The sequence below is a fragment of the Pyxicephalus adspersus genome, chromosome 5, assembly GCF_032062135.1.
Source record: "Pyxicephalus adspersus chromosome 5, UCB_Pads_2.0, whole genome shotgun sequence".
NCBI classification, from domain to species: domain Eukaryota; kingdom Metazoa; phylum Chordata; class Amphibia; order Anura; family Pyxicephalidae; genus Pyxicephalus; species Pyxicephalus adspersus.
In genome coordinates this window covers 104,842,446-104,914,534 of record NC_092862.1, presented here as the reverse complement: position 1 = coordinate 104,914,534, position 72,089 = coordinate 104,842,446, and the positions used below count along the sequence as shown (strand labels likewise).

General features: G+C 37.6%; 2 protein-coding genes and 1 pseudogene across 6 annotated transcripts; 1 reads left to right on the top strand and 2 right to left on the bottom strand.

Moving 5' to 3' along the window:
• Positions 1-934: 934 nt before the first annotated feature.
• On the bottom strand, positions 935-23,715 carry TCAIM (T cell activation inhibitor, mitochondrial). Of its 5 annotated transcripts, XM_072412362.1 has the most exons (12): positions 23,587-23,657; positions 23,101-23,216; positions 17,200-17,273; positions 15,266-15,401; positions 14,551-14,707; positions 12,917-13,163; positions 11,737-11,859; positions 10,844-10,941; positions 9,062-9,153; positions 6,657-6,916; positions 4,541-4,672; positions 935-4,230 (listed from the first exon to the last, which is right to left on the bottom strand). In XM_072412362.1, the coding sequence occupies exons 3-12, from the start codon at positions 17,226-17,228 to the stop codon at positions 3,999-4,001; spliced, it is 1,506 nt and encodes a 501-aa protein (XP_072268463.1). In that variant the 5' UTR covers positions 17,229-17,273; positions 23,101-23,216; positions 23,587-23,657; the 3' UTR covers positions 935-3,998. The 5 variants fall into 5 exon arrangements, with proteins under 5 accessions (XP_072268463.1, XP_072268462.1, XP_072268465.1 ...); XM_072412361.1 differs by lacking the exon at positions 23,101-23,216 and having other exon boundaries at positions 23,587-23,715; XM_072412364.1 differs by lacking the exon at positions 23,101-23,216 and having other exon boundaries at positions 6,657-6,889; positions 23,587-23,715.
• A 6,159-nt stretch (positions 23,716-29,874) lies between these two features.
• TOPAZ1 (testis and ovary specific TOPAZ 1) lies at positions 29,875-69,315 on the bottom strand. The gene is made up of 20 exons (XM_072413378.1): positions 69,210-69,315; positions 64,579-66,814; positions 61,350-61,435; positions 60,877-60,986; positions 58,564-58,619; positions 57,027-57,139; positions 55,355-55,434; positions 53,643-53,765; positions 53,032-53,095; positions 49,867-50,018; positions 49,086-49,178; positions 47,462-47,577; positions 45,247-45,313; positions 43,970-44,144; positions 42,964-43,064; positions 36,189-36,354; positions 32,688-32,852; positions 32,041-32,244; positions 31,068-31,254; positions 29,875-30,278 (listed from the first exon to the last, which is right to left on the bottom strand). Exons 1-20 carry the CDS (start codon positions 69,313-69,315, stop codon positions 30,065-30,067), a joined length of 4,614 nt encoding a protein of 1,537 aa, XP_072269479.1. The 3' UTR covers positions 29,875-30,064.
• LOC140331841 (anaphase-promoting complex subunit 7-like) lies at positions 33,700-34,755 on the top strand (annotated as a pseudogene).
• Positions 69,316-72,089: the final 2,774 nt, after the last annotated feature.

The following is a 72,089-nucleotide window of genomic DNA, read 5'->3' as shown; positions in this document are numbered from 1 at the left end:
TTTTCACAGGTAGTTTTTTTTGTTAGGACACCGGGAAGGCACACAGATGACAACAGGTACAAACTCAATGGCTATACAATACTATAATGGCATAACAACATCAGAACAGAAAGAAGAGGAGGTACATAAGTATTCTGCTAGGGGACCAAATGGCCTCTGTAATCCAGGAACATCTTCTAGTTGAACCAGGTAGACTTAAATGTCTTACCCCACCCATGAATACAAGAGGTTAAATCTTCCATCAACATTGTTTCAATAACCCATCTATACTATAGACCAAGCGAGGGGCAGATGGTAGACTTTCAATACATAGGGATGTATGCCCTAGCTGCCACAACTAAATGTTTCACCAATGTAGAAAGAATTTGACAGGAAGTGAGCTATGTAAGAGAAGGAAAAACACAGATCATGAGGGATCGCATGATCAGTAAAAGTAATACTTTATAAATAATCCTGTGTGAGTTAGAGTCTCATTCCACTGGTACTATGTCAGGAGAAATCAATCACAAATATAATCTGTTTCCTTAGGGTTGCTGCAATTTAATGTGAGAAAGAGTACAGTAGTATTTAACAACATTTTTATTATTATTTTTTTTTTTAACATTTCAAGCCATGACATTATATGATGCAGGGCCAGAGTTTGTATAATTTTACTTCTACTTCAAATTATTTTAAGGCAGATCAATAAACAGTATAAAACTGGGCATATGGCTGCAATCCAATTATTATTTAGATTTACAATAAACTAGTAGTGTGATAACCTGATAGGATGTAAACTAGGTGTTCATGTAAAAGTTTTGCAAAACCATGATATACAGTTTGTGGCCAGATTTACAGAAGATAATTAGTACTTAAATACTGCACACCACTTTTCTATCTTAAATCATTTGGATTTTTAGAATTATGAAAAAAAAAAAAAAAACACCACACTTAATAACTGACTCAGCAATGTGTTTATTTATAGGTTTTCATTTTATGTACACAACACTTGAGAATCTGGTAAAAATAAAACATTTTGCAAAAATGTACATATCAAATTAAAAGAGTGAAGTAGCAAAACAACAATATCCATAGTTTAAAGGGTAAATGACAAGTCAAGTAAAAAAAAGTATTCTGCTGATCACCCAACCGCTGTAAGGGCCAGATCTGGCATTGCTATAATTTTATCCTGGTGCCCACCAATAAATTAAAATCCCACGAAGCCTATGGCCAAAGGCCAGGTTATAGAAAGCCCTAATTGGCTCTGTTTTTTTAGGCAGCCCTTTTAGTAATAGCCAATTTTTCAAAATCAATTAATGTTGACACAGAATAAAGTGCTACATATAGTGGTGGGCATGATGACCTAAGAAAAGGAAAACCTAAAAGGAGTGACTGGTCTTAAAAAAAAAAGCAAAGGAATGCTTTTTATTGCCAACCATAAAATTAGGCAGACAATGTTACACAACATTCCACACATTACTGGTGATCAGCTTCATGAATACATTTTTCTTGTTTGTCTGGAGGTAAGTGTTAATACTTTTAACTAACATGTTCACATTAAGAGAGTCATACAATTTCCTTAGGGTTCTAATTAATTCTCAATGACCTTGGTCAAAGCAGGGCAAGTGTACAGAGACAACCCATGACTGCAGGTATGATATATGGAGATTCATGCTACCTTAAAAGTAGTAATTACAAATATTGAAGCCATTTCCTAAATGTTACATGATTCCATTGGTCTAATTCCACGTGGTGTGAAAGAAACAACTAACAGTACACATAACCACACCATTTTCAGGTGATTAAAGCCTAGGACCGGACTGTAGACATATGCAGGGCACCAAAGCAGCTTGTCCTTTCAGAAAATGTATTAAATTGCTGTCGGAAATGGAGACAGACAGAAGACCTACACCTCCCAACTAAATACAGACAAGATAAACAGAGTCATCCCTTAAAACTATAATTATGTAAGGTGTGGAGTTCATACCATTTGGTAAAATCATCCTTTTTTAGGTATGATAGTGGCATTTCAATTTCATACCAAGGTAAATAGGCTATGTAAAATATACAGATAATATTGAGACACTGCAACTATTAGTAGAAAGGCGAGTTTACCTTCCTACATTTTTATCACCCACTAAGAAAGTTGTGATCCTAGCGGTCAACCCTAAAATGCAATGTTACAGGGGGTTTAGGATGCTACAGGCTGTAAACTGGGCATCACTAATAACAAATAAAGGTATTGACTCATGATTATCCTTATACAGCACTTAGTGAACAACCTATGTATTTTTTATTATGAAACAAAATGTGTTATCTTTACCTTGGTTGGGAGCAGTGGTGTGAGAAGTTTTTCTGGTTCAGTCTTGACTTAGATCAAGTCATTGTGCTGTATACACCTGACAACTTAAAGGGAAACAACAGTTTAAACTATGGTTTTCAAATGACAGAAGTACCAAAGCTACCAGTGTGTAACAGACTATATGTTGTGAACCACAAAAAGTTGTAAAGAGCTTAAAAACACTCAATACATATACACACAATTGTTGGTTATGGACAATGTCTTGGTTGCGTACCCATCACAAAAATAAAACCAGAAAACTCCCTCCTTTACCTTTCATTGTTCAATAAACATTTGAGAGACCTAAACAATCTGAAATCCGCAATGTTTATAGTGCCACTATAACTTTAGAGCACAAAATTACAACCTCCAGCACAACAATGGCAAATGTGGCATTGCCTGCAGTAATACAGTGAGTTCTTTTGTTAACACGGTGGGTATTATGAAACCATGTATCGAAGAGAAAAATGCCCTTAAAACATTCTAATCATTCAGACCATGTGCTTTCTACATGGTTCTAAAGAGCTATTTTACAACTATTGTGGCACAGATACCAAACAGATTTACCCTTCCAGATTCAGTTCCCTAGAATATTATGACAACTCTCTTGGAGACATAATAAGCCACAAAATAGAAATGCCACTGTATTACTAAAAGGTAAACAGTAACATTTTACATTGTTCAATTTTCCTAAGCATTTAAAAACACTGATAAGGACTTTAGAGGGGTTTTACATTTCTAATAAATATGCCCTGGTACATTTTAAAAATATAGTGCAATTCCCTTTTCCAATGCAAAAAGAAGTAAGCAGTACCGCTTTTATGCAATATTAAAACTAGTACTTTGGATTTGGTACGCTTCTACCTAAAGTGCTCTTCTGACTCTACCATTATAAAAAAGCTTAGTCTTCAGTTCTGTGCAATGATACATTGAAATTCAAAACCACATCTATATGTATGATGCAAAGAAAAAACAAATAATATGTTAACAGCAAAACACAGGCCTCATTTAAAAGCATAATTGTTTGTTATAACATGGTGTACCTTGACACATTTACTTCTAACTTTTGCATTACTGGCAGTTTCATAAATCTGGTGTTTGGAAGACACATCACAGTTTTAAAGGAAGTACTCTAATCAAGACATTATACTGTTATGGTGCCAACTTCTATAATAAAATCTCAAACCCTGTTTTTAATCTGGAAATCCTGCCAATAACACATTTCCTATCCTACTGTGACTCACTCCTGCACTGTATCTAGAGGAAACCATGGTTGTCACCAGGCTAAACTAATCTCCCCATGGCCATTTCTGAAAGAAAGAAAACATTCAGCCACAGTGTGGAATGAACATACAGATGTAAACCAACCTGCTGAGCCCTTTATGAATCAGTTTGGGTTTGGGCAAGTAATATGTCAAAAACCTTACATGAAAGGTAAAACTCCCAGAAATGCCTTCAAAATATGGTGTACAGTCTGCTTGTTTTGTATGTTAATGTAATTAAAGCAGCAATTTTAACTAGTACCGTATTTTAAGTCCTGCAAGTTGTCAACTAGCTGCATTTTGAAGTGCTCTAATGCAAAAAATGCATAAAAATATATGTACTAGGGTCAAGGTATTGCAGATCTAGGTGTATGTTTAAGTATGTGTAATTGCCATAGTTACAGAGGTAAAATGTATTAGGATTTGCTTTTCCAGTTCCAAGGTATACACAAATCTCCATCTTGTAGAATCGAGTAGCAATGAGAGACACAGAGATGCAGCCCATCAAGACAAGGCAATGGTTCCTCAATCAGATTTCGACAACAGTCAATCATTTGTATGTTGGTGACATCGGTCTCTTTATACAGGCGGCTCAGAGATGTTCTGTCCTTGCAAACTTTGGTCAGCTCCTGTTCTTCAATGTTTAACCTACATTAAATGAAATTTATGTTTAGACACCTAGATCACATTATGGAAGAGAAGAAATAAAGTTACGTATGTATATTACCCCAAATTAAAGGATAATACAAGGAATTAACACCCAATGTGAAGAAGGTTAGATTTTATTTTTAAAATCTTTGCTGAATGCAGCAACCCTTTAGGCGACCCTGTAGTTTTGACCTATGAATAGCATCTTATGTGGAAAACTAACCCCAGAAATGTGTTCTGATTAATGCCAAAAGTCTTAGTAGCCAACTCGAATACATCCAAGTTATAATACTTGATAAAGGCAACTCACTCTTCACTTCTTTTTAGGTTGTATCTGGCTTTCTCTGCATGCGTCTGAAGAAACCATTGCAGGGATGTTGGATCACTTGCAGAAGGAATGCTAAAATGTCCCATATCATGCAACCGTGGCACAAAACGATCACTGAAATAGGAAAAAAAAAAATAGCAGCAGATTATAAAAAAAAGAAATAATATATGGAGGTGGGCACTACTAAATTAGAAGTTAGATTGAAGTGTCGAGTTTATCTAGTCTTTGGTTTGACACTAGACAGACTAACTTTAAACCAGTGACTGGAGCAGCTCTAAAGTCCAAACCCTTCCAGCAAATGATTGTTTTATGCGGTCCATAATATGTTACATAAATTTTACCTCTTTCAAGTCCTCTTGAAACTCCCTAAAACACACTGGCTTTTTATTTTACATCACACTAAATATAAAATATTTCTGCACACACTGATCGCAGCACTTTTCTTCAATACTTTCTGAGTTATGGACCTGGAGAAAGATGCAAATCACTTCTTGATTTACTTGTGGCATGCTTGTTCAATATAGCATTAAAGGTAAAGGATCGGCAAGCAAGTAATTGCAAAGGAGAGGGGTTAAAGCAGCATGCATAGGTTTCTCAAACTAAAATGGTAAACATGTTAGCCATGCCAAAAAAAATTACTGCAGGCTGCATATGTCACAAATTAATTTGAATTTTTCTTGTGCACATACCAGAAGGCAACATTTTTTTGATTGAATTACATATACCATTACAAACATTGAGGACTTCAGTATTATGTACAGCAAGCTTCACAAACCATTTGCAAAAGCTTTACACAAGTGCTTAAAGCAACCTTCAGCTCCAGCTTAGGGATGTTAAAACACAAACCTAAATGGGGATGCTGGCTCAGATTTTAGTGTTCATGCTTACGGAAGACTGCTAGCAGTTTGTTTGGCAGCCTATGTTCCTAGGAACATCTATGTTTAAGATATACGTAAACGCAAAAATAAATATATCCTATTTGCTCTCTTTTGGTCTGCTAATATAGAATAAAAACATTCAGTGCTTTATTTGTTCAATGTGTAAAAAATACATGTAGTTTTTTTAGTTGATAAAATCCTGTGTTCAAGAAGTGGAGGAGAGGGCTGTAATTAATCCGAAATGAATTAAGCAAGGCTGACACCACATGCTTAGGAGTGTAGGGCAGAAAGTGCAATTGTGTTGTGAAGGGAATGTAGACACTATATTTATGCCACATCAACAGGTATTTTTCTGTAATTGTAGCATGTTTCAAGGGATACCACCTAGGAAGTGTGCATATGTTTCAGTATTGTTCTAATTTTTTTTTGCCTTGAAATACACTTTACCATCTCCAAGAGGAATCAGAAAAATTATTTTACAATGACGTTGATCAAGGCTGGCTAAGAGCTTTTGCAAAATCTTGCTGTACATAATGCTGAAATCTAACAGTAACATCTATATTAAACAGATAGTACATGGTAATCTATAAATTCCAAAAAAAATCACTAGGGTATGTCCAACCTCTCAGTTGTTATTTCTACATTATTAAATAAAAGCATGTAAATTGAAAGATTTACATTCTTGAAATACAATCTTAAAAAAGGGTAAAAAGGACATATCAATTTATTCTTTTTTTTATTATCCAATATTCACTTTTACTTTGAGCCATCAGCTAAAAGACAAAACAGCAGTTTTGCCTTTATCCCCAGCATACAGAGAACATAGTTCTATTTGCCTTAAGCAGCCATGGGAAATACGTGGGGCAACCAAGCCAGAATATCGGTTTTAGCTCAGTAAATGTGAGCAGACCTAAATGTCAAATTGTTCTTGGAAGTTCAATGTCTAACCCCATTTGCATATTATAAATCTGCCACCTGCTTAACCATTGGAAGCTTACATGGTAAGAAAATTGCTTAAATAAGAACAACAATGTTTGCAGGGCATGCCTTATACAGTTATGTAAAGGAAACTATAGTACTGCTCAAGGTGGCATTTTTCCTCTCCTATATTATACTCTGAATATCCAGATGGAGTTTCAGTGTTCTTACAATCCCTGTAAAGTTCACAATATGTTCAAGTGGACCTTGTAAAAAAAAAAAAAAAAAAAAAAAACACTAACTTTTCAAGAATCATCTGTAGGCCTCTAAGACTGCGAGGATGGATAGAAAGTCTTCTTTTCAGCAGCTTGTTACAGAAGGCATCTAGGGATAAATAATATTGCTCCATGGTCAGCATTGGTTGTAGCTCTTCAATGTGCACTATTTCCATGCCTCCTAATAGATTGCCGATCCTCTCCTGGAGTTGCAGTACCTTTCTTTGAAGGAGGTAGTAGCTTGGTATACTTTCAAAGAGCTTATTAAGGGAAGTTGCAACATGTAACTTTAATGAGTGAAAACCAGAGTGATACAGATGACACACAGAACATGCAATTTGGAATTCTGGTGTGACCATGATGAATTTGTAAAACTGTGTGTGTCGGAAAATGGATGTGATAGGGCATTAACCTGAACACTGATACACATGTAAAATTGATTGGAAAACATTTTTCTCACATAATAAAAAAAGCATACACACTTCTACCCAACACATATTCTTTACAGATATGCAAAACATAATATATTACAGTAAATCCATAACTTGAAACAAAGAAATTCTGGGAACTTTTCTTTAAAAGGGAACTCTAAGACAGCCTTAGAGTTGCCACAGCCTTCTAAAGGTCCAAGAGTATGTGTGCTGCTAATAAATACAAAGCTGCCTTTTTCCGGCTGTGGGGATAAATACAATTCTGCATTACTTCTGCTGAGCGGTGTGGAGATATACAAATCTGCATCATAGGAGAAAGATGTGCACACCTGCTGCCGCTTTTACTTGGAACTGAAGATAGAATCAACACAAAAGCCTGCCTGTCATTTAGCAATGCAGAAGTTTTTGTTTGTGTTCGACAGTTTTGCTAGCAATTCTGATATATTTATCACTAAACGAGCCTTAGCTTTTGGTTTGGCAAACATGACCCCAACCACTTTTTGTGTGTGTATGTTTTAGTAGCATAGTGCAATGTCTTAGTAGCATAGTGCAATGTCTTGAGTCAATCTAAATATTTAGTATATATGGCACATGGTCTGTCCCATTGCTCCTGTTTTACATTGAGTTGACACATTTCCTCACTATATGTTCAAAATCATCTAAATAAACCAGCAAAGACTAAGACATCATTTTATTTAATTGATAAATAGCCTCATGGACTAACAGATTATTTTTCCCAGGCCCTAGGGAATTGAAAACATATTGAGCCTACTTTGAAGGGACACACTGACAGAACATTATTGTTAAAGTCTCCTGTATGCTATAAAACATAACGTTTGCCTACAATATGGTTATAAATCAAACACTAAAACATTTCAGCAGCAAATTGCAAGCATCCGGCACCTACCACGTTAGCTTTTTTGGTTTTAGAGCTACCTAAAGCGTTTCTCTTTCATCCTACTTGTCAAGGCCAGAATATTAAAATGACGGTTTGGTGACTATATTAGAACACACAAAAATAATGTTGAATCAAATCAACAATAGTAAAGGTGAGGCTGGGCAGGCAAGTAATTTTGAGCAATGGGCAAAATCAAGAATTTAAACTTCTCTAATGGTTTACCTTTTATACAAAATTACCCATGGATCAAGGCATCTCCTGTAACCGAACGTGGATGCTAAGATTCATTAAATTCAAAATTAAGTACAGGGAATTCAAAAGGGGAAACAGCTTTTAGGTTTATAAAGTTTTGGGTCTTCTCTCTCCCTGAACCATCTTGCATCTACATTAAAATCAGTACAGAATAAATTTGGACCTAGTACACATGGGATACCTCCTATCCAAGAAAAAAGTAAGTCACAAGGAGGTGACCCAATTGTAAGTGATATTATGTTGTGTGTGTACGAAATATCGAAGGGATCTCTTTTCATTTAAAGGAAAACAATGAGAGGGGCAGATTACTGCACGCATGTGTGCAGCCTTTTAGAACTTCTGGCCGATTGATAAACAGAAAATTGCTTGAATTGTTTATGGAGCACAAAATTTGCAGGGGATTATTATGTCTTGCATTTTTTTTTATATCCTGTGTGTCTTCTCTTTATAAACCTCTCAGTTTAGGCCAGAAATACACCAAGTTCTACTACTCAATGTACATGTGAAAACAATATTATTCAATGACATTCTATTTCACATACCCATGCATGTTTGTTTAGGAATACCCCTCCTTTGTTACAAAAAGGAAAGCAAAAGGATTCCCTGACCAACAGTTACATGTAAAAAAGTGGGGTGGACAGTATATCTGAATAATACCTTAAAGCAGCAAGCTGGTAAGTTGTGTGTGCCACTATAAACCAATGCTTCTTCAGCACCTCCTTAACCTAGACAAGGCTGAAATAAGCACCAATATTTCTGTGCAGACTGTGCTTATGCATATGAAGGCAAGTTCTGACCACGGACAAGGCAAGAGTTAGAGAAGAGACGACTAAAGATTGACTGTGGCTTACCCTGGTCCACTGGTGATGGACATCTGTGGTCCCCAGCATAATATGTCCTGCTGCACTCATGCATGTTAGATCTGTAAATATCAATGTGTGTCCTAAACAGAAAAATATAATAATACAATATTAGCCACACGGTCAAATTTAATACTTTAGTCACATTTATTTGCAAAGTCACATTTATTTGCAAAATGAAAAAAATACAAATACAAATAAATGTCCAATAACCATGGCCTGCTGTGTCTTTCTCTTATGTAAAGGATTCCACAGAGAATAATATGAACCAGGTCCACTTTCAAGTTCAGTAGCGCAGCACTGAAATGTTTAAATAGGAGTACAGGATGCACGGACACAGTAGTCCATGCTAATCCTATCTACCTAATGGCACTTGCTAGATACCTAATGTAAACTAAAGTCCGACTCTGGAAATTGGCAATCAGGCAGGTGTTGTCAAATTTCACACACAGCTCAGCCTTTGTTGCCAGGGATACCTGGCAATTCTGGCTTCCCCGGAGGGTGTCCGGGCTGGGTGAACTCCCCTGCCTCTGTGCAGGAGCCAAGTCAATCTGGCTCATCAAGATGACCGAAGATCGGAATGTGGAGAAGAGGGAAGAAGACGGCAGTGTCTGAGACCCAACGGGGACAGGTGAGTATTGACTGGGTTTAGTTCCGCATTTAGTACAGGTGGGGGCAAAGAATAACTATGCTCTACATTGAATATACAGAAATCCTACAAGAACTAATAGCACAGATCTGTCAGTTATCTGACTGCATTACCAAATGACACATAGACATATTATTGCAAGCAATTGTAATTCGTACAACAGTGTAAGCTCGACCTATCCATCACCATCTGAATGAAAAGAATTGTTATGGCAGGAGACCCAGGAGGACCCCACTGCTGCCACAAACAAACAAGCCAGATTGGAGTTTGCTAAAACTCACCTATGGAAGCCACAATCCTTCTGGAGAATGTCTTCCGGACAAATGAGACAAAAATACAGACTTTAGGTAACACAAATCATTTGAGTGTTTAGCCTTCAAAGAAAAGAACACGGTCCCTTATAGTCAAACATGGACGTGGTTCACTGATGTTTTGGGATCGCTTTGCTGCTTCAGACACTGGTAGTCTTGACAGTTTGCATAGTATTAAAAAATCTGAAGACTACCAAAGAATTCAGGGGCACAATGTAGGGCCCAGTGTCAAAAAGCTGGTTCTCAGCTGGAGGTGATGGGTCTTACAGCAGGACAATGACACAAAGCATACTTCTAAAAGCACCCAGAAATGGTTTAGGACAAAGCGCTTGAGGGTTCTGAAGTGGCCAGCATTGATTCCAGATCTAAATCCCATGAGCACATGTGGAGAGATCTAAAAACATCATTTGGTAGAAGGAACTCTTCAAAAACCTAGAGCAGCTGAGAGATGTAAAAGACCATTGTACTGTTATTGACAAAACAAATAAAAATAATTGAAGATAAAAGACTCATTGTTTGCTACAGAAAGCGAATAAATTCAGTTATTTCTTCCAAGGGGTATGCTACCAAGTAAAAAGTTGAGGGTGCTAATTTTGTCCAGGCCATTTTTGAAGTTTTTGGGTGGAATGTCTTTTTTTGTAATTGCAACAATATTCTGGGAGAAGCGGTGCATTTTCTGACATATATGCAAGGGTGCCAATATTTTTTGCCATGACTGTACAAAATCACTATATACAATCACTATATACAAATCCAGTAAATCACAAAATGTAAAACCTTTTTAGTACGATGAAGTGTATAAGGTTTATTTACCTTTTGCTATCTTTAGAGACTCACTGCTTTGTTGATATAGTCGATTTAGGCTTTGTAATTGCCCACAACGGTGAGATAAACCCCAGCTTCTCTGCCACCTGTAAAAAAAAAAAAATTATAAATATGAAACTTCTTGTTGGTAAAGTATTAAAAAAAAATCAAAATATTATGAAATATTTGATAACTGACATTTCTGCATATTTTCTGTTCTAAGGATAATATAGACAACATCTCATTAGCTGTAGTAGGATTGACCTCTGAGCTCCGATACTAGCCCTTCTACTTGTGTCTTGTGTTGCCTAGCAGCAGTTTGCAGTGAAGCGTATACTATCTGCACATGCACAAATGCCAATGTAGCACAGAGGATGACAACTGCTTGTTCTGAATCCTTCTATCCGGAGAATTAGGCAATAGACATGCATGTTTTATCAAATAAATCTATGTATGTCAGCAATCTGCAAGTCTGTAGTTTTGCTGGCCAAGTGACTCAATACATTTCAAATATATAATATAGATATAAATAATAAAGATAAATCTATATAAATATAGATTTTAGGGGCATTCTTTTTAACAGTATTTTATAGTAAATAATTTGAAAAGGACATGGCATTAAAGGGTAGACGTATATTGTTAAACAGAATATTTTTATTGTGTGGAACAACTATTTCATAAATACTAAAAAAAAATGTTGAATTTTGGATAATTTAGGAGTAATAATATTTTGTTGTTATGTGTTAATATAATACCACAATACTATACATAATCCATAGTCAAGTTGCCGACTGTCCCTTAAAAACTACAGTCGCAAACTTATGTTACGGTTTTTAAAATACTGTAATTTTGTACGACAGAGCCAGTCTCCTAGATTGTAGTTTTGGTTCACAATAGCTTACTGGATATCAGATAGCTGAAGCTTGTCTAACAAATCTTTCTTTAAATGTTCTAGTTCTTTCCTAAGTGGAATACTGCTTTGGAAATTCTTCAGGGCGTCGTCTTTGTTTTTTTGCAGCCACAAACTAAACGAAAAAACAAAAACAAAAAACTAGAGTTAAATTATTGGTAAAATGTGTTAAAGATGAACTATAAAACTGCTTACTGTGTTAGGCTATGTACACACGTCAGATAATCGCCTCACGGCTGATATCGGACGAGAATATGGCATGTGTACAGTGCTCGTCGTACGTCCTGGTGGATCCACGGATGACGAATGATCCATAGAGCAGAATGCTGCTGTATTTACAGCATTCGTTCATCATTGTTCAGTCTTTTGTCATTGGAAAGGATCATGAAAGATCCTTTCCAATGACAATTATTGCATGTGTTTACCCAGCCTTGGCTTGAGGTAAGCAGACTCAATAGGGTAAATACCATCAAGTATATTACATAATAAAATACATACATGTGTAAGTATTAACATAATATTATTAACAAAAAATTATGAATTTTAAGAATGACATTTATAAAGAGAATGATATGATGTGTTGACATTCAAGACCAATGAATCATGAGAACTCTCCACTTTAATTGAAATATTTATTGACTCAAAGACACTGTAAGAATTCAGCCTAGATTTATCCACTGTTTTTATTCATTAGGATGTAAACTCACTCATTCTTTGTTTCTCATATTAGTAAAGAACTAGAAGTATTCTCAGCCTTCAGCAAGGAAACACACAATAATTAAAAAAAAATGCTAGACTTTGTAAAAGAAATAACAGCAGTTAAAATTATTATTTTGGCTTTTTGTTATCCTGAAGTCATGTCACTGATATATAGAACTAAACAAGTAAAACATTCATAAAGCTAGGTAAAAGCAAAATATTTGGAGTTATCCTTTAAATCCTGACACAGTCAGTCTGGTTTACACGAAACACTATAATAAAATGATAAATTAAGCCCATTTTAACCTCTTCAAATAATATATAATAATACATTAAGAAGGTCCACTTTAATATGCTCAAGTGAGCAGCTAGCAAGGTACATGGTGCAAAAAAATTGTTCCCCAACTCCCTTGGATAAATGAGGTGCAATTCCTCCAGGCAACGTAAAAAATAATGATTTTGAGGTTACTTGCCTAACAGTTATCTTTGCTTTCTTTGCTTGTTCTAGTTCTTCTTCTGGGTCCTTGGTTCCAGTGAAGGCATAAAAAGACTTGTTCCACTTGATAGGTCTGTAAAATGTTGTTTCCTCTTTCTTAGGAGGGGTTGTACCTTTATCCGGACTTTGGACATGGTCTGTTGACAAGCTGCAGGAATTGAGAATACCCAAGACTGTGCTGAGTAGGTCTTTGCTATCTAACGTGAAGCTGACTGATCGGAATCCTGGCAAAAACAAACAGCAAATGCAGGTTTTTCTTGGTCAGCAGCTCAGTAAAAACATGAATCTAATAATATATATGGTGGTACAATATGATCAGGTCTCTTACCATTCTATATGCACATCCCTCAATGATAGAGATATCACAAGGTATTCCATGTGAACAAACCCAAACCTCTAAACAGGTACCAGGTACCATGGATTGTGGGATGTGAATGGTTTGTGTAAGCCTATGCCCTTCATTCCTTAGCACAAGAGGTCACTAGGAAACAGCTTACTTTTTCCCTATATTCAGTGCATACAAATAAATAGTTGTAAGTAAATAATAATTCATAAGACATATTTACCAATGTATTTATGCTGGAGTTGTCCTTTGACTGAATCTCGCAAAATGCAAGTTAATGTGAACTGGCTGGCTGAGTGATATCAGATATGAAAAACCTTTCTATCATTTACTGTAGTATATACACCTTTAGAAAAATGAAAACCATTATCAAGTATTTATGTTATGTTTATGTAATGTCCATAGGGTTTTTAATCTGGGATAAATTTATTCCCCCAGAGCAGGGGTCCTCAAACTACGGCCCGCGGGACGAATACGGCCCACTGAAGTTATCCATCCGGCCCGCCGGCTGCTGAGGCTGCTTCTCCTGCCTGAGTTCTGGCTGCCTGCCATCTGCACTCCAGGGAACCCGGTCATGTGACACCACTGTTGCCGGGGTAATGCTGGAGCTGTCGGGCTGAAGCCATCAGGCAGAGAAGGTATGAGCAACACACACACACATATACATATATATATATATATATATATATATACACATATACACATATACATACACACAGTTACGTCCATAAATATTTGGATGGAGACAACTTTTTTGTAATTTTGGTTCTGTACATTACCACAATACATTTTAAATGAAACAACTCAGATGCAGTTGAACTGCAGACTTTCAGCTTTAATTCAGAGGGTTGAACAAAAGATTGCAAAAAACTGTGAGGAACTAAAGCCTGTTTTAACACAATCACTTAATTTCAGGCTCAAAAGTAATTGGACAAATTAAAAAGCTGAAAATAAAATAATACTTTGTTGAAAACCCTTTGCTGGCAATGACAGCCTATAGTCTTGAACTCATGGACATCACCAGATGCTGGGTTTCCTCTTTTTTAATTCTCTGCCAGGCCTTTACTGCAGCGGCTTACAGTTGCTGTTTGTTTGTGGGCCTTTCTGTCTGAAGTTTAGTCTTCAACAAGTGAAATGCATGCTCAATTGGGTTCAGATCCGGTGACTGACTTGGCCATTCAAGAATACTCCACTGGTCATGGTTTAGGACTGTCCCTTTAAAACAAATTATCCTGGTAGAATTGAAAACATGAAAAAACATTTACAACTACCTGGGGCTTTGGACGATTCTTGCTCATTCTCAGAACTCTGCTCAGTTTCTCGAATATAAAATGTCAGCTGGGCTGGCCTATGTGAATGATGTCCAGGCCTCTGAAGATTCTCCAGGTAGCCATTTAACCTTTTTAGGGAGTTTTCATTGACCTCCTTGAAATATTAATGACAATATTGACTAACAAACAAATATTTTACTCATAATAACCAATATTACAGTCTCACCTTAAAGCTTGATTGAACCTTTACTATTATTTTAATGTAGACAATCTGCACATACTGTAAGAAGTATGGGGCTCTCTCTCTCTTACTTTTTCTTGTTAAGTGCTGAAATAGGGGTTCAAATTAAAAATACCCAGCAACTGGGAAGTAAGCACTAGGGGCTCTCTATTACACCAAGAAGACCACCCCTCTAATACTCTAACAGCAAATTTATTCTCCAATGGTCATACATTAGTTATTTATTTGTGGGTGAGCAAAAAAAACACATGTAGCACTTGTGAACTCTGTTTCTCATCCTATCAGCATATTACTTCTTAGCAACTGATTTCCACCTTCTTCTATTTCACCCCCAATCTGAGCTCTGCTATACAGTGCATTGCAAGATGCTCACACCAACTTAAATAGAGGTGCTCACATTGGTACTAATATCTAATAAGGAAAAACAATGTTTTTGTGTGAGAAGGAGTGGATGTCATTCAGTGTACTTACTCTTTCTCTTGGGTACTGACCAAAGAAGTCAGGGTGTACAGCAAAATAGAAAGGTCTTAGAGCAGTGGATGCATCTGCACCCGAAAGTTTCCTTGATTGGAGTAGATATGCATAAAGCACCTTACCCCAACAGAGCCTGAAAGAAAAGGACAGGCATTAAACACACTACATAGTGGTAGTATTCTTAGCTACTGTATCTATGTAAGAATATTCTTAACCCAACAACAATAAATGAATATATTACACCATACACCATACAGTCTTCAGATGTGGTGGCCTAATTAGTTTCCTTTTTCCAGGTTTGCTTTACTTTATTTTGAACCTTGCAATTCTGCTAATAACATACTTTCTGTCCCAGGGTGACAACACAAACCAACTGTACTGAATCTATGGAAGAACAGTGTTGTCACCCTAGGCTGGTCTACTGATTTGGACTACATACACGTCCTCCTTTCCATTATATAGTTGGAGGATATATAGTTCATAGAAAAGAACTGGGAAGCTGATAGCATTTTATTCTAAATTTCTCGTAGGAACAGCATGAATGTTTCTGTACTTTCAGAAAATGTAAGAAAGGAAACAAATGCACCCTCCACATCTAGGGACAGAAGCAGTAAGTTGCAGTTCCAGAATTAAAACAGCTAGCGGTAAATAAGGAATATGTTTAGCAATTTATTAGTTTTTTAATAGTTAATAGTTAGTTTTTTAATTGATTTAGCAATTTTTTAGTTATTAATTTACTAAAAAATATTTGCAAGGAACTACAGTTATTACATATTCAAAAGTTGTATTTTCGTAAAAGACAAAAATCATAAAGAAAACGCAAATGGACACTTTGCTAAAGGCATGTTAAACTCCTTTCTTCCCCTCTGGTCCATCACTATTCTTGTCTTCTCAATTTATCCATCACTACGGCTGGCATAATTTCACCTCCTGAAGTTGATACTTGTACATTACAGAAAAAAAGGCATCAGTGTTCCTGGTACAGGGTAGAATATTTTATTTTTTAAAAGTGTAGAAAATGTCTTGCCGTTTTGTAGCATTATAAATGCTTTACAATTCTAGCCTTAAAAACCCATGCAGCTCTGCTGCTGTACAGTGCACTCATTCCTGTTCAACACCAATCCTCCATTGGTGCCTGAAGACAGTTTAAATGAGAGATTTCTAGGGGCAGCTAGACAAAACATGGTATTGCAACACAACACAAAAGACAATGGTTTGCAATTTCAACCACTTGTGCTGAACTTTAAACAAACTGCTAAATGCAGAGGTGAAATGTAGAAATTGGAAACAACTCACCTGTCAAAGGATTTGTATTGTGGTCCATAAACTCCTGAGATTTATATAGTCCTGTTAGCACAACCAGGAGGCTTGTTTTTTTTTTTTTTTCTAACTGCAGGTATGTAATATAACTAGATCCTCCCCCCCCCCCCTAACCTGCGATTGAACAATTAAGGAAAAACAGCAGACTGATAAGCTTAACTCGGTTTCCCCTCCTATCAGCATATCATTTGTTGGCACATGGGCACTGCATCACAACTAATTGGCAACCTGTGCTGCTTCTCTCTCTTACAGTCCAAGTCCTGCCATACAATAAGCTTAGACCAACTCCAACTTTGACACTAGTTGCTTTTAAAAATACATTTGTTTTTTTTTTTTTGTTTTTTTATCAGCCTGGAGTTCAGCATTAAGCAACAGAGTAATGGCATCTGCATATAAGGGAGCATTTCTCCTTGATATAATATTTAATATTCTTTAACATGAAGCAACATGGAAATCAAATACTATATTTAGAAATAACCAAACACATACTGTATTCTGAAAACTGCTTATTTCTAAAAACCACCTTCAGGTCAGCAATGTGTCACTCTATGTGATTTTCAAGACCGCCCTGTATGAAATATGAATGATTGAGGTCAACTTCAAGTTCTTACCTTTTTGTGACTTTGCAACCACCAAACATGTCAGATTCACAGTGTAACTCAACATGCAGAAGTCAAAGAAGAACCTTAAACAAAAGCAAAAAGAAAATGTGAGCAAGCATTTGAAGACACGGGAGCTCTTTATACTCGGCAGCTCTTTACACTTCATTGCAGTGGGAGACAAATCTTTAGAACCACTAAAACAAACTCAAAAAACAAAAAAAAAAAAATACTTGATAGAAAATAACTTTCCTAGGATAAAGGATAACTACAACAGGAAACTCCACAAACTAAATCTTTTAACAGGACTATCTATAATGTTACTATTCATTGGTATATTTTAAAGTCTAAAAGCATTTATATTTAAAATGACTCTGATGCTAATATTGAAAAGTATGTTAAAAAGCACTCCAAGCAAACACCAAGGTTATTACAAACAATGTTCTCTCTAGGTCTTTAACTGCAGGCTAAAATTTCTTGCATTTGACACACTCTAGGAGTGCTGGATGCCAGGGACAGGCTACAGACACATTTTTACTGCTTCCAAAACATCACCACCAAGAACTGACTTGACTGTTAACTTGTCAATGAACATACATAAACAAGTTAATCCATGCTAATCAGTTTACCTGCTGTGTTATACCTGATCAGTTAAAGTGGAACTAAACCCCCCCTTTATACTTACCTGCTACCTTCTTGTCACAGATGTTGCCATCTTCTTCCCTCTTCTCTTTCTTGATTTGATATTCGTCCATCTAGGATGAAGATGAAGTATCATGGGTGCTCAAAAAGTCCCAGCAGACTATCCCAGAAACCAATGCTGAGCTGCGGATGAACAACTCTGTGAATTCTGACAGAAGAGACAGCGATCAGGCAGGTAAGAATGCTTTTTGCAGAAAGGACATCGCCTGTCCCTTTCTGCAATAAAGTCCTACCTGAGACCCAACTTAGAAAGTTCTACCAAAGTTTCTACTAAGGTAAAAGGCTCTGGAGAAAGGCAGATTCTCTATTTACATTCTGATGTTGGTCAGGTGACACAAGAAGCTGCAAAAAGAACCGTTTTGAATGTTTTGTGTAGAGCAATGATTTGGACCAGTGGTTGTTAGGACATGCAGGGGACCTAAACTGCAGCCCCTGATGTTGCCAAGGGGGTCACACATATTATTCAGTATCTGTAATGCTATAAGAACACTGAAGAAACTGTCTAAAGCTACATACACACTTCCAATTATTATCGTTGGAAAACGAACGACGAACGTTCATGCACGATATATATGAACGATCGTATAGCACCGATCCTGCACATAGAGTTAACGACACGATCGTTCGTAGATATTGTACACACAATAGATACGATCGTTTGAGCGATAGAGGAACTATGTGCACGACAGGAAAGTGAACGGACGTTCGTTCATCACGCATGCTCTGAACATGGACGATCAACGAACGACCGTACACACGAACGATGTTCAACGATCGTCGTCCAATCCGATCCGTCGGTCCGGTCGTTCGTTTCCAGCGACTTTCCTCGTTCGTCGGCGTCGTTGGTTACTTTTTTACAAACGATTTTTTGCCCAATCGATCGTTCGTCGTTCGATTGGAACGATAAAAATTGGAAATGTGTACGCACCTTTAGAGTGCAGACCTGCTAATTGAAATAATCAGACACAGGCAGTCATGCAAGTCATGCCAAATGCTGCTCGACTGTTTCCAGATTCTCCCTTTTCAAGTGCTCAGAGCTGATAATCTATTAGTCAACACACCTTAATGGCTAGTAATTATCCTTAAATTATCACCTAAACTTTTTACCCAGTAGCAGCTGCCTAAAGCTGCATACACTCTTGCAATAATTATCGCTGGAAACGAATGACTAACGACTGATCGTCCAAAAAATCGTTAACAATGAAAGTGAAAGTGAAACGCACGACCGTCCCGGCGGATCTGATTGAGCGACGATGGTTCACTTTCAATTGTGTGTACGGTCGTTCAGTGATCGTGGATGGTTCTGCAGTACACTTTCTCCTTTACATGTGGACTTCCTGCATAGTTCAAAAGATCATATCTAGCGCGTGTACATTATTGGTGGATTATATTTGAACGATCATATTGTTACAACATGTACATAACATGTAACAGAATTGTGCACAATACGATCGTTCAAAATAATCGTGCATAATCGTTATTTTTGTAACGACAATTATTGCAAGTGTGTTATATTATCAGAGAGGGCTGAAATGTGTGAATAGATGCTGTTTTGCTTACATTGTCTTTAGACAATAGCAGCAAGTCATTTGCCTTTCAGTGCCATCCTCTACACAAGCAGTCCTAAACAACAGAGCCACTACTTTCCTCCCTCTAGCCACAGAAAGGTAGAAGCTTTGGGACTTGATCCTTTTAATTGACATCGATAGGCATTACAGTGGGCATGGAGAAGCTGTGCTATCGTTTTCAATCGTATACAAGTGCATTTTTACTTTTAAGGTAACAGGTAGGTGCAAATGTTTGACCATATATGCTATCCCTATGATTTACTGCAGAATAATTAAGGTTCTAGTTGGGGCCCCTGGACATGGGCTGGGCCCTAGGCTCTGGCTTTGCACCTAGGCCTCACCTTTCCCATCCCCAGCAAGCTAGTGCCACTCTGCACACTGGAAGCTCTGTGACCTAAGCCTTAGCTTTCCTACCTCAAAGCCAACTTGGAAAATCCATGCCCCAGCTGGGCTGCCCAGACAGCATCACACAGCTTAAAACTAAGAGTCCTGAGTGCTCGTGCAGGTGAGTGAGCGGCCTAGGCTTCTGTCTGTGGCTATGCTGGAGACTGGGGGGCCACAAAAGAACAGTTCAAATAGTAAAAAGATTTCATCATCAAAAAAAAATTCATTAGTCATTTGGGATTGTAAAAATAAATTAGGGCACAAAAGTTCTTTGAGTGAAAAAAAGGAACTAAGCACTGCAGGTAATTTTTACAATTTACACATATGAACAAAGTTTTTCTTTTTTTTTGGGGAATTTAAAAAATAGTCTGCCTAGCGCACCAAAATGATGTTATCTGGCAGCACAGCTCAAGGAAACACATGAGCATTAAGGTTTGTTTGGGTGCTATACTGTGGCACAGAATTGAACCAACACTCATAATGGGCATAAAGACAGCTTGCCAGTTTGAACAGAGCCTTTGTCAGAACTGCCTCAGACATTTTTCGTCATGGCATGCCACAAACCCCACTGTAATATTACGATGATAAACTTCTCCCTGGACTAACATCACTGCACAAGTGTGGTTAGAGATCTGCTGTAGAGTGGTAACTTGTGTGCACATCGACCTTTGGCTGGACACACTCCTTTTAGCATGCAAACTGCTTATAAATACCCCCTTAGTATATCCGGAGCACAGTAATTAGAGCATATTTTGTGGATACGACTGTGGCATTTTTAGTGTTTATAGTAAGGTAACAGCTTGCATGATTATATTAAGAATTACTATTTTTTATAGCTAAAGCCAGCAGGAGCAGCAATCTGACCTATCTTACAGTAAAAATTATTCATATACTAAATAACTCCACTATGTTATACCTGATTGCATAAGATTTGTGATCTAAAGCCAGTGTCACTAAGAGGAAGTGACAAAAAAAAGAAGACGGCTAGGCACACTTCAGCTGCAAATCTGGTTCTTGCTGTTACATTAGTTTATTCACAGAGCACATTCCACATCAAAGGACAGTGCAATGTTTATTAGAGCAACATGTCCTACTCAGAAGTCAAGGACAAAGGGATTTAATTACCAACAAACTAAACTTAAAGGGAACCAGTCACAAGGGTGAAGCTGCAGGAATCCAAAAGTTAATTTCTCCCTTTAATAGCTGTTCTGCTTAACCCACGAAAGATTTATTGCCTCATCTTTTAGTTTCTTAGTCTAGTCCTAACTGGAGCTAAAAATCAAAAGCTCCAAAGAAGTCTTTTAGTTCTTCCCCATTCAACTGCCTGACTTCATCCGATAACTATCAGCAGGGGAGCAGACTTCAGTTAAACTCTGACCTTCTCTCAATTTTTACGGCTAAGGCTATGTACACATGTTCAATATTTGTTGTTGGAAAGGATCTTTTGTGAAAGATTCTTTCCAACAAAAAAACACTTAACAAGCATTGTAGATAGCACCGTTCTGCTATATGGAGAGAGTAGGGGGATGAATGACGAAGCGGCACTCCACTGCGCTTTCTCCCCTTCACTAGTATTAGGCTACGTACACACGTCTGATAATCAGCTCAGGGCTGATATTGTACGGGACTGTCGTGCGTACAGTGCTCGACGTCTGAATGACTGCCCTGACGCATCCATGGATGACGGACGAGGATCAATCATATTGAAAGTGATGAGGGGAAAGCGCAGTGGGGTGCCTCTCCGTTGTTCTCCCCTCCATAGAGAAGAACAGTGCTGTATGTATAGTGCTTGTTCATGCATTGTGCAATGGTGAAAGATCCTTTCCAACGACAATTATTGCATGTGTGTTCGTAGCCTTACGGTCATTTGTGGCGGATCCATGAACGATGGATTTCAGACGAGTGTTGTAAACACGCCAGATTCTCGTCAGATACTAGCCCTGAGGTGATAATTGGGTGAGAATCTGGCATGTGTATGTAGCCTTAGAGCAAGCTTTTATGCCCAACTTGCTGTGAAGTCTTTTGAAATTATAAAAATTGGAATAGGACAGCCATTTTGCAGAGAAAGGAATGGCAGTAAAGCAGAGCTTATTATTAGATGGAAGACTACATTTCCCATCATCCTGCATTACACAGGAAACCATGAGTCTACACAAGGAGGCAGGAATTGTAGTCATATGAAGTAGTAAGCAATTATCTGACCTCAACTGATTAACACCTCCCCGGGAGTATTCCTGAGTGTGGCTCGGGGTGAGCCACAGAAGGCTGTAACCCTGAGCCACACTCAGGGTGGAATTGAGAACTTACCTAGTCCTCAGAAGCCCGCGGCGTCCTCCAGCAATGCTGGCCTGACATCTAGGTCCACTTGGTGATGGCCGGCCGGTATCATCGTCCCCTAGCCTCGCATCCCGGGGTGTTAGCGTTGGAGACGCGAGGCCAGGCGATGCAGATGCCAGTTGGGTATGTGACGTGTGGGGGGGGGCGTGACCGGTGGAAAATTAGAAAGTTAGAGGTATTTTTAAATGTCAAATGTACCAATTTGACATTTAAAAAAACAAAATAATCATACCCTCAGGGAAGTTAACAGGTCCTTGTTCCAGTTTGGGTTTAGTTGTTTAAAGATGACCTATAGTTCCACTAATTAAAATTACAACCAGTTATTAATATTATTACACAAGATTTATATAGCACCAACATGTTATACAGTGCTGTACAAAGTCCATAGTCATGTCACTAGCTGTCCCTCAATCTAATGTCCCTACCATAGTCATATGTCTTTAATACAGTCTAAGGTCAAATTTAGGGAGAAGTTAATTAAACTAACTGCATGTTTTTGGAACAGTTAGGACATATATTGTCAAACAGACAGGTGACATCTCTTCTACAATAAAGCATACGTACCTGCCTGTTTGCACACTCTTTGGATGCTTGGAAATGCTGGGTATCCTGAGGCTGCTAGGGAAGACCTGGCCAATGATCTGTAAGCCTGGGTGAAGGTTCTGGGGTCCCGGACAGGTGAGTGTATATTAAAACACTGAAATCAGACAGGTGACATCTCTTCTACAATAAAGCATACGTACCTGCCGGTTTGCACACTCTTTGGATGCTTGGAAATGCTGGGTATCCTGAGGCTGCTAGGGAAGACCTGGCCAATGATCTGTAAGCCTGGGTGAAGGTGCTGGGGTCCCGGACAGGTGAGTGTATATTAAAACACTGCAATCAGACAGGTGACATCTCTTCTACAATAAAGCATACGTACCTGCCGGTTTGCACGCCCTTTGGATGCTGAGAAATTCTGGGTATCCGGGTATTTTTGGAGGCTGCTATGGAGGACACGGTGACCCGCCCAATGAACTGTAAACCTGGGTGAAGGTGCTGGGGTCCAAGACAGGTGAGTGTACATTAAAGCATTGCAATCAGGCTTGCAGATTTATTTCAGAAGGGACAACACCTGTCCACCCTACATTAAACACCTCATCTTGATACAATCTTATTGATGAATAATGTGTGAAATACCTGCACCTTACCATACTGTACATCCCACACACACATAATACAATAGCCCTTCGGTCACTTTAAGTGTGGGTGTGCCATTCACAGAGCAATCTACCACAACATCCAGCATTGTTCCCTGCAGCCTCCCATACACCCACAATATTACTTTTGAATGTCAGCGCACCTCTACACCCTCCAACCCCCTGTCTGCTCCGTCCCTGGTACTCCTCCACACATTATACCGCAGTACCTGCTGCCAGCAGCCGTCACCATGCCATAGCACCCAGCCAAACCTCGCTGTTTATTTCTGCCCTGATATCTGAGCCTCTCAGAACACTTCCTGGTGTTTGTCACGTGTCCTCGTCCTACTCCAATCCCGGGGAGCGCACCACACACGCCTCCCTGTGTATATGTCTTCATATAACTTTATTTAGATGAAAGCAATCATTGCAATTACAATGTCACCACATGCATATGAAAAACACAAGCTAGTTGAATTGCTTGCGGCTAAGGCTTCTGACTGATCCAGCACAGTGCAGACATTGAGGATCCTCTGTACCTCACATTATAGGCACTAAAATAATATTATTATTATTTGGTATTATTTAAATGTTATAAATATGAACCTCATGATGGGTTCTTAAAGCAGTAAACCCAAAACAAAAAAAATCACACCTTCAATCCCAGAGATCAGTCAGTCCAGAGGTTTCTTCCATCTGATTCCGCATCGTCCAGGTATCTGTCTTCTCACATGTTCTTCTTCCTACATCACCCAATTTAGCACTGTGCAGGCACAAGATCAGGTGACGTAGATTGGGAAAAAACCTGGCCATGTGAGAGATTGGCAATTTTTTTCCCTATTGATAAAAGGGCTCCTTCTGCGCATGACTGAGATGCTCAGGCATGCGCCAAAGGAGCAGCCAAGAGCCTCTCAGGATGCATGACGTAGATATCCCGGGAGGCTCTAAAGGTGGCTTTTAGGGTGTTTATTTTTATTTTTACATTTTTTGGGGATAACCTCTCTCTTTACCCTCTGCCGTGGCAGCAAAGACTGAAGGGGAAACCTGAAGCCTTCTGGGATACTTATATCACATATCCCAGGAGGCCTGAAATCTGGCGTCATCTGAAGGTCCACGGATGTAAAAAAAAAAGTGCTGATCTCATGGATGTGCAGGGAGATCAGCATTTTGTTCTTACATTTTCACCAATACACACCACCCAATTTCACACCTGAACAATGACGTGAAAAGAACCCAGAAGAGAGAAGAAAGATAATGGCTGCACCTACTGTTGTGTCCGACCTGGAAAGAAGAGAGAAGTCGGGATCGTGAGGGACTCACTGGGCGTTTGTGGAGGGGTTGAGGGCTTTTCACCAGTCCTACACTTTTCACCTGAATGTAAAATGTATGTACAATCCAATCACTTTTGGAATAATCAAAGCTATGTAATAAAAGGACAAACCTAAACAAACTACTACCAGTATTATATCAAACAGGCCCCTATAATATGGAACTGATTGGTATGATGTACAATTAGAATACACAATGTAATTATCAGCTTCAATAGTAAGCCTATATATCCATTCACCTTCTTTTTGACAAAAATTCTAAAAGTTATCAGCACCCCTCCAATAAAGTCTAACTCAAAAGCCATGTACACACTAGATTATTGTCAGCCTAGATGAATGATCTTGAGTATCTCAGGGGGAAATCTAGCATGAGAACAGTGGTCTCTCAATGTCATTCTAGCTCCAGTGTTCTGTTCTATGGAGAAGGAAGATTGGGCAAACCACTGTTCTTTTCTTCTTTTCCTCTCCTCTTCATTCTCCATAGAACTGAATGGTGCTTTGTGTCCATTTGTTCATTCTCCTGTCACAGGAAATAATCATGAAATATCATTTCCAGAAACAGAAATCAGACGCCTGTACAGGGCTTATCTAATTCTCTACTACACTACAAAACTAGTTTCCGAGGGTCATTATTGTGCAGAACTGGTCTGAAGGACTAAGGGCTTAAAAAAACATGTGCAGTATGGTAACACATTTTGTGAATTAGTCATCTACTTTACAATTCCTTTTAAATGGCCCTCCATTGCAGCTCAGTTTCGATGCATGAGTTGCTGTGGAGTGCAATGGAGTGAAATCCCTTTAATGTCCTAGAGAGCAGATAGTGGTGTCCACTCTACAATACTCTGTAATATGTATAGGGTCTAAGACGGGTTGGGATATAGCAGGAGAGAAGTAGAGGGTTTACTAAGGCAGGGCAGAATTCTCAATTGGTCACTGTATGCACCTGGCCAGCATTACATGATTTAAATAGATGGGTACCACAAATTTCAGGTCCACATGACCGACCGACCGAAAATATTCACCTTCAACATCAGTGGACTGGTCCTCATTGGGCTACTCACCTTTCTCCCTGGTTAGGCCTTATGGAGAACTAATAAAATAAGCATGAAAATCACCAGGTCTAGTTAAATCCACCCCAGGATTTCTTTGCTTCTTTTTCCCATCTAGATATTGATGAACTCCGAATCTTAGGTCTGTGTTTTCTCTTTAAGGCTAAACCATACCAATGAAATTGCCATTGCGTTTTAGCAAATGCTTTACTTCTAGCTCGCACTACCTGCAGGTAAGAAATGAACAAGGGGCCCCTAAGTTCACTCCCTGCAGCTGTGTGTCCTGGAAGGGGGTGGTAACTATGCTTAGTGAGTATACTTTATGTACCCACATACATCAGTGTGGTTCCTTAAACAGTTCACTTTTATGGTGAGAATTATTATATAATAATATATTGAGGTGGTATTTTATATTTAGGACATTTAGGGCATCCAAATTCAAGTAATATAGTTAAACCATAGATATCTATGAAATTTTTATTTGGAATAACAATATAACATAAGCCAATGATGATAAAAAGCAGTAATCTTTTGACTGGCAGCACCAGATCCAGCTACCCTGGACTGTAGGACAGTCAGATTGGGGGAGTGTAACCAGCGGCAGCCAATGGAACTCTCATATATGTATACATATGTGTATCTTTATGGTAAGACCAAAGAAGTCCAGCAGTAGGGGGCACTGGGGTTGCTTGTGTGGTCTTCATACACTGTACCAATACCTTCCTTTCCAATACCATTTTCTGGAGACTGCAGAATCTGATTTAACTGTTCATCACAAATTCTACATTTCTTACTAGGCAGGAAGGTAATTTTCTTTCTATTATGGCAGAGAATTCCAAATCCTACTCCCACTTATAAAGGGTAAAATGTTTCTCCCCTCTCACACAATACAATGACAATCACCTATATATCTTTGCCAGGAACTTAGATTACTTTCCACCTTTGTTGTAAATTCTTTGTTTCTAAAGATTAGCATAACTGATCCACATTTTTTGTCTAAACATGCCTTCTTCAAACTTAAAAATAATAATATAATAAAAATAATATGATCCAGTAAAAACCTAATGCTGTGTAAAAATGATTTTTTTCTTATAGTATTTTAATGCTCCATATAATATTGTTTAGAGCAGCAGTTGCTTACCTGTGGTCTGCGGCTCTGGCCGGTGTGCCTCCTAGCGGGGCAGTGAAAGGACCCCGCTGGGGAGGGGGCGCACTGGCCAGAGCCGTGAACCATGTCCCCAAAATGGATCACAGGCTCAGGGTGGGTTGTGTCTCTGCATGGGTTCTGGCATTATGATGTCACTCTGGAGGAAGTTTCTTCCCCTTTTGAGTGACACATGGCTCCCCTTGCATGCGCAGTCCGGAGTCAGTGAAATCGGAGGTCCATGTAGTACAAAAGGTTGGTGACCATTGGTTTAGAGGCAGATGAAGATGCATGTTATGGGGATTACTGTGCTTGAAATTTACAGTAGTAGCAAAGCTCATGTTATCACAAAGCAGAGCTTTAAATGGGTCCGTAAAGCTTTGAGTAGAAGGGGGAAGGGTTTGGAGCTATTCTCAGATTTCATTGTTGTGAGATATCACACCATTCTGTTTATCAATATATTCGTTTTGATATTAAAGAAGAAAAAAAAAACATTGACAGCAATATACGAAAGAACAAGGGAAAAAACAAAGGACTATAATACTGTACTAAATAAAACAAACTGAGTGTAAATATACACACAAAACAAACCAGAAGAATGGGTATCAATGACATCAGATCAAATAATGTACTGTATTGGTATTGTACTGTTTGCAAACAGACAGGCATAAGGACCTTATATAAACGACATGATCTTTATTGAAATAAAAAGGGTAGTGGAAGGGTTTTAAACAAATTTTGAATCAAGGGAGAGGGTCAATTTGTGGCATTAATTTCCAGTGGACAAATGAAGGGGGGCAGGGGACCATAAAATCCACATTTCACACAATAAGAGCTGTATAGAAAGGCTAGTGGGGGTGAGCAAAACATAGTAATGCACATAATGTATTCATCCAGAAGGATCACCTTCTACAATCCCAATGCCTGGTATAATTGAAGAATGAGCAAAACATGGGTAATGATACAAGTATAAAGCACTCATGGTGACCATATTTTTTGGAATTTATCCAACTTGCCCTCCAGTATGGCTGGAAGTTTCTCCTAAAATATTGTTTTGGAAAGTCATTATTTGAACGCCTCGAATGTTAAGTTTTATGGTTTCCAGGCAATAGTTTTCCTCCCTGCTTTCAGAATATGAGACAGCAGATATAATTGTTGAAAGCTACACTGAGGTCAAATTGTAAGTAAATCACAAGTATTGTTTCCAATGGGTCTGGGAAAACAGGAACAACCAACACACTAAAGTCCTGGTTTATTAAAGCTCTACAAACCTGGAGAGGATACACTTTCATCAGTAAACCTGGAAGATCCAGCAAACCAGCAAAAGGATTTCTTAAAAGTAATTTGCTATTTTTTAGCAAATGTTTTCAATCCTGGACCAGATCCATTTCGTTTTGATGGATTACCTAATTACCTAGATTCACTGATTAAAGTGTATCCTCTCCAGCCTTGGAGAGCTTGAATAAATCAGGCCCTACATATATCACAGAATGTACTTTTCCGCAAAAGTGTGCAAAAAAGTGCAAACTGGTAAAATGAAGCCCTTCTTACACACACTATGCACACTTGTATCCTAACAATATGCCTGTAAATAATAAAAAAAAAAAAAAAACTTGTGGCTCCTGTCACATTTCAGAACAGTATATCAAACATGTTTTTCAACAGGATTGTTGATCATGGTAAAAAAAAAAAATGAATTTACATAAAATCATCCTGAGATGACAAACAGTTTTTAGGAGCAGGAGAGGAGAACAAATCAGACTGGCTTCCTACATTTTGAATCATGTACACTAAAATCTCTAAATCTGTTCAAGGTCAATCCACTGAAAATTATTGGCAACAAGATCAGCTGGCCAGACAACTAACCTGCCTATATAGCCTGGCTCTTCAACATTTTATTTTAGGAAGGTGGGCTTGATTGTGTTCTTCACAATATCCCTATAAAAAAAACTGGTTGTCCGTTTCACTGAACCAAGGCAAGTAGGTATTAGAATTCCTAATCTGCATACATATTTCAGGGTTCTGGACCAAAATGTATAACAGCTGGAGCATCAACATGACCGCTAGGTAAACAGCATTTTCAGAAAGGAGTGTCATTAATGGCAGTTCCTGTATGGTTCTCAGCACTGGTTTCCTTTAACAATGCTCCCATTTTGAATTCTGCTGAGGTATGAATCTTTATGACAAGATAGAATAAGTAAATCCTTCTCAGAAAGCATTTCTAGTTTTGTTTTCAGGTCAGCATCATGTTCAGCGATGTGTGGATACGCCTGCCAGGTTTTCTGATGTATGTGAATTCATGTGTGGACAGGTGCAGAGGTTGGGCTCTTTTTGCTACTGGGAAAATGAAGCATGTCCGCTATACGAAAAGTCAGACTTCAAATTTTTCTATCAATAATCGCTGATTGGCAGAGTGCAATCCCAGTATAGAAATTCTGCAAAAGTCAGACATTAGATTTTTTTCATTTATAAATTGAAATTCCACAGTTGCTTTTCCAGCAGTCTGGGTATGACTATTCCAGTTTTTTTAGGTGGTCATATTTTGCTAAGGTTAGGAGAATCCAACCCACCATGAAATGTTTAGCAATTCCTGCTCTTTTAGCAGCTGTAACAGCTGTCAAATTTTTAATGGTAGTAGATTGGGGCAGTAAACCCAAAACCAGCTTTAGGTCCACTTTATTTTATTAAAACACAAAACCAAATTTTCAATGTACTATCCCCAGCATCAACATACTTAATCAGTAATCCCCATGTACAGAACCTCTATTTACATCAATAAATTCCAAGCACCAAGTGCAGAAATGTCGTACTATACACACTGGTAAGACTCTTAGAAAAAAAAAACTAACAAAAACAAAACAGGTTATTTAAATTTTTATTACTTTTCAGTGCATTGCATTAACCTTCAAACTAGCCAAAGCACGGCAAAAAAAACTTCCTATAAAGAAAGTAATAATTATAAATAACCAACAAAAAAGTTTTTATTTGCTTACTGTATCACAAACATTTAACTAGACATAAACATGGTGAATAAAAGTTAATAAAAGCAAGTAAACAATAAAATTAAACATAACCATTAAAGAGATTGTTCTTATTTTTAAATTTTGTTATATTCAAAACATTTAACAATGATTACTTACAGTTCTGACAAAAATATACACATAATATGTTACTTGTTCAGATGGCGTTAATGAAAACTCCAGGTTTTCACAGCCCAATTTATGTTCTCATTGAGCCACTTAACACAACAGTTGTTGTCCAGGGTGTACACCTGCTCACCACTGTTATTCACAGTCAAGTGCTTTATGAAAAGTTTGGGACTTGAAAGCCTGCTGGCCTCAAATAATCTCTCTGCTGCTGTATGGTAGTCGTCTTTACCTTTAGAATTGTGCTCTTCTTTGCTGCGGAAACACAGATTAGAGAAACGTTAACATTAAGTGTGTGTATGTCAGTAAAACTGGATGATCCAGCAAACCTGGAATGGATTTCTTTCATTTTGCTACCAAATGTTTTGAATCCTGGACAAGAACTATTCCAGGTTTGCTGGATCACCCAGCTTCACTGATGAAAGTGTATCCTCTCCAGCCTTTGAGAGCTTTAATAAATCATGTCCAATATCTTAATATATTCAAAGAAACTAATAGAAATAATAATTCTACTTCTATGTTAGGATTGCACTCTATCACAGTAAAAGTGATAAAGAAAATGACAATGTGTGGAACATCATCCACTAGATCACTTCTTGTAAAGCTTTACAATCATGTGGAAATCTACAGTATTTATAAATCAAAATATACTGCATGCTTTCTAGAAATCAGCTGCCATAATCACAACATATGGCAAATTTGCTTGTTTGTTATAGTAAATCTATTTTTAAATAACAGTAATGATAAAGGCATTCAATATACTTCAATATTAATCAGTAGCAGATTTTTGTCTGTGAAAAGTAAGTACTTGGTTGTGGTTTAGGGTGTACACCTGCTCACTCACCATTGATATTCTTCAATAATGGTTGCTGAATTTAACCTGTGGGTCCATTCAGGCACCTAAATAAGCCTACTTTAGGGATCTGGGGTCACTATACTACATCCTATACAAATCCCCAAACTTTTAAATATTTATTACCAACATGTGGAAATGAGGAAAGACGATTTAATCACAATTATATACTTAATTTTTGTTGTACTTACAAGATTTTTTTTAAAATAATCTGAAGATTTTGGCTACATCCATCTGGTAGCTTAATTATGCTGGAATTGGATACCATGAAACGTTCAATTGTTAATAGCATCTCTACCGCAGACATAAAAGAGGGAATGTAAAGAATATTTTTCATGTATCCATCCAAGATTGAGTAGAATCCTAATGTTAAAGCACCTATGCGAAACCAACAAAGTAATTGGAACAAAAATATTTTACACAAAACACACATGTATTCACTTAGATTTTTTTGCTTTAAAAACATGTAAATGTTGTCTATAGAAGGAGGCTAAAAGTAATCTCTATTGACTGCAACTTTCCCAAGGCTAGCTGGAAATTGAGAACCTAGGAGTGCTCAGGCAAAAACAATTCTCGGTTCATTTGGCAGAAATGAGATCAAGGAGTATCACTCTTGCCTGCAGAGCTGTGTAATGGCAAACGTGCATGATGCCTTATATTCTTTTTATAAAGTGGGAAACTGCAACAAAAGTGAAAGCATAACAGCCATTTGGAGCAATATACTGATGCCTATCTATTTCTGAGAAAAAGCTAAGTATGAAGAATATTTTATCAGAACAGAAAACCAATATGCAGAGGAAACTATAAACAGAGGATGTTAGGAATACTATTGATTTCTCAGATATACTACAATCCTATGTGACCAAATTGGCGTTTTATTTATTTTTTAAACAATAATTATTATTTACCATGGTCACTAAGACTGCTGCTAACAGCAATGCAAAGCTGTAGCTGTTTTGACCATTGTGAAAACCTGCAATGACACATTAAAATGGGCTAAATCACACACTACCTGTTAATAATTTTGGTAACTTCAGTTGGCTTACATAGTTCCTAAATCCACTCCTACCCAACTAGGATTTCAGGGATTTCTTTGTAGGCGCAGAACTGAGAACATAAGACAGAGATAAAAAAAAACATAAAAAAAACACAGTTCCTACTTACACTTATATTGGTCCCTTGCTTTATGCCAAAGACCACTGTGTCCAAGTGCTGCAATCAATTCACGCAGATTGAGATAATCTATTGGCACTTTCTTTAAAACCATAAATTCTACAATTGTAGAAGATATGCTCAGACTCCTGTTTGACACAGCAGAACTCAAAACTTTGTTGAAGAGCACATTGTATTGGGAAACACTGAATTCAGCTGAAACAAAAAATGTACCAATTAAAAAGTGAAATTCTTAAACCATGGTGTGTTTATACAGATACATATCTATATTAAATTATTCGCTTTAATACAGAGTTCCACAGATGCATAAAAGTTCTCTTCTTTTCACTCCCCCACTGCTCTTGAGTTCCCAGGAGCAAAAGCAAAGTTTTGTGTAAGTGCCAAGTTGACACAGTACCAATTCTGTCAGTCACGTGTGTGTTGAATCCTTCTGAAGCTCAGTTTTAAACAGACTAAACATGGAATTCAAATTATTTTTTCAGATCTTCCTACATAAGCAGGGACAAAAACAAACAAAAAACAGTAAGAAATAATAAACTGAGCAAACATAGTTATTAGTCTATTATCAATATCATGAATGCATAGGTTACATTTATCAGTTTTCTTTGGAGAACCTAACTTATTACATAATAAATTACCTTTGGATTCCTTAAATCCCGGCAGATTTTGAAGGACTTCAAAGCACATGTTGTACATACTTTTACACAACGCTTCCTGCACAATAGTGCAAAGCAGACTATGACGCTTCAGAACATCCATCTTGTCACAGGGCCCCATTGCACTGTTTATGATCCAATCACACTCTAGAAAAAGCATACAAAAAAAACTTGTACTTTTGGAATTGTTCTGAATACTGTGACCAAAAAAAAAATAGACCCCAGGATGCAGGCACTGCTGATGTGGACTTAAGGAATGGTACAGCTAGTATTAGTCACATTCAACTGAATCTTTTTGTCTTTTCAGTGATGTTAAAGAAATTTTGCTGCTCATGCAAGAAATTTTTTCAACATACCCCAGCATAGAAACGTAACAAAGGTAACCAAGTCACCTTGCAACCAAGAAAACTAGCACCAAGAAATATGTCAAGAAAGACACAAATTGTCTAATAGCATGATAGGTGGTGTGACAAATTGTAAAAAAATCAACATATTCTAATAGCATAATCCTTAAACTGAAGAGGCTTTATTAATGACTATAAAACAACCTGATTAACAAACCGTATCTTTGCTATAACCTGAATAAATGAGGACCTTCACAGATAGAGGGATTAGGTTGAGCATGTGTAAACATATTTGCTTTGTTGCAAAAGGAGCAGGGAAAGGGTTGACAAAAATATAACAAGCCTGGCAACTTTGGGTCATTATTAAGGCTACTGTTGCTAATGGCTTTTCAATTTTTAGGTAAAAAGCTGCAAAAAGGAACATCTGTTTTTAGTTACAGTAAGAAAGGGTTAACAATGGCAAATTGTGTGACGCAAACGAAAATAAAAAGCAGCAATGGCTCCCTGCTTTTTAACATCACAGGCACAAATACAGTTAGGTCCATAAATATTTGGACACTGCAAGGTGCAAGCCACTCATAAGCCTCAAGAATAGAAAGAAAAAAACATCTAAAAAAGCCAGCAGTTATGGAAAAACATTCTTTGGACAGATGAAACCAGGATCAACCTTTACCATATTAGATGGAATGCCTTCTCGTCAAAGAACAACAAAAAATAACATTATGTTGGCGAATTTGTACAAGAAGGCTGGTCAGGAAAGCTCTGCAGTGACCAGCTATGAAGAGGAGTTGAAGCAGTGCCCACTGGCACTTGATGCAATACTACCGGTAGGTTTGTTGTTTCTGTCTGTGAAGGGGGCAGAAGTGGCATCAATGGCCCTGAATGTTATTCAGAGTAATCCTAACTTGGATTGGCTGTCTGCCTGGATCAAAGTATATGCATTTGTACACACTGGGGACAACACACGAGCAAATAATACTTTATGTTTTTTAGAAAAGAAGTCTTTGCTCAGAGACAGTGTGGATCTACTAGGAAGCTTGGCAGATCTCTGCTTTCCAGTGGGCGATAATAAGAAGGCCATTCTAAAATTTGAGCAGGCTCAGATGCTGGATCCTTATCTGATTAAAGGAATGGATTTTTATGTCTATCTGCTTGCTCGAGAAGGGAGGCTGGAGGATGTCGAGAATCCTGGCTGCCGATGATTTACCACATCTGATCAGCATGCCGAGCCATGGGTGGGGTCCCGGTGTCACAGCTTTTACACTAAGCGACACTCAAGAGCTTTGTTCTGGGTGCTAAAGCAATACAGCTGAAAAGTAATAGTGTTCAGGCTCTGTTACTAAAAGGGGCAGCACTGAGGAACATGGCCAGAGTGCAAGAGGCAATTATTCATTTCCGAGAAGCAATCAGATTGGCTCCCTGTCGGTTGGACTGCTGTGAAGGCCTCACTGAATGTTATCTGGCATCCAACAGTGTGCGGGGAAACAATGGTCATGGATAACAATTGGAAGGCAGTGATAGTGAAGGAGCTCAGTGGGCAGATCAAGAACAATGGTTTGGGATGCAGTGACCTGACAATTGCAAAACGCGAGACCCTCAAACTTTTTTTTTATGTTACTTCATTTGAGAAGTTCTTCTGCTGTGGAATTACTCACTGCTGTTCCATTTTCTGTTTGCCAGTTCTTTGCTATATCTGCCCTAATTGAAGATTTTAGAGCCCCGTCTTTGGATAGCCTTCATTTACTGAACTGACTTACACAGTATCTAGCTGTATCTGTTAAATAAAAACCTATATTCAGAAATGCCTAAGCGGTCATTGCTGGCCCTTCTTCAAAAATTGCCACTTGTAAGGCTGACATGTTTCAGTGGCTTTAACACCTCCTGAGATATTGGCTTGCAACCACTAATCAGTTTTAAAAGTTTTGACTTTTAGATTCTGATCTATCAGGAAGCATTCTTTTCCAGGTCAATCAAGTGATGGATCAATCATCTTTAGAAGGAAGTTAGTACAGAAAGCCCACCTCTTTGCTTTAGTACAGGTTTCCTATGCATATGATGGCATCTAACCCATAATCTCAAATCATATTAATGTTCACTTTTTTTTAATGAAAAACATAGCAAGGTCAAATTTTAACATTAAGGATTCCCACTGTTCTAATACTTCCTTCTAAGCTGGTCCTATGACATAATCAAATGCTGTTCATGAGGAAATTACTTTCTGTAACAGTATTCTTAGGATGATCATACATGGGCATGGAGGTTTAGGATCTTCATATTTGCTAACTTTGAACAAAGCTTACCACGCAGCTCATGCACTGTGTGTCAGTTTTACAGAACAAATAAAAATTCTTGGCCCAGTGACTTGGGGAACCTGCACTAATCTCTATTAACTATCCTAAGAAAGTTCAATTGGCCCACAGACTGCTGATGACTGCTGCCATAAGGTCAGCACAGAAGAGCAAATCTTTAGATTCCTGGGTCCCTATTTCTCCAAAAGCCTGCACATAAAGAAAAAGAAACAAAATGTGTGACTACCCCACCGCCGGGAGTTAATTCTTTCTCATTGTCATAAATCATGTCTTAATAGGAGCTCCTTATTTGAATATCTAGTATTTATTTTAGAGTTCTTTATATCCATGATATTTTAGGTGCATTTTCATATACAAAGAAAAAAATATATAAATGTGTATATTGTCTTTAAAACCAAAGTTGTTGGCATGTCAGACATCCATTTGTAAAAATATGTTGTCACATAGGTAATCAAGCTTGGATAGCATTTAAAAGAACAAAAAAATTGAAAAATTGTCAGATTGTATACAATGTTTGCTGAATTTAGTCATATGCTGGACTGCTTTTCTGATATATATAAATATATATATATATATATATATATATATATATTTAAATATATATTTAATGTATGTGTATGTATATATATATATATATATATATGTGTGTTTATAAAACTTCAGTTTAAAACTTGATACAAAATTGAAATGAAATTATCCCAAAACCAGTACAATTTATATTTAAGCGAAATGGTTTGCTTATTTCTTCAGTTATGTCATATTTGCTTCTTGGTTAAAAACTATGCGCAAAATCACTGTATTTACAAAAAAATTAAATAAAAAAGTGTTACCTTTCAGTGTCTGCACTGCACTGTTTAGTCTTCCACACATAAGGAAAATCTCCACAGCAACGTTAACAACTGCACATCGTGAAGCAAAAATTTCTTGACCAGTAATCCCTTTTAAGACTTTGTAATTAATCTTCAACTCACGAAATTTGAACAAAACTCTTCTTCCCTTCCAAATTAAAAAATAATTACAAAAAAACATAAATATCTGACAAACTTGATTTACATAGTGCCCCAATTAAATCTTCACAGTAGATTCAGGAATGGTTTGCTTTTAAAAGTTAGTAGTATACTTTATTTATTAACTAAATGCACAATGTAACAGAATTAATCATAGGGGCCAAGTAAACTAAAATGTTTACCATTTCCTATGCCTCGAGAAGTGTCAGTGGACAAAAATTGTTACCTTTCAATGGCTGCAATTCAAGCACACAGATTTGCTAAAATGGAAAAAAAAAATAGCTCATGATGAAAAGGTTTGGTTTGTAGTTTTGCTACAATTTTCCTTTACATCCCAATTTAATACATTTGAATTTTAATTCCTTAAAGCTTACCTAAACTCAGAATGTTCACTTTACATAAATGGGTAGACAACCCTTTTTATTTATACTAAAAAATGTTTTTTTGTTTAAAAAAAAACAACAAAAAAAATAAACATTAAGGGTGCACCATTGCCCCAATAATCCTCGATCACCTAGACCAGGGGTGCCCGACAGGTTGATCGCAAAGGCAACACAAGTCAATCGCAGAGCCCTGCCTTATCCCTCCCTGCTGTACATCTATAGGGATGCTGGGGATGTCTTTCCTCAGACAACACCAGGATCTTTGTGTGCAAGGCTCGTGTAACAGTGGGGAGTGAGGCAGAGAGATCGGGAGGGCAGTCTAAGAGGAGCAGTTTTATGCAGCATGTCATTCTCCTATGACAGATGAACTTTAGCTTTCCTGTCACTATAGTCTCGTAGTGCAATGTCTGTGCAATGTTCTGCCATTCATTGTCTCATTAGCTTCAGTCACTTCTGTGTCATACTCGGCAGGGTTCTCCCCAGGCCCTTTTAGCTGGGTGCACCACCCGGCACTTTTCAGCACCCACCCGGCTGTTTTTGGGTGGTTACTAAAGAGTTTGGTCACAATACAGGGGCTGCCACCCACCTACAATTTCTTCTCACCCGGCTTAAAAAATTTTCTGAGTTGAGCACTGCTCGGTATATAGTTAGGTCCATAAATAATTGGACAGAGACAACTTTTTTCTAATTTTGGTTCTGTACATTACCACAATTATATTTAAATGAAATTGGAGTTAACAAGCAGACTTTCAGCTTTAATTCAGTGGGTTGAACAAAAACATTGCATAAAAATGTGAGGAACTGAAGCAACCTGTCCATGCATTCCTCTTCTCACATGATTTATGTTAGAAAATGTATTGTCTTTTTGTTTTCTAAATGGTAATGACATTAAAACAAAATGCCAACAGTTTAAATATGAACAAAGAAAATGGTTTTAATTTTCTGAACTGCCTTTCTCTGAAACTAATCTAAACATACTACAAACCCTAAATATTCCAGATTTGCCAGCTTTTTTCCTAAAACAATCTATAGAACTTGCTAAAACTGCTTCCTGAGGTCCTGAGGACGTCCATTACACCTTTTCACAGACCTTACAGTCAAGAATCCCTTTAATAGGCAAAATTTAAACTCCTCCAAATGCAAAGAGTGCCTCTTGTCCTTTTCAATAACAAGAAGTGGTAGAAAGTCTCTCCCAAAGTAAACAAATGCCCTTTGAGATGTCACCAAAGAATTTGTCCCTACATGCTAACAAGACTTCCCCTCTTTTCACTTTCTGATGACAACTCATATTTTTAGATTGAACCTTACTTCTATTCCTAATGACAAGGGTCAACGAGGCAAACCGAGATCATATGATAAGTAAAAACGAATAAAGTAAGTTTTCACCCTGTGAAGAGAATATACGATATCCAATCAAAATATGTCCCTTTTTTATTGGTGTGCAAAATTTATTCTTCTTTCAGTTTTTGACTGAGATCAATTGGCAAAAAGCACCTTAATGTTGGTACCTTACAGATAAGATATGTATCCAGTTTCAAAGAGAGTGAATTTTTAATTGGTTTTGAAGGTTTATCTCAACTCCTATTCCTAAAATTACATTTTAGGGCAAGGGCTGTAGAAGGGCAACCACCCAACAGAAGGATCAGCATCTAAAACCTTGTACAAGGAGGAACAGGAAGAACACTGCATGATCCCTAGAAGATTACCTCCTCTGGGCTTCTCTTACGGTTGTTTTTGACAGAACAGTCAGAAACAGACTGCATGAGGGAGGCATGTGGACCCAACATCTTAAAATGGGACCCATGCTCTCAGACTTGCACAATGCTGTTTGATTGGTAATAGGGGGAATAGTCTCCATGTGTTAGCGAACTAGGATTACAAACTCAGATGAAATCCTCAGACTCATAGTCAGACACTAAGCTGGTGCCCAAGTTACTCCCGGTGCAGAACCCCACGTGGCCAGAGTGTGTAGGCATGTCTGGATGTTGAAAGCATTATTACATCAACTAATCCTATGTTCCCAGGACCTGAACCCAACAAGGCTTTCTGGGACACTGTATCAGTGCATCCAACTCCACTAAGTAATGCCACAGATTGCCCACAAGCTCACTAACATTACCCACTGTACATGTATTTCAAAAAAATTTTTTTATTTTAGTCATTGAGATATCTGATTTTAATGTTCTATTCAGTTTTTTTTTATTTTTTTTTAAATGTAAATTTTTATTAAAGTTTTAACATATACTAGTATACAACAAAGCAGGATCACAAAGAAAAAAAAGCAAATAAAACATATATTAAAACACACACATATATATATATATATATATATATACACATATATAATACAGAATGATGCCAAAACATGAAAACAAACCTCATGAAATACATACAAAACCACAGGAACAAAACAAGATTACAAATACATCTGTGTTTTTCTAACCCTTCTTATCGATTATATCAATACACAGTCAGTACTTATCCAGCATCAATTAAAACAAATGAGCATTCTTAAATTAACACCTTTGCAAAAATCAAATTAAAAAGAAAAAAAAGGAAAAGAAAGAAAGGAAAAAGAAGAAAAGATAAGATAACAGAAAGAAGTCCAAGATCTCACTAGTGAAACAACAAGTGCAGCCAAGTGTATTTAAGGTTCAGATGGGCAACTATACAATACCGGTAGCAGTTGCTTGATCCCATGGGGATTGTTATTGAGCCTAGCAGATAAATGTTCCATCAGCCGAATATCCCCTACACGTGTACTCAATTCCGCAACAGAGGGCAGAGTGGGTGATTTCCCATGTACCGAGATGAGGCATCTGGCCTCCGTAAAAATATGCGCCAAAAGAGCCTTCCTCGGTTTAGAAAGTTCGGCAATGGGGACATTCAGAAAATGGGTCACTGGATCTTAACTAATAGAGGTTTCCAGTATTTTAATGAGCAAAGCATTCACCCCACTTCAGTGAGTTAGTTCCAAAAAATATGAAACAGGGTTGCCTATTTGAGAATCACACTTCCAGCAACTATTACTGAAAGACGGATATATGGAGTGAAGCCCGTCTGGAGTATAGTACTAATGCATAAGAATTTTACATACATTTTCCCTATACAACGTACATATCGAACTCCTATGAGCTTTACCCTATAAACCCTGCCACAGCTTCGGAGGGAGTTCCCTGCCCAGAATGGACTCCCATTTAGTCATGTAAGCATGCTTGACTAAAGACATTGCAGGTTCAGTAGTCAATATCCGGTAAATCTCGGAAATCAGCCCTCTGCGAGATGGACCACCTGCCCCATATACGTTCAAACAAAGTGGGGGGTGAAAAGATAAAGTCTCTAGCGATAGCTTGGGCGAAATTACAGATTTGTAAGTAGCTGTATATGACCGATGTAGATAGTTCAAATTTGGATTGTAGATCAGCAAAGGGCAATAACTCCCGTGTGACTGGATTAAAAATATGTCCAAAACAGAAAATCTTTTTAGAAACCCAGGGAAAAATCATATCTAGTCAAGCTATCTGGGATTTGGGGTTTATATAGAAAGGAAGTTTGTAAGGATTTGGTAGAGGCAAGACAGAACTTTTCTTTACTACAAATCCATTCGTATTGCAAACACTACTTAATACAAATCCATAGCGAATTGCATAGGTCCCAATAGAGATGAGTCAGGTATATAGTGCGGGGATCCCCACAACATCGAGTTAGGATGTAGGGGCAAGCCAAAGTTTTTCTGTCTCCGTCCATCTGTTGTAAACCCTTAAAGTGGTTCATGAAGCAATCTGATGAAGATGTGAGGCTAAAATAAATTTTTAAAAATCTGGTACCCCTAATCCTCCCCTATTTTTCAACGAACATAATACAGATTTGGGAAAACGGTGATGCTTATAATCCCAAATTAAGTTAAGTACTTCGGCTTAAATGTACCCCAAGACTGCACGCGGTACATTCATTGGTGAGGTTTCAAAAAGATAGAGCAGTTTTGGTAGGACAGACATTTTATTAAGGTCAATACGCCCAAACAGGGATATACAGAGAGTGTGTCATTTGGTCAGAAGGTATTTAATATCCGGGAGTAATTGTGGATAATTCCCTTTACAGAGCAATTGGTATAAAGGGGTCAATTGAATTGCCAGATATTTAATGTTTTCCTGTTTCCAGCGATATGGGAAATCATCCTGTAATCTATCAATCAGTGCCTGATCCAAATTAACCGGTAAAGCTTCTCTTTTTGTTTGATTGACCTTATATCCAGACAAAGTCCCAAGTAGTTCATCTTTGGCATACAAGGCTATCTTAAAGGATTTTGACCAGACATTGACCCCTTTTAATATCTGGGTGCTGCCTAATAGTCTGTGCCAATGGCTCTATGCAAAAGGCAAATAACAGAGGCGATAACGAGCATCCCTGATGGGTGCCATTATGTATGTTAATAGGCCTGTATGTAAAGTGAGGAAACTTAACCACCACTATGGGACATCTGTATGGAGCATGTATAGTCTGAAAAAAAGGACCCCGAACACTAAACTAAACACAAATGGCCAGCTAAGGCGATCAAACGCTTTTTCAGTGTCAAGACTAAGTAAGAGTGCCCCTTGTTCCATCCTATTAAGTGCATCGATTATGTCTATTGTTCTTCTGGTTTTGTCTCCGGCCTGTCTGCAAAAGATAAAGCCCACCTGACATCCCAAGTCTAGTGGCGAGTATTCTCGTAAAAATCTTTATATCTGAATTTAGTAGAGCTATAGGGCGATCGCTTGTTGGATCTTTACCTGGTTTAAAGAAAACGGATATATTGAATGAAGTGTAGATTGCGGAAGTGTGTGAAGGTGGGGAAGCAATTGTTCTTGATATGTCTTGTAGTATAAATATGGCAGCCCATCCGGACTGGGTGTTTTATTGGAAGGTAAGGATTTAATCGTTAGCTCTATTTTATCTTGTGTGATTGGGCTGTAAGTTTTTCGATCATTTCATTCTCCTGCAGGGGAAGAGAGCACTTCGCAAGATCAGTATCTATGCGGGATTGTAACGTCTGACCTCCAGCCCTTCTTTGGGATATATGAACTTTAGAGTATAGATCAGTATATTAATCGCCAAATATCTGTGCTACGACCATCATATTGGAGAGTACCTAACTGATCCCTTACTGTAGGGGGGACTGCAGAAGCTACTCCTTCTCTAAATTGACGAGCCAACAGAGTACAGTGGTACCTTGGTATAAGTCCTTAATCCGTTCCAGGTCCTTGAACTTATACCAAACAAATTTTTCCCATAAGAAATAAAAGGAAAATGATTATTCCGTTCCCATGAAAAAAAAAATCCTATAGTTATAGCATATTATAGCATATTATATAGCATATTATACATTGATGGGGCTGTATGAAATAATTTAAACACTGCCTAATACTAAAATACATAAATACAAAAGCAATTAAATGAAATAATTGAAAATGTAACCTCACTTTATCTTGCTAAGAAGAGTCAAGTGTCTACTAGGATGGTGCTGAGAAGGGAGGAGGAAGAGATGTTCTGTAGTTCACAGAGAGTTATAGAGGGTTGTTCACTGAATGGTAGCAACTGGCGTACTGACGCTCGTGGCCAGTTGTGGCTTTGTCTCAGGAGAGAAAAATAAGGGTAGCGTGCGGTGTTATGACTCATTTTGACCCCTACAAGTTCTATCAAAAAGGTTGTATACCAAGCAAAGTTTTTTGTGTCCAAACAGGACTTATACCAAGTTGGACTTATTCCAAGGTACCACTGTATCTGCTTTGTTCCCCTTTTCATAAAACCTGTGGCGCAGGTATACCATAGCCTTTTCAATGCGATCAAGATCTACCGCTTTAATTTTGTTCCGTACATCAACAATTTTACGAAGACGTATAATAGAGGGGGGAGACTTGGATGGATCGTTCTAAATTCCTGAGGTCAGAGGGCAATTGGAAACTAAGTGCCTCTTTGTTCTGTTTAATTCTGGAGTACTCTTTAATAAAGTTCCCCCTTATCACAGCCTTATGAGCCTCCCACAATGTGGAGGTCTGTGCCACTGAGCCTAGATTATCCATAAAGTACCTCCGAATTTCTACCTGAATAGCCTGTTTCCTAGGTCCAAAAGTTTAAGTTTTGAGCAGTGTATAATGTTAAAATGTACATGTAATATGTATGGGATTTTAAAAAATATATACATGTGGTCAAAATAAATTTGTCATGTTTCATACCTTTTGCCAAAGTTCCTTTCTGTAATAGAAGAACATGACTGAAATGCCAATTGTTCCCACAATAGTTCTATGCACTTCATTAAGCTGAGGGTGTTTGAATACTGCAAACAAACACATTTATCATTATTACATCATGGTTCATAGCTTCAAATACGAAAATATATTTAAGCTATGAAATATCTTTGAAAACAACATTCAGTAGACCTTCATTACATTTCAAAGCTAGGTGAATGAGAATTCAGGATAGTATTTTAGGAATCAACTCAGCAACATATGAAGTAGATTCCTGGTGGTCAACCTGCAGCTGTTTGGTATTTGACTCAAAGTCCAGCAGTATGTAGTGTGAGCATTACTTTGCAAATAGAAAATAGCCGTGATTCACTAGTTTCCAGATTCCCACTGTCTTCTAAGACATGTATGCCGCCCCACCTGAAGCATGCCCAGCCTCTAGCTATAATCTCTACCCTGACAGGTTACTCCAGCAATACATATACTAACAATTATGTGTTGACAACCACTGGTCTACATAAATTTATATTGTATAAATAAAAGGGGTTCATGAAAGGATTTGGAAAACCTCCTCAACTTACTTCTTAACAGGACCAGATAGTAGTATGATATACGCCTTTTCCTTGCTATTCAACTTATCCCCAAAAGTGAAATAAAATTGCCAAAGTAATTTTTATTCAACCAACACTGAAGTCATACATTTTGTGATGATTGCATTAGCATTCACACAGCTATGTGCTTACGTGACAAATTACCCTGTACTGCATGCTTTGTATTCTGCCCCCAACCTATGCTGCCCTTTCCAAGCACTAAGAAGCAGAATTTTTGACAACACCACACCTCTTTAGTATGTGCCCTTCAACTTTAACACAGACCTGCAACAATGATTAGTTACAAAATACGCCTCATTAAAATTTATTACATAAAGTGAAGGGTTCCAATTTCAGCTATGGCTTGGCTTCACAGCCATAACGCCTAAAGTTACAAGTATACTTACTTGTGTCTGCAAATTCACAGTAAGGAACATCTAGACTGTCATCTACAGACTCCTTCATTAGTGCTTTTGCAAAGCATCGAGAAAGATTCCTTAAATCTTTTAGATTTTCACATCCTGTACAGATATTAACATATAAATTCCCTAGTTTCACCCAGTCACTGTTGGCTTTACAATGCTGCAAAGACAAAAAAAAAAAACACTAAACTAAACTATAAATTTCTGTTTAGAAAACATAACTTAAAATTACTATGTTTAACTTTATTAGTATGTGATTTTGATGGACAGAACAAAACTAAGCTTGCCCTGTGTGTGCGCTTGAATTTATTTCCCCACAGCTGCCGATCAGATTAATATATTTTATTGTAATTCGGAACTGTAAAGACACAATTTCAACTCTTAGTATGAATACATTTAACAGAACCTATTTTTTCCATATTACAGCTCCATCAAACTTATGGTATTACCACTATGACATTCTGTTCTCATCTGTCTCAATTGTACTGTCATGAACTTACCAAGGACTGTGGAGTAGGACATGTAGCTCCTGTTTTTTTTTTTTTTTTTTTTTTTTACAATTTCTGCATGGTCTGACCTTGGGTTGAATTTGCTGGGACATCCTATTCTAGAAAGGCTGCCAACTGTCCTAAATATTTTCCACTTTTGACTAATCCTTCCCACTGCAGAATAATAAACTACACATTGTTTGTAAATGGCCTTATAGGCAGGAATGGTTGCTTCTCTAAGGCTAGGTACACACGTGCAATTGTTCTCGTCCGATATCAGACGAGAATCTGGCGTGTGTACATCGCTTGTCGTCCATCGTCCCAACGACTGTCCTAGCGGATCCACAGACGATGAACAATCATAATGGAAGTGAGGGGAGAGAGCGCAGCGGGGTGCAGCTCCATCGTTCTTCCCTCCCCTCTCCATAGAGTTGAACCAAGGGCGTTTACCACCACCGCTGTCCTCTTGATTTATTTTTTTTTTTTTATATTTACCTCTAAATAAAAAAAAAAATGATGTCCCAAAAATTGTAGCCTTATGCCAGAAAATTAAGCCCGAGACACACTTTGTTGAATGACTCAATAGCCTTTACTTGCAGCACAATTGGATTCACCAGTGAGCTATTATCTAAAAACCTTCTATCCCATAAAAATCTTGAAATACAATTCTGGAAGACTTACATGTGCAGTACTTGACGTTAGATGAATTTGTTTATTATACTACAGCCATATTATTGTTACTCAATGCTAAGCAAATAAAAGCCTAAAAAATACCTCAATTTGACCCGTTGCTGCCTCAAATTCTTGTACCAAACTCTTCTTTGGAAGATGCGCCTCAATTCTTGATTTTAAAAAATGTGAAAAGTAATAAAACAACAGTGAATTTAACTCAATAATGCATTTGACTTGTAATAACTTTACCTTAATGCCACTGACTATTCAGGGCAAAGAAAGGTTCTCTTACACACCATTCCTATTGACACTTGCCTTTTGTGCCTTCACATAATACCCTAATAATCTGCCAGAGTCCTAAGTGGTCAGCCCAATGGCTGCCTAATTAATGTTAATGCCCTTTCCCTTGTCCCACTTGACACTGTTCTGTGCTGGTAATTGGCTGTTCAGTTGCCAAGAAATGCACCATTTGAGAAAGTAGGGAAGGATCACAGCTCTCTTATATGAGGAAGCATCAAGTATTTTCAAAGATGCAGCAAAGGAATGTATCAGTAGGAGGATGTCTTAACAGAACCTGTGCTGAATGGAAAAAGAGACAACTTATAGTAAAAGTGGTATCTCCAGAAGTTGCCTTTAGGGATCTTGAAACACATACAGGCAAGCCCAATGAATAAGCGACAATAAGATGGACTCTTAAAGCAGACCTATACTAATAACTTTTTAAAAACAATTCCTAGTTCAAACAAATACATTGGGTTTGGCTTACCTTATTCTTTTATAAAGCATCCACCATCTGTGTTTGCAGCTCATGGCTCCTCCAACCTAATGATGCTCTGCTGCAGTGTTTATTTTACCATTGCGATTTATGGGAAGGGCTGTGTCTCATGCACTCACATGCAATGGTCTTACCGCAATAACATATTAGTTTTGTTTACCTTAAAGCCATGATGTGAAACATGCACATAATTGATTAGCATGTGTCAGCAACGGTGGCAAATCCCATACAGAATGGCAGAGAACAATAGGGGAATTGCACATAAATAACATGGTGGCTTCTGTAGAAGAAATCAATGACATTTCAGATAAATTATTTTAATGTGAACATCTTTAGAGGTAAAATCCCCAATAAAGGGTCAAAATAGTGAGGACCAATTATTTTGTAAACGTACATATTTAGAGTGCAGGATTGTTTTTCTCTATGAACCCTTACTGCTATTTTGACGGTGGGCTTTCTCATTAATTAGCACAGAGACTAGCAGTGTGGGCAGAAACACTTCACTTTCACGGGAAAAATTATTATTTGCAAAAGCCAGTGAAAAAAGTTTAGCTAGTGAATTTGATTTTTGATCTAAAATGCCAGTCTGAACTCTTTTTTAAAGGGCTAACTTTCCTTTAACCTAGGGAGAAAAATACACTACAAAGGAATGGTGAATATATGTGGGCATACATTTACATAGAGAGCACAATAGCATAGCTTAAAGTAAACCTCACCTGGTCTGAACAGAGATGAAAGTAACAACAGTGCCGATATAAAGTAATAACAGTAATAACAGTGCAAATATTTAGGGGCCATGTCAGTCTTCAAATCGATCTCCATTAGAAGCTAAACCGAATACAGGCCTGCATCTTTACTTAAAATTTAGGCTTAGTACTGATGTAGAGGACAACAAGGAGGACCACGGAGTATTTAGGCATCTAACACACCCTAAAGCAGTGTATTCCTCCCAGGGATCAGTGAAACCCTTGGGCTCCTTTAGAAGTTGCTAGGGATTCCTTGAGCAATAAGCAGTTTGTGATGCAGGTCAGTTTAACAGATACCAATGATTTTTTTGGCAGTCTGTAAGGTTGGCTTCCCACTGGTCAGCAATAAATCAAAGAAGCATTCTTCCCACTGACCACCACACAATGCATTGTATAGCACAGGTTACCTAAAGACCTGAAAGTAATTTTCAGGGGTTCCCCCACATTTAAAAGGTCACAAAGCTGACCCGAAAATGTGATAGATGTAGAGTTTCTTAAAGTGGCTTTGGTTTGTAACAAAACTGAAACAGTTTTTTCTTTTCTTTTGTCATTTCTTTGAAAAAAAAAGGGACATTCTACCTAAACAATGAAGATACAGCAGTGGACATCCTGCATAGGAGAGAAAAATACCAAGTAAAGCAACAAACAGTTCTGCACAAACTTTTCCTGTTATATTTTAAAGTATTTTACATATCTCGGTTCTAAACCACAGACATATGTTTAATGTACTTCCAGAGATTTGACAAAAAACATCTATAAAGTTACAATTCTTGCATTATTGTAACCAGTTACTCACTTTGATTTCACAGATAGCAGGAAGTTATTGGGCACTGTTGGATTGGGGAGCTGGTTCACAGTTGCTATCATATGGTTAATGTCTGGTAATGTTGGTGACATTCCTGCCTCAAGACACTGTAGAGAAACGAATAATAAAAAAGGAATGAATCAGGTGATATGTTCTATCATGAAATAACACAAGTAATTACAAATCCGTTTACATATCTGGACATAATCATCTGGTCCTTGGTAGGTTCTAAAATTATTTTTTACTAACATCAGGTGTCATTTTACAAAAATAAAAGCACACTGGAACGTGTTTTTTCACATGTGGCTTTATTTTTGTTAAATTACACCTGATGTTAGTATTAAAAAATTTTAGAACCTGCCAAGTACCAGGTGATTATGTCCAGATATGTGTTATTTCATGATAGAACATTTTACTTGATTCATTTTTATTCAGTAACTCAGTGTTTTCTATGTATGCTAGTACACTAGTGAGATTTTTAAATTAATATTGTATTCATGAAATCACCAGAAAACACAGCAAGCAAATATTACCAAGCATTTCAGCCCAAAAGTATGGTCCTGCCCTCTCCTTCACCTAACTAGAGCCACATTTATGTGCATTGTGTGTCTTATACCTATTATGACTACAGTATTGCTGTAAACATGCATTTAACAAATGTCAGGTTATGGCAAATTCTGACTTAACCATAAATACCATAATTCAACATCTAAATGTGATCCTGCAAAAAGTTTTCAGTGTAGTTGGAACATAGCAAGAGAGAGGGTCTTTGTGGACTTCTAAGGAAATAAAATGAACCGGTGACTGAAGTGTCTGCTTTTATGAGCTTTAGCAGCAACATTAAACAGGACAAAGATATTCCAGGACCCACTTTTTTTTAGGACTTAGAGTTTGAAAAAGGTCACGCTGTAATACTGTATATGTATATTATACATTTATTTAATTTTAGTATTTGTTCTAAGTAATGACAATTGTTGAATTTGCTGTGGACTTAACACTGATGTAATACATGTACATGCTGCTTAACAAATGTATGGGATAGCAGTGATCTTGATTCAAAACTGAGCTAAAGCTTTGAATCAAGATCACTGCTATCCCATACATTTGTTGGCCCACATGTACAGGTGTTACATCATCCTGGCCCAGCCAATTAAGATGGCCAAATATAAAAAAAAACAGGAAGAGAAAATGGTTGTGGTCACAACAGAACAAGTGCAGGCGGATGTATTTAAAAGAGAATGAGATCTGGCAGGTATGTTTATTTTATTGGAGGATGAGCATTGCATGTATCTCTGCAAAAATGGACCTAAATTCTGCTTTAATCTTAAAATTATTGGTCTCTCAAGTCAAATTTCTCCAGGCTCTAAAGTCCTTATTCACACATGGAACATTATACCCCTCCACCGCGATTTTCGATTGGAATGAGGTTTTGGTTATTACATTGTAAGAAGCTGAAACTTCTTTTAAAGGACAATTAAACAACCTCTCTACCAGTAACAGACATAAAATGCATAGCAAAATGCACCTAAAATGTAAACACAGCACCTAGGAAATGTCTTGCAGCATCATAAAAGGTTCCAAAATCCTTTCAAAACTACTTTAATGAATATCATACCTTGCTAAATATACCCATTAAAGTGGGTACCGCTACCTGAAGACCTGATGATCCAATGTACTCAAACACCTTAATGAGGGTTTCTATTGAAGGCTGAAAATAAAATGAGAGTTTCAGTTTTTGAAAGAAAATACCATGTAAGACAAAGCATAGCTTTCTTTTTTTAACAGTAATTGTGACTGAACTATTCGTTAGCCTAATACATTTTAGGTGCATCAAAATAATAAGGTCTGCAAACTCTTCCAGCATGCTGCAGAAAAGGTTCCTTGCTCTTTAGGTAAAATAAATGAGGTCTCTGCAGAAATCTGACACGTCCCCTGCCGAGTCACAGCTAGATCTTTCCAATCAGTAGGAAGCATGAGACTTGCTTATTATAGGTATAGCTGGCTACTGTTTTTGTTTTGATAAACACATTCAATATATTTACCTGATTAAATAAGGGTCAACAGGGGCTTAATATAAAAACCTAAAATTTTACTTTTAAATGAAACAGCAACAAAAATAAATATGCAGTGTACAGTTGTTAACAATGTTAACTGTATGTTTGTAAGATTTTATTATTCAGGTCTGTACATAACAGCAATAAATTAGCTAGCTGGAATTCCGGATTACCAGACTTTAGTTTGTTGGCTGCAAAGTAAATATTCAATAAGATGCCCGTTACAAAATACAATTTTAGGCCCAGTGATTTAAATTCTTAACACTGCATATATCAATATATCAATACTAAATACTATTAGGTAGTCTAGATTGTTGTTTAGCTGTTGCTGAACACACTTACCACAATTGTGGCAGATGTTGCAGTTTCCAACAAGTGCAAAACCTCTTGCCACCAACTAAGTTTAATCAGCTGATCGAGAAGAATATTGAAAACGCTTTCATCAAAATTTGTCCTGGGTAGATATTTGCTGTAGTACTCAATGAATATCAAAACTAGCAAAAAGATAAAAACATTGTTTTACATTTTTAAAATATTTTAAACGTATGTCCTTCTAGAACATTTATGCAGGATGACTATCTGCAGTGTACAATCGAATGTGCAAAGTGCTCATTTTCTAAGGCTGTTAGTGGAAGTCATGGTATGAAAGCCAAACACCTTGACAATCAGCTTGTAAATACTGTAATAGGACACTGATTAAAATTATAAAACTGTAATGCAAATCCTATTTGTTCAAAAAATAAGAGACCACTGCAAAAATGATCAGTTTCTCAGGTTTTAGCTTCTATAGGTACAAGTATTGAACTGAACAGCACCGTTCTGCTCTATGGAGAGAGGAGGGGGGAGAATGATGGAGCCACACCCCGCTGCACTCTTTTCCCTTCACTTGAGGATTCTCCCCAGCCCCTTTTAGCTGGGTGCACCACCCGCCACTTTTGAGCACCCGTCTGGCTGTTTTTGGGTGGTTACTACAGGGGCTGCCACCCACCTACAATTTCTTTCCACCCAGCTTAAAAAAATTTCTCGGTTGAGCACTGCACTTGCATTGCAATCGAGCCTCTCTGCCATGAGAATCATAGAATGTGTGTACGTAGCCTTGGTTTTTTAAGAAATGCTGAAATATTTCTCCTAATTTAAAAATAAAAATATTGTTCTTTGAAACATAATTTTAAAGAAAAAAACAAACAATACATCAAAATAGGACGAATGGTGCAGTGTGCATAATTTCAATAATTCAGAGAAAACAAATCCCTTGTTCACTTCTAAAAAAAATGGAATAAAGTTTTGACTAAAGAAAGTTCATAAATCAGTATTTGGTGAAATAACCCCAATTTGCAATAATAGGCTACATGTGTTTTGGCATTATTTCCACCAGTTTTTCACATTGCTGTTGGGTAACTTTATACCATTCTTTCTGCAATAAAAAAAAAGCTTGGATTGATGGCTTGTGACCATCTATCTTGCTCTTGATGTCATTCCAGAGGTTTTCAATATTGTTCAAATCTGGAGACAAACTCTTGATTTGGTGATCCCCAGTCCCCCTAGCTGTGTGGCATGAAGCATTTATCTGCTGGAAATACCAATCCTCTGAGGATCATATTCCTTCACAAAAGACACACATTCCCGATTTCAGCCTTGCTGAAGCACCCCCAGATCATCACTGACCCTCCACCAAATTTTAGTTGGTGTGAGACACTGTGGGTTGTAGGCTTCTCCAGGTCTTCATCTAAAAATAAGACAACCACGTGTTGGACAAAGCTGAAAATTGGGACTTATCAGAGAAGATGGCCTTACTCCAGTTTTCTACAGTCCAATTGCTGTGGTATTTTGCAAACCTCAGCCTGACTCTTATTAGAGCGACATTCAAATGAGTTTGCGGTCACCTCTCTCAGTGCAGATTTCATTTTCGCTTATTGCCAGGTTGTAGCTTTGTTGTCCCCAGTGCTTGTTGTCTGACTATGTTCTTGTGTACTGCAGTCTTTGAAATTTTAAGGATAGAAGCAACCTGACACTCACTGTATCCTTGTGCCAGTAAAGCCAAGATTGCGCCTTTCTTTTCCTCAATCAAAACCTCTCTCTTCACCTGTTTCACATGTTAACATGATCCATAGTTATTTTTAAATTCCCAATTACCATTGACGTACTTGTAGCAATGTTTTGTCATCCAGCTGGTCACATTAGAAGAGGGCGGTGTTGATTACGCAGTAGCTTTAATTTTTTCCTTATTAAAAAAGATTTTATTTAAATGAAATCACCTTTTCAGGACCTCATAAAGAAGAACGTGTTGTGCTTATATAGGAATTTTACAGAAACTTGCACAGAATGGTTCTCATACTCAGAGATGCTGATTTAAAAATCAATTGCAGTGGTCTCCTATTTTTTTCCAGAGCTCTCGCTCAAGATTATCTCTCTATATCTTGACAATTCCCCTTTGCCACACCCTTCTCTGACTTCTCTAAATATTTACTAGAATATTTAAAAGGACTAATCCAATATCTAATTTTACTCACCTAAAGCTGGGGTCATGTGACACTCCAGCTCCGACCTTCTTTCTTCCTTTGTTTACATCCAGTGGGGTCTTACTTCAGGTGCCCATGTCCCTCCCTGTCTGACATGACTGTTTATACTACTAGATGTCCATGGGGCAAGTGGCCACACATTTGAAGCACTGGATCAATGGTACCCGGAATAAAGAGTGCTGTCTAGGGACCTGGATGGGGCTTTAGACGAGTACATCTTCCTTAACAATTTAAAGGAAAACCTAAAAACATGGACTTCAATTTTGCTGCCTGCCTGCATGTAGTAAGTTATTTCACAACATTCCTAAACAGAACAACCTTTTTCATGAATCTACTATACTCCCAGAAAATATAAACTATAAAAAACAAGAATAAGTATCATCCTGTAATAAAAGCCAATTTTAATTTATAGTTTGGTGAGCATGGCATCAAAGTTTGTTAGAAACATGAACCACAATGGAAGAAAGTCTTGCACTTACCAGAAACCATGTGGATTGAAACAAAAACATTACAATGACTGGACTTTTCGTTACATCATTTATAACATTAACTGAGAACTGCTACTGTTCACTGATCACTGTAAAGCATGTTTTCTGCTATTCTATGGGTCAAATCACACAATGCACACCGACACCGCTTCATAAGCTGGAGTTACCATAATATTTGTTCACACCTAAAACCAGTATGGTCACTGAATAGCAAGGGTAAAATCTGGTCCATAGATTGCAGTTTCTACTAAACGTAGGAGAAATAGTGTAGTGGGTACATACAAACAGAAAGTTGGTATTACATAATTTCAGGATAAAAAAAATGAATCTTAAAGTATATATGTTTTTATTCATAAATACATAATTAAAATTACTATTTAAAAAAAAAACAAAAACTTTTTTACAGCAGAAAATGTTAGATATAAAGCTGCCCACACTCCCTATGTTATTTACAAGCAAGGTATAACACAAGCTTTTTGAGGAGAAAACGGTCTACTTACATGCACGCTGTAGAAAACTTGTTCTATTTTCACTCATCATTTTATGCAACAAATCCATGCATAGCTGAAGAACAGAAAATATGTCATCAAATCATGAACCGCTTATGTAAGTGTCATTTTAGAAAAACTAAAATAGTAACATTTCTCTATTTTCAACTATATAGATATAGGGTATTTGGCAATTCTGACAGATAACTGTGTCAGAGGAGCTGTAGATGTGTGCACAGAGCTTGTTCATTCACCTGTCCCCGGAAACAATCATGAAAGCGCATTTCCATCAACAATTCTCTGACATTCATTGGACATCTGTACCAGGTTTAGACTAACGACAATACAGCACACACTAAATATCTCTTTGTACTTGCTCTCTCTCTAGCTGTGTAATCACAGAAAATTATAAAAGCAAATCTGGCTACCTCTATTGAGTATATACAAAATAAATATAATACTTTTTAATCTGAGCAGTGTTAGTAACTAAAACTGACATAACATTTTAAAAAAAGGAAAAAAATTATGTTTTTTTTAACCCATCCTTTTCCCAATTTCCAACAATTTCCTTCCTTTAGGTTAAATGTAATCAATGAGGAAAGTGCATTAAACATGATGCTTACCTTCTCATCACTCTGTTTAGGTACATGGAGGTATAAACACTGCTTTTTGAAGCAGCCATTTCGGGAAGTAAAAAAAAACTTGCAGTAATCGTTTGGTAGCTTGATTTGCTGCAGTGGTTTGTTCTGTGTAAAGTATAAACAAGCAGGTCAAAAATAAAAGCACATAAAGCTTTGTTCCAATTTAAAAAAACTTTAAAAATGGTCACAAAATAAGCAAAATTATAAAGAATAAAAAAAAAATTGTAATGGGGGAAACATAAAGGTGAACATCTCAGACTATTCCTTGTGAAAATATTAGCTTCTTAGCTTTTCCTCTTACGTCAAACTGAACTGCTGACCCAGAGCAAGTTTGAGAATTTAATGATCTGCACTTCCAGAAATCCTGTCACCACATAAAAGAAAGACCAGGAGCAGGCTGTAAAAAAAGGAGAACACTAACCTTGTGCAACTCGGCCCTCCCCATATTACAACGGCCATGTTAGTGATTTTTATAACAAATAATAAATCTGGAAGTTTAGTTGTATTTTGTTTTTCGCTCCTTCCAAAGATATGCAAATCAACTGGTCTGCTTTTGCTTATCTTATGACACAAACAGGTAGTGTGGAAAAGAAAATGGAGAAGACACATGAAGATGAACAGAAATGTTGATGTCTTGACCAAACAAATGCATCCTGATAAAGCAGACATATACAACAGCCATTAGATAAATGGTTATATGCTTAAAGTAGGGTAATGGTTTGGGGTTGTTTGCTTAGGTTTGTGTATTGATAGTGCCACCGTTTTTATCTGCTTATTGTCCAGTTCACCATTTACTTTTACATCTTTAATTTTGTATGTAAAGCCATACCTAATTGTTCTAGCCAGAAATTTTAAGCTAGGTGGGGAAACTCTAGTTGGGTGGTCAAAAGTGGGCAGGGTAATCCACAACACTCAACTCTCTAATGCCCTCCCTGCAGTGTCTTTCATTTTTTCATAGTATTTGCAATATGCCCCAACTGTTCAGTGTCCATGTATTGACCCAGCTTCCTAATGTCCCATGTCAGAGTGTAATCACCTCTAAGTTACCTGACAGATCTTTATCAATGATGCTGAAACCCCAAATAATATAATCAGATCTGCCAGGAGCCATACCAGTGAGATATTCCACTGGGCCAGTCTCGTGTAATAAGGATCACTAAAAAAAAACCTCTCTTGAATCTATAAGGCAAAATGTGTAACCTTTCTTGCTTTAGCAAAATGTTCTGTTCCTTCCTGATAGTTGATGTACTCCACCAGAAAATGTATTTGTACAACATTCTGGCCTGAGCTGTCTCCAAGTGAAGAAACTATTTCAGTCTGCAGATTTAGGATTTACTCTAATAGCCATAACATCTGGGTAATCAATAAGATTGAAAATAAGATAATAATTGGCTGTTACAGACCCTACATCAACTGTTTAACAGGAGGTTCCCTACATTTCCCACTAGGAAGATGCAATAAGAGCACAGTAGAGATAACAGCAAGGATAATACCCAACTAACATTCTAGGTGTAGAGGCAAGCTAAAGAGACAGGATCACAAACTAGGAATGCAGGGTGTCCACCACAATCTGTAACTGAGGAGAACCGAAACAAGCCAAACTATTCGCCAAATAACTAAATATCACTTTTTGCATAGACTGTGGCTTGATTTTTTTATATTAGCTGGGATGGATTTATTGCATTATAACTTACAAGATTGTTCTCATGTCTATAATTTTCTGAACTGTCTGGATTCATTACTTCTGGTGAAGGCAACCCTTTCTTATGAAAATCTGGAAAAAATAAAATCACATTCCAATCCTATTAGAACCTACAATTAAAGGTAAATTAGAGAGAGCTGAAATCATTATTGAAATTTATATAAAAACACTACTGCAATAGTTTTTTTCTTTGTTAAAATCTGAAAACTTTTTAAAGTTCTGAAGTGTTTAGAAATTTTCAGCACCAAACAGGTAGCAACAGTGCTTAAGGGCAGGCACTAGTTAAAGGGTAACTAAACTCATAAATTTCACTTTACATAAAAGGATAGACAACCAAATACAAACAAACAGAATATTTATTCATGTGCAACATCCTTGCACGTAAATAAAAAAAAAAAAAAAAAAAAGGGTGCAGCACTGCCCCCTAATTATCGATGGCCTAGAATGAACGAGAGCACAAAGCCTCCTGGGATACCTACGTCACACATCCCAGGAGGCTCTTGGGTGCTCCTTCTGCGCATGCCAAGACACCTCCAGACCGATCAACTGCGCTGCAGGATTGAAGGTTTTTTTTTTTTGTTTTGTTTTGGGGATTTTTCAGTTTACTTTCTCTTTAAGTAAATTCATACACAAATCGCTTCTTGCATCCACATGGAGCCCTTAGATCCTAAACCCATGCCAGGCTTAGGTTATCACCAAGATTTTAGATTAAGACGCAACCATTATTAGTACCAACAATGCACCTTGTCTTTTAGAACCTTGTCATTGGAGCCAACAGAAGAAAACAGTAAGGTTCTGGAATTTAACAATTAATAGGATTTTTTAAGTTACTGCTGACATGAATAGGGCTCAAAGCAGTACTTAACGGAAGAAAAAAATATTCAGTATGTGTATAAAAAAAATTGCTAGCAAACATAGAATAAGCAACTTGCTAGAACAGGCATATTGTTTCCCTGCATTTTGTCTCAATATGATGAGACCCGAGTACATCCTTTGAATGAAAAATGCTCTTGCACTGCAAGAATTTGGAATATTTGATCACTTTCTCAAAAGACAGAACTGCAAAATTAAGTTTGCTTAGTGCATCAATTAGTACCGTATTTTTTGCCATATAAGACGCACTTTTTCTTCCCCAAAACTGAGGGGGAAAAGTTAGTGCGTCCTATACGACAAATGTGTTAAAAAAAATAATTAAAATATTATACTCACCCGATACCCGATCCTGCGTGTGTCTCTGCAGCAGCGTGTCTCTCTTCTCTCCTCTGCCAGCATCGTGTTTTCTCCTGTCTGTAAAGCAAAGCGAAAGAAGCCGGCACAGCGCCACCTGCTGTTCCCTGTCCTAACTGCAGTACAATAGAAAAAAAGCACAGAGTGATCAGAAGGGGAATTTGAATGACAGAGTGATCAGAAGGGGAGTTTGAATGACAGAGTGATCAGAAAGGGAATTTTAAAGGTACAGAGTGATCAGAAAGGGAATTTGAATGGCACATGAGTGATCAGAAGGGGAATAATCTTTCAGAATCTTTTTTTCTAGATTTTCCTCCTTTAAAATTGGGTGCGTCTTATATTCCAGAGCGTCTTATATGGCGAAAAATACGGTAAATCAATGACTAGAGATAATGAAGTTTGAATAGTTAAGAGCTAGTAAACTCGTCCAGTCTTACCTTGCTTACGATTTGGGCAATTTTCATTCAGTAAAGATTCGGTCTGCAAAGAACAATGAGAGTAAGACGATCCAGGTATGGGATTGTTAGGCAAGAATTGTTGAATTATAGGGCTGAAAAGGAAAAACAAGACTGGATTAAAAATGCCATGTCATTCAAGGTCATGAAGAAAATAACAAAATTTTCATCTGAAATAAATGTTTAGAACCACTTTAAACACGGAAAGACCACAGGCGTAGGGGATACACCCTAAAAAACCCCAGCAGAGTTTATACCAAAATGTTTCATGTGTAAAATTACACTTGAAAATGGTCTACAAAGGAGTCAGTAATGTTCGGTTATGAACAAATATCAAATATGTGTGTTCGTGTATTACAGTATATGCATACCTAATGCGTGTATGGAAGATTAAAGTGTTTTTTGTTTTGGACGACAATGGGTATCTTAGTTTGGAAATTTGCATCCAAACATGCTGTTCTACTCATATACATTCTAGGGTTAAAAGAACACCCTTGGGATGTGATGACATGGATGAAAACTGGAATTGTGCATTCTTATTGATCGTTGTATCACAGCAAGTAGTAGTAATCAACGTAATCAATAGGGATGTTACTCTGCCTGGACACACCCACTTTTCCTAGTCAGCATATCAGAGAGTTCTTTTGATAAAGGTCATCTTGGTTGAAACCAGGCCATGAGAATATTTCTTTAATTATATTGTTAGACAACTGTGCATGATTAGATCATTATGTGTGGACAGGTAACTTTTTGGTAATAATAAAGCACAAATGATAAGAAAGATTATCATCAAAGGGAACTAGTTGATATACTGATAAGAAAGTGGGACCAAGGAGGGCCTCTGGAATTTGAGAATCTAATAGAGCAGTGGAAAGCGATTGGGATATCCTAAAAGAGACAGGCATGTATTTTAATGTACTTTTGCAACTTTTTTTTGTATGTATGTTTTTGTGTACAATACAATTTTTTTATATGCAGCTGTGTGTTACCTACAAAAAGAATTTTAATTTTGAATATTAACCTCCCTGGAGGTAATCCCAAATGTGGCTCAGGGTTAATTTTCAGTACCAAAAGCGGTACCCCGAGCTACACTCGAGGGGGAATTGCCAGAGAGTTTAAAAACCTTACTTGGTAAGAAGTGCCCAAGGCGTCCTCCAGCGATGCCCGGCATCTTTTTCCCTCCAGCGATGCTGGCCGGGCCTAGGTACCCAGAGTGTAAACGTTGGGGACGCGAGGCCCGGGGACGCAGATGCCAGCTGGGCATCTGCGCATGAGCGTGTGGCTGGGAAGCAGGACTGCTTTTACATTTAAAAATACTTATTATTCATCCAGCCAGGGAGGTTATTATCAGTTTATATTATCATTTAATTTTATTCACAATAATGTAATTTCTTTAGAGTAAAGTAACAGTTGTTACAGGTAAAGTGCCAGGTAAAATATTATAATTTTATTAATTCATATTTAATGTACAGAACTTATTATAACTGACAAAGTAACATTTTAAAATTGGTTTACCAACCTGTGCTCAGCTACACAAGATGATTTTCCATTTTGGTTATCCAGTTCAGAACTTCCCTGGAAAATAATACAAGATTTTAGCTTTGTAGCCAGATTCAAAAATACATATATTTATTGCTAAAGTGAGCAAGAATAACAAATCAAAAGATGGATAAACTGCAAAAAAAGAGCATGTGCTCTCACCCATAACATCTTACATGCCAATGTATAAAAAACCGGAAGGGTTAGTTGAGAATTTTCTATAAAGGACGATGAACAAAAAGATATTCAACATTGGATCAGCTAAAGCTTACAGGTATATTTTATTGCAGTTCTTCTGCTTTCCCCTGCAGCAACAGATACAACTAGAAATTATCTGTTACTGCAGATATACAAGAAGATTGGATCATTATTCCTCTAACCCCAAAATTTTGTTGATTATGCATAAGCGTCATGTACTTGTGGAAAAGTGGAAAGTCTATCAAATTTTAGCACTGCAAATTACTGCAATGAAAAACAGTATTTTCCCCACAACATTTTTAAGCTGGGTGGGAAGAAGCTGTAGGCTGCAAGCTGTTTTGTGACCCAACTTTTTAGTAACAACCCAAGAACAGCCAATGCTGAACCCTGGCTAAAAGGGAGCTGGGGAGAACACTGCAAACTTTTATTCTGAGCTTGAGTCAATATCTAGGTAAGTGCAATTAAGGTAAAGATTGCATTAGGGAAAAAAAGGAAGAATTTTTTTCTCATTACCTCCCTAGCGTTCTGATTCCGTTCAAATTTCCATGCAAAAAGTGTTACATTTTTTTTGCATGGAAATTTATTTTACATTGTAGGCTATAATTCTTAGGCATAACTCACCGAAATATGTCCAATATTTAATAAATGTGATAAATTTTATAAACTTAAAAAAAAAAAACAAACACAAAAATCTGTTAAAAAAAATAAAAAAATAGTTAAACATGTAATGTAAGTGTACATTAGCATATAATATAAATATAATATATATATATATATATATATATATATATATATATATATATATATATATATATATATATATATGAAAATTTCTTTGTATTCCACTCAATACAGCTATTTTGTATTGAATCTGCCCGTCCGCTCCAGCGCATGCACCGGCGTCACTGGGAAACCTTGGAGATCGCTCTGCATTGCGTGGCTGAAAATCGGAGGAGCAGGACGTTTCCCCAGGAGCTGCGGGGACCAGCAGGACGAAGGGGGACGATAAGAGAGGAAGGCAAGTGATTTTTTTAGGTGAAAGCTACCCCGAGCGGTACTCGGAATTACTGCTAGGGGGGTAATCACTATTTTGTAATTATTAAAATCAATAAACATATGTATAAGTCAGATTCTTACGTCTTCTTAAGTCTTTGAGAAAAAAGCTAAAAATTTGATTATTAGCCTGACAGGATAAATCTAACAGCCTCAAATAGTAAAAAAGTATAAGAAAATAAAAACCTAAACTAGGTTTAAAGATAATCTGCCAAATGCAATTTTGCAATTTTCAAAAGGTTTTACGGCCTGTTGGCTATTGTAAAGCCCAAACTTAAAAGGTTGGAGAGCTCTGCTAGCTAAAGAAGGCCAGTGAGACACTTATCATTGTTAAAATCAAAAGTTCTGCCTATAAGTGGTTTGTATATTAGCTCAAACAGAGCAATTTAGATACATTCTGCAATTTTTTTTTACTTTGTAAAAAAGTATTTTGTCCTGCCAAGGCTGTGCCCGCAAACAACTTTTACCCAAAGGGCGTCCTCTAAGCCATTGATTTTCAACCACTGTGCCACGGCATATTAGTGTGCCGTGAGAGATCTTCAGCTGTACCGTGGGAAATTATCCAATTACCATTGTCGAGTGTCTGTAGTGACTGGCAGAGTAATGTAATATTTTTCTATGTCAGTGGGTGGCAGTAGGGAGCTTAATTGCCTTGTTTATTCTTCAGTACAAGAGCATTACCTACAGAGTGTCATTTTGAAACATTTTTGATTTGTGGTGTGCTGCAAGATTTTTTTAATTTAAAAAATATGCTGTGGCTCAAAAAATAATAATAATAATTTACCATATTCTGCCACTTGACCCAGGTCTTGCTAATTTGGACCTTATTTTGTACAAATAAAAACATTCCAGATAGCTCAGATAGATACCTAATCGAACAATTGTCCGGTACACATGAATTTATTTAAATTAAACGTATATACAGTAGCTCTGGTAAAAAAAAAAAAAAAAATATATATATATATATATATATATATGTATATGGGTATACCATGGTATGGCGTTTTTTCATGTAGACATTTTAGAAAATTCAAAGCAGCACCTGGTTAGGTAGTTCTAAAGGGACTTGGTCTTCCAAATCAATGACATCATCAAGTCTCCCAGGCCATCCCAGTAATGGATTTAATGCATGTGTCCAAACAGATTTTCTTCCTAAAATAAATATAACATTATGTGTAATACCAATGTACCTTATTCACATTTCTTAAGTCATTCACATTTTTAGCACTGACATTCAATTATATTTAAAGCTTTATAACTTCTACAAAGCATTGGCAACTGCTTTTTTGTCACCACCAAGAAAGCAGATGGGACAGATCACCAAACTTGCCAAATAGGGTAACAAACACTTTTTGGCTCCTGTATGAAAATTTAAACATGTACCAAATCCAGTTAATGTTATGCACACGCCTCAGTAAATTAAAGATTTCCCTTACCAGGTCTAGCTAGGTGCTGATTGACAAGCAATAGATTGTGAATTATTATTAATATTAATATTACTTTGTACATTTGTACCTGGAGTATTCTGGGGATGCTTAGTCAAGAAATGATTCAAAATTGGAGAACACTCATCAGAACTAATTTCCATTGGTGATTCACTTCTGTAAAACAAGAAAAAAAAAAAATCAAAATGCAAATTAAAACAAGGACTTAATTCTGTGTCCACAAAGAGAATATATGCTTAACTCCTTCTGGTCCACGGTCTTAGACGTCCCCAAGACTTAGAAGATTGTGGTGCAGAAGAGTAACGAACATTTAGGGTCCCCACAGATGATCAAAGAAAAATGTTGAGGCACCTTCTGTTAAACCCACAATCCATACAAAATGCACAGGGATGTAGATAACAAATAAATTATAAATCAGCAAATAGACCATGCATATCTTAGTACAAATACCTCATACAAAGCACAGTGGTGGAGGGGTGATGATTTGGGATCATTTTGGAGCCACAGGACATGGGCGCCTTGAAGTTAAGTTGACCGCGAACTATGAAAGTATTCTAATCAAATGTGTCTACTGTGAGGCCAGAGACATTGATACACATTGGCATTAGTTTATTTTTTTAACTCACTTTTTTTATTCTGCAATTCTGCTAACACATTATCTGCCCAAGGGTCAATCACCATTGTTGGGTCTTTCGATTTGAGTTACAGAATACCTTCCCCATAACCCAAGCTGTATAAAGAGGAATGTGTTTTGTACTTAGAACATAGCTGGGTAGGCTTATAAAATTGTTTGAAATTTTAATTTAATGCACTAGTATGCTTACTTGATATAACAATGCTTTTTTGAAAATAATGTGACCTGAATACAAATTAGTCAGTGAGTTCAGTAGAGGAATAGAGAAAGTATGAAAATAGTAAGAATGAACAGAAGAAGAGTGTGAAGGGCGAGCCTGTGGTGTGTATGAGCAAGAGTGGAGTATGGACGGTATGACAGTAGGCAGCGTGAGCAGGCGAGGAAGGCAAGGTATACGCCTGCAGATGCAGGAAAAAAGTATAAAGCTTAATTAGGGGACAAATGTGAAGGAGAGGTACAGGAGGGTAATTTAAGCAGCAGAACAGGCAATCTTTCAATTTACAAATAGTGGTTATTGTTCTTTTAAATAATTTACAAGACTACTAAAAGTATGCAGTAATAGTCATACAGGTAAATGACAGGGTTGATGAAGTACTTCACTTTAGTGCATTTAGACACCCATTCGGGGAAAAAAAACAAAAACAAACTTTAAAGAAGCATTAGACAACCCAGTTCTTCACATAAGGGGTTTTACAAGAAATGATAAGGATTGACAAGGTTAGTGTCCAGGAAATGGCCAGCTTAAGGGGAAACTTGTTATTCTGGAAAAGGAAAGGGGTGGCAAGTGTGTCAGGAGTACTGTGGTCCACACAATTGCCAAGTCACTGAACAACACCTCTATCAAGGTGAACAACGGTCTGTAATACTGGTGTTGAGAACTAAAACCAGAGGGGAATGTTAGTGGAATTGAAGACAATGAAAGTTAAAAAGGAAACACCAAAATGTAAGCAGGGACTGTGCTTTGGAGTCCGTGCAGAGTATATAAGGGGGATGGGGTAGGACCCTTTTGACAGGGAATGTTTATGCATGAAATAGGACATCAGTCACAATTACCTTGGCACCAGTAAGTAAAGATGAAACTGATATTTTGCATGGTACAAGTTTAATTATCCTAAATGAAGGGATTTGGTGCTGAGAGGTAATCACAGATGTGTTAGTGGCTGGTGAAGGGGTAACACACATGCTGGTGAATGGCTATTGACAGGTAAATGTACATGGCAGCTGAGGCATTAATGATCTGAAAAAATATATGCTGAGAGGTTAAAGAGCATACACTGGGTACTGAGGGTTGATAATTTAATATCTATGGGAAGGACATGAACAGTGTTCACACACTTTATGTGTTGGGAGTGTAGAATGAGTTTTTGGCAAAATACTTTTCTCAGATCAGTCGCTTTAAGTATAAAAAATTCAAAGAGTCAAAATAACATTTGGCTGAATACCTATTTTAGTGAATAAAAGTACTCAAGCCAGAGGGTCAGTAGTACAGCTACATAACCAGCATTTACAAAATAATAACAAAGACAGCCTTCATTTTTCTATTCTATAATCTACACTCTGACTCCAGTTTGCTAATGTTAAAAAAACATCTGGTAATACCTCCCCTTTGACAGCCAGAAATTCCTAATCTCATCTACCATGACAGCTAAAAAACAATTATAGGTTTCTGATCATGTGGTAGCTGGTCACAGTTAGTTATAACATAGTGACCACATGTAGGCTGGGGGCTTCTTTGTCACAATAAGACTTTGGCATGCACATGAACATTGCTACTTCCAGGCTAAAGCAGGATATTTAAAGCAAAACTTAAACTTGTTGGTGGGTGCATGGCATACTTGCCCATTATGCCATACAGTGCAGTCGCCCTGCAGAGATGACAGGTCCAGAACCTGTCATTGCTTCAGGAATAGGACCTGCCATTATCACTGCCGACTCCACCGCGTACTTCAATGAAGATGGTGATTCTTCTCATTGATTGGATGTTGTAACTCCTGCACAGGAGTTACCTTATCCCCATCGGCTGCTCTGTGTGCGAAGTTTAGAGCTTAAACAAAAGAGCCAAGGAGTTATGTAATGACTCTTTTTGTCAAATACCTATATTTTGTCAAATTTTACTACCTCCTAGTGTTTTTTTTTCAGTTTAGGTTCACTTTACCAGTGTAAAGTTGTCAATTATAAAGGTGGAGGAATCAAATTTTTTTTTTCTCCAGGTAACCAACACATGCAACAATGTTAAATTGGGATCTACAATCAAGATATATTATATTTCGAGCCGAGTATCACTCAAAGGGGGAGAAACTCCCCCAGAGTTACATCATTATGACATAACCCCACCCACTCTCCCATGGAAGATCTGAGCCTGCAATAGGAGAGTGGGCGGATTGTGTGCAGGGATACAGCCCGCCCACTTCCCTGAGCCTGGGAACTGCTCGGGGGACATGGTCCACGGCTCTGACATGGTCGGGTACGTCACCCTTATTCTGACCCCGCTCGGGATGCACCAACCAGAGCCACGGACCCCCAAAATTTTCTCACGGACCACTGGTTGGTGAGCGCTGCCATAGACTTCCATCCCACAAGGACAAATCAGGGGATGTGGACTAATAGGTAAATATAAATATACATATATGTATATGACAATGTAAAAGAAGCAGAGTCTCTTTACCTTTTATGTTCAGGGTAAACTGCTTCCTGTGGAGAGCTACTCATTTTTGGTATATACTTTGGTTTCCGTTTAGAAGTGCTGTTCTTTGTAAAGTGATTGCAAAACTCTGGAGATTGTTTATCCTCACTGAAACTGCCAAAAAGATCTGGATCATCTGGAATGACATCTATAATCAATACATCATCCTCATATGCTTTCAACACATCAGGGGCGGCATTGTCACAGGAAGCTTCGGGAGCTGCGTCACAGGGGGCTTCGGGAGCTGCGTCACAGGGGGCTTCGGGAGCTGCGTCACAGGGGGCTTCGGGAGCTGCGTCACAGGGGGCTTCGGGAGCTTCGGGAGCTGCGTCACAGGGAGCTTCGGGAGCTGCGTCACAGGGAGCTTCGGGAGCTGCGTCACAGGGAGCTTCGGGAGCTGCGTCACAGGGAGCTTCCGGAGCTGCGTCACAGGGAGCTTCCGGAGCTGCGTCACAGGGAGCTTCGGGAGCTGCGTCACAGGGAGCTTCCGGAGCTGCGTCACAGGGAGCTTCGTCACAGGGAGCTTCAGGAGATGCACCACCCAAGACATTGGGTGCAGCTACACTCGGTACACTGGGTGCAATGTCACTTACAGGAACTTTCTTTTCTGGTGATGGCTTAAGTTTTGAGTCAGAGCCACTTACATTTGCATACCCTAAAATACAATCTTTACTGTGAAAATTTTCACCAGAATTTGAGGTAATTCCACTGAATGCACCATCTTCAGTGTGATAAGCAGTATTGACAGATGGGTTAAATATATCAACAGCTTGGTCTCTTATATCCAACTGGTTATCTAAAATATTTGCAGTGGAAACAGAAGAGAATGGGGAAGAACAGGTTTCTTTGGATAAGACGCTGCCAAAAAAGTCCAGATGTGACATATCGCTGATTTCTTTGACATTAAACAAAGAACCATAGTTAAGATCTGGCTTCTTCTCATTGTCTGTTAAATGAAGTATGAAAGCTTCTGGCTTTATTTCTGTAATATGACTTAGCTCTGGAACAGTAAACATTTCAGATGTGTTGGAAACGTGATAATTGTGTTCAGTTTTTGGAATGAGCACACTTTTTTTAGGTTCACATAAAATGGTCCTTTTATTTGTTTCCCCGCTGACTAATGGAACATCACTTTTTAAACCACTACAAGACCTGCTTATAAACCCTTCTAAATCAGGAACTGAAGGGTTACAATCAAGAGTTGGTAAGTCATTTACCAGTAAATCCCTCTTTTTCTTTTTGCTTGGAGTTCCACTGTCTGTCTTCCAATGCCAAGACTGATCATCTGAATCAAACTCTGTATTTTTACTGTCAATAGTTGCCTCACGTGAAAAAGTCCATACCCTGGTTCGAGCACAAGAACATTTCCATATAGTTTTTCCAGTAAATGGTTCAACACGTTGACAAGAAGTACTGTTGATAAAGTCTTCAAGTGAATGAGAAGGTGGTGTTAAACAAGGAGACATTTTTGTAAAGGGTGAACGAATCACTGAAAGAGAGTCGTCGCTGTATTCTTCTTCTGACACAAGATATGCAGGAGTTCGCCAACTGCCACAAAAACTGGAAAGTTCATGTCTTCCAAATGTGTCCTGTTGCATACCTTTATCAATTAAGTCTAAATTTTTAGACACAAAAGTATTATTTAACTCATTTTCTGCATATTGTACATTACAGTATTTATTTTCCTGTCTTATATTTTTGTTTTTGCTTGAACTTGAGTCAGGAGAATCCATACCTGCATGGTGTAATGTCACCTTTCTTGGTCTCTTTAAATCCAACGTCACTCTAATCAACTTTCTCTTTTGATTTTGGCTTTTCGGATGAACAGAGATTTCTAGCCCCTTGGTTTTTATTGTGGACACATTTGTATTCTGTGTGGCTGTAACGTCACCTACAGAGACTAATTGCTCCACATTTGATTCATTAACAAATACCACACTTTTAGGATGTGATACTTTTGTGGCAGAGGTCTTTTTAATAAGCTTGTCACAATTTTGCAGCCTTACTGCTGGATTTGGTAAACCTGGACAATGGCAAGCCTTTAAAGAACCTGTTTTTATGCCATCTTCATTTTTTTGTTCCTCAATGTGTTGCTCATTGTTTAATTTTGAAACAGAAGAACATACAGACATCACGACTTGGGTACATTCAGAAGTCTGTGCACTGTTTGGGATTTCTTTGACTGTTACAGATGGATGAAGACATTTACTTGATTTTCCTAAAAGATAAAAACATAAAGTTAAGTTTCATGGCAAATTTTTCTATATTCAGTATTAGACAGCATTGCAAATTATTCCAATTGGTTATTGATACAAGGTATTATAACACCAGAATAATAGTAAAAATAAATATAATAAACAGAATAATAATGAAAATCTTTCAATATCCAAATACCAACAAAAATAAAACAGTTGTTTTTGTATCACCTCCCGAATAGACAAATGTTTTGTTTTTTTTCAAATCTGTGTTTGCAATGTAATCTGAAAGTCAATTCCAACCAACAGATACTGGTACAAGAACTCAGGGCAGAGATGGTTCCACTGATAACAATTAAGTCCTAAATCTAGATACAAGTTTGTGTTTTAATCATTCATCATGATAGCTCTGGATCACTAGGTTTTAAGAAAAAAAAAAGATTTTTGAACAATACGATTACTTATTTTTCTTTTTGCCAATATTGCTGCCTGCAGAGGTTAGTTTGTTGTTGTACCTGTGTCTCAGAAAGATTGCAGTTTCCCCCCTAGCTAATTCATTGATAAGGCTCAAATATTTAAAAGAAAACTATAAAAGTCTAGTGTATTTTATATTTATGCTTATTAATCCTTAGATGCAGGTGTCTGTTTTTTGTTTTCAGACCATTTCTCTAATTTCTCCTGTCTGCGTGTGTACACATTTCTCAACTGTATCTATAGCAGGAGCCAAAGTTGTCCCTCAGGCTGGACTTCAGACATGTCTGTCCTTACTCCTCTTCATTACAACATGAATTGGTGGGACTAGTAATTTTACAAGGAGGATACAGATGGTTGCGCTCTTTTCCCAGCTCAAGGAAAGTAAGAGGTAAGTAAGGTATTTTCGGTTTCTGGAAAAAAAATGTAGTAACCATATCTAAGGACTAGTAAGCTTCATTTTGTATGTGTTTGGCTAGGCTTTAAAATGGGCAGCAATGTTCTGGTAACAATACAATTAGAATAAGAACACTATTTGCATATAATTCCCAAAAAGATGCAGTGAAACACATCTTCATGTGTCGACATACTTTAGCTAGCCCTCTCTACTGGAGCCAAATTGTAGTTTATGTGGCATGTCCTGCCTAATGTAATTTCTGAATTTTACAGAACATTAATGGTTAATTGGAGGAGAGTTCTAGGAACAAAACCAAAACTATCGGTCCCATAGATACATTCTACAATATATTAAAACATGGGCATTGAAAAATAGTAAGATCATCATTACAACTAAGGGGTCTCACACAGTTTGGTAAATAGGATTGGCATAGCCTAAACCAGATTTCTCAACCAATATTTAGTGAGACCATAGAGGTCCTCCAGAGGTTGCTAGGGGTTCTTTAAGCAATAGACAATTCACCCCACAGCTCAGTTTACCTGACACCAATGATCTTTTTTGGCTATCTGTAAGGGTGTCATTCTTCCCAGTGGTCAGCAGTGTTAGAGACAAGAAAATGAAACACGATTTATTGAATGAAATGAAATAACACCTTAAACAATATAGATTGTAAAACTTAAAGCCAAATAAATCATTGTCAAATTTACAAAAACCATGGATCATCATATCATATGAAAGACCATTTGCTTCCCCTCTACTTGCACCAGTGACATAACAAAACCTGATGAGACATCATACTTTTTAACCAAACTGGGTATTCGCAGTGCTTCTTCATTACCCAGACAAAACTATATTTAAAAAAAAAAAAAAAAAAAAATCTTGTACACACACACACACAAAACAAAAAATATCGAGCATGCGCAGAAGGAGCAGGCAGAAGCCTCCTGGGATGCATGATGTTGGGAATTCCAGGAACCTTGTCTGCCCATTCTGTCAGGAGGGGATTCACCTTTTTTTTTTTTTTAAATAAATACATTTTTACCCAACACAAATGGGCTGTCTACTCTTTTATGTAACCTAAACATTTTGCTGATAAGTTTGATGATGATAAAGCGACAGCAACTCTTCAATGACAAAAATAATAAATATGCTTGCTTTGTAAAGGGGAAATATTAGACCCCCTTGTCAGATTTTCATTTTAGTCTATGTCTGTTGCAGATTTTCTCTCACCTCCTGTCTAGTAAAATGGTTGTCAAAAGAAAAGAAAGCAAACCTCTGTATCTAGATCCTTAGACAGAAATAACCCAAAAAGGGATTCTAATCTTCTATACTTAATCCAAAACTGGAAAATATACATATCTGGCATTACTCTGACATATACATTAATTTACGCCTTGAGAGAAGTAAACAAATAGGAAAGGAAGTAGGATTCTGCCTTCAGGTTTTGGTTTTACCCCCCTGGAGGTATTCCCGAGTGTGGCTCGGTTAATTTTATGTACCAAAAGCGGTAACCCCGAGCCACACTCAGGTTAGCATTGTAAAGATCCCACCTGCTTCCCCACGATCCAGTGGCGTCCTCCAGCGATGCATGACCGGCTTCTGTGTTCCCTGGCATCGCATTACATTGTATAGGTTGACAATCAAAAATCTGGCCATCGATAATCTGGTTCCTTCAGTTTCCCGGCATGAATTTCAGATCGCATTTTCAATACAGGGACTGCATTACACTGTTTGGTCACTAATGTTTTTATGGCGTTGTTCTGCAGAAACAGCCATGAGGTCTTGCTTGCTACACTAAATATACACTGAGACGTCCCTGCTGCCTGCTCCCTGAAACTGTACCAGAGAAAGGCTGGGCTGTGTGTGGAGGTGGGTATATAAAAAAAAAAAAATTCAGAATTTTTAAAAGTCTGTCGCACCTCAGGTACCTGTAAATCTGCTTTTAACACATTGATCACTGTAATAATAATACTAATAATAAATAATACACCTAATATTAAATAATAAGAACTTTGTCCAAAGGTATTACAATGTTTAATGCACCTGCTAATATACAGTAAAAGGTAAATTCTTATATGGCAGTAGTGCCTCAGTATTTTCTAGAAATATAACCACTGGAGCTCCGGTCCTACATAGGATATTTTTTTCTCTAATTCTCGAAAGCAGAAATTAAATACTTTTTTTGCTAACCTGATAACCACTAGATTACAACAAATTGGAGAGGAGCATGTCTCCAAATCAGGTGTAGATATTTTTAATAAAATACACAAGCCACATTTCAAAGAGATGCACAACCTGCATAGGTGCTGACAAGTAGGGATGAGCGAGCGAATTTATTAAACATACCTACGCTTACCAAACATGTAGGCAAGAACTGCCTTTGTAAATTCGGCCGGCGAGACGGAATTTTTGGGACCTTCAAGACCAATTAGGGGAGCGGAGCTGTCAGCTCCGTTCCCCTGATTGCTCTTGCAGCCCTTTACTGGTTTGTATGTGTCCTTGGATAGTTTCTCTATCCAAGAACACAGGAATCCTGTGTTCCTGGATGGAGAAAACTCTATCCAAGAACACATACTACTAGTACAGGGCGGCAACAGCTATCAGGGGAGGGGAGCTGTCGGCTTCGCTCCCGATTGCTGTTGCAGCCCTGTAGTATGTGTTCCTGGATAGAGTTTCTCTATCCAGGAACACAGTGAGTCTCGCTGGCTGCTCATGAATAAATGCAGCCGTGGGAAAAACCCTCTGATTTTTCCCACGGCTGTGTTCATTCATAAACGCAAGCTGCATGACTCACTCTGAGAGGAGGAGGCTTGCCCTTATCAGACCCATCAGAACTTAGAGGAAATATTCGCAGAATGCCTGAGGCATTCTCCTTTAACCCTTACTGACAAGCAACCATAAAACTGTCAATTACCAAAAAAAAAGTTAAGAATAGACCTTAGGAATTGAATCCCCAACTGGAATCAAAATAATACACACATATAGTTGCAATGAGGGTGTATCTTGCCTCTGAACAGTTGTTAGAGGTAAAGCAGAGAATGACATACTTCCCATGTGCATTATCAACACTGAATTACAGATAAAGCTGTGTACTTAATAACACATCATTAAATTGCTAGTGCAATGCTAATACATTAAAATACAGTTTACTGCTTCACAATGTGTAATGCAACAAGAATGGGCTGACCTAACAACACATATCAACAATGTGCATTAAGGTGTATTATGCCTATGGGTCAACACGGTGCACATGCCCTAAGGTCAAACCATATATATTGCAACTTCATTCATGAAGTAGCATGTTTGTCTGTTCAGTTGAATCATATTTATTCTTTTTAAGAATTCACACTATACTTGGTTCTGGAAGCTTATTTTTCTACACTACAGTGAAAAGTGCTGGGTGGTGCCTCAGGCTAAAAGGGACTGGGGAGAACACTGTGTTTATATCAAATAAATGACTTGTGTGATATTGCTTATTCTAAAAAGCATTACTTTTACATAAACATTTCAAATTCGCCTTTTTCCTTTACAAGTCAAACCTTTTAGGCGATGGAGAGTCGTTCCTTTTAAATTCTCTCGATTCTTCCTGTTCAAGGATCTTGGTGGTCTTCCTCTCTTTTTCCCATGTTCTTTCTTATCATTTCTGACTTCTATTATCTGATTTTGCTGCATGGTACCAGCACTACAATCCCTGACAGCAACCAGACTTTTCTCTGTTTTATACAATGCACAGGAATTGTTCCCTCTTCTTGCTCTCATTCGCTTCGGCTCCTCACTGTCACTAATACAAAATGGTTCCTGCCATTGCTCACTCAACCCAGTAGGAAGTGCATCATTAACTACATTCTGCTCACTTACTCTCTCAGACACTTCACATTTACTCCGTGTCCTCCCTGCCCTTATCCGCTGTTGCTTTCTCTTTGGAGACAGAACACTGCCACTAAACGTAGCCTGCTTTTTTACAGTCTCAGACCACATCACTTTGTATTTCTCATGGGATTTCATGCTCAGCGTTTCCACTCTACTTCCTCTCACCTTAATCTCTGGCTTACTTCCAAAATTAGGATTCCCTGTCTCCTGTCCTAATAGCGTAGGAGTTCCACTAAGTGCAGCCAATTTTTCTATTGTCTTCTTGTTAAGTGTTCCCGGCTTTTTCCCTCTCTTTTTTTTCTCTGTTTTTTCGACAATGCTACCACTACCTGCCACACTAAGATGATTATCATTGGATGCCGCTAACCTCTCCAATGTTTTCCTATTTAGTGTTCCTGGTCTTCTGCCTCTCCTCTTTGTCGCTGGTTTATCTCCAATACCACTTCTTCCTGCCTCTTGATCTGCCACACAAGATATACCAGATGCAGCTAGCTTCTCTAAAGTTATCTTGTTTGGTGTTCCTGGTCTTCTGACTCTTTTCTTTTTCTCTCCTTTAATGT

Excerpts from the sequence above, each read along its gene's own strand:
- TOPAZ1 (XM_072413378.1), bottom strand. The coding sequence starts at position 69,315 with ATGGCCAGATTTTTGATTGTCAACCTATACAATGTAATGCGATGCCAG. Across the intron at positions 47,578-49,085 it reads TAATGGGTATATTTAGCAAG|TGTCTTGAGGCAGGAATGTC; the intron begins GTATGATATTCA and ends GTTTCTCTACAG. Across the intron at positions 31,255-32,040 it reads AGCAAGGGACCAATATAAGT|GTGCTTTAACATTAGGATTC; the intron begins GTAAGTAGGAAC and ends GGTTTCGCATAG.
- TCAIM (XM_072412361.1), bottom strand. The coding sequence starts at position 17,228 with ATGTTTGGTGGTTGCAAAGTCACAAAAAG. Across the intron at positions 14,708-15,265 it reads GTCAGTACCCAAGAGAAAGA|GAGGTCAATGAAAACTCCCT; the intron begins GTAAGTACACTG and ends TAATATTTCAAG. Across the intron at positions 6,917-9,061 it reads TCCATCACCAGTGGACCAGG|TTACATGTTGCAACTTCCCT; the intron begins GTAAGCCACAGT and ends CACTCATTAAAG.